This window comes from Monodelphis domestica, chromosome 7 (genome assembly GCF_027887165.1).
Source record: "Monodelphis domestica isolate mMonDom1 chromosome 7, mMonDom1.pri, whole genome shotgun sequence".
NCBI lineage: Eukaryota > Metazoa > Chordata > Mammalia > Didelphimorphia > Didelphidae > Monodelphis > Monodelphis domestica.
In genome coordinates this window covers 147,674,688-147,745,798 of record NC_077233.1, presented here as the reverse complement: position 1 = coordinate 147,745,798, position 71,111 = coordinate 147,674,688, and the positions used below count along the sequence as shown (strand labels likewise).

At 39.6% G+C, this 71,111-nt stretch overlaps 4 protein-coding genes across 23 annotated transcripts in view; 3 read left to right on the top strand and 1 right to left on the bottom strand.

Annotated features, from left to right (window-relative positions):
• Nucleotides 1–4,045, top strand: part of LOC103106619 (zinc finger protein OZF-like) — a 10,365-nt gene extending 6,320 nt beyond the window's left edge. For 7 of the 14 annotated variants that reach the window (XM_056805802.1, XM_056805806.1, XM_007499098.2 and 4 more), the window contains one exon: nt 229–4,045. In XM_056805802.1, the coding sequence (XP_056661780.1) occupies nt 229–1,775 (1,547 nt within the window). In that variant the 3' untranslated portion in view covers nt 1,776–4,045. Of the gene's footprint in view, nt 1–181 lie in introns of all 14 variants that reach the window. The other 7 variants (XM_056805809.1, XM_056805805.1, XM_007499100.3 and 4 more) reach the window with 3 other exon arrangements.
• Nucleotides 4,046–39,110: 35,065 nt separating this feature from the next.
• LOC103094482 (transmembrane protein 202-like) lies at nt 39,111–41,409 on the top strand. 2 transcript variants are annotated; one of them, XM_007499109.3, is made up of 5 exons: nt 39,111–39,269; nt 39,740–39,990; nt 40,295–40,441; nt 40,701–40,835; nt 41,125–41,409. In XM_007499109.3, the coding sequence occupies exons 1-5, from the start codon at nt 39,193–39,195 to the stop codon at nt 41,346–41,348; spliced, it is 834 nt and encodes a 277-aa protein (XP_007499171.1). In that variant the 5' UTR covers nt 39,111–39,192; the 3' UTR covers nt 41,349–41,409. The 2 variants fall into 2 exon arrangements, with proteins under 2 accessions (XP_007499171.1, XP_007499174.1); XM_007499112.3 differs by having other exon boundaries at nt 39,122–39,269; nt 39,890–39,990.
• A 3,172-nt stretch (nt 41,410–44,581) lies between these two features.
• On the top strand, nt 44,582–67,391 carry TIGD7 (tigger transposable element derived 7). Of its 4 annotated transcripts, none has more exons than XM_056805796.1 (2): nt 44,582–44,690; nt 63,983–67,391. In XM_056805796.1, exon 2 carries the CDS (start codon nt 65,560–65,562, stop codon nt 67,219–67,221), a length of 1,662 nt encoding a protein of 553 aa, XP_056661774.1. In that variant the 5' UTR covers nt 44,582–44,690; nt 63,983–65,559; the 3' UTR covers nt 67,222–67,391. The 4 variants fall into 4 exon arrangements, with proteins under 4 accessions (XP_056661774.1, XP_056661775.1, XP_056661773.1 ...); XM_056805797.1 differs by lacking the exon at nt 44,582–44,690 and adding an exon at nt 61,932–62,011; XM_056805795.1 differs by lacking the exon at nt 44,582–44,690 and adding an exon at nt 61,972–62,280.
• ZNF75A (zinc finger protein 75A) lies at nt 48,841–62,014 on the bottom strand. Of its 3 annotated transcripts, XM_007499105.2 has the most exons (7): nt 61,876–62,014; nt 58,404–58,952; nt 56,616–56,823; nt 55,735–55,826; nt 55,232–55,358; nt 50,968–51,078; nt 48,841–50,836 (listed from the first exon to the last, which is right to left on the bottom strand). In XM_007499105.2, the coding sequence occupies exons 2-7, from the start codon at nt 58,854–58,856 to the stop codon at nt 50,076–50,078; spliced, it is 1,752 nt and encodes a 583-aa protein (XP_007499167.1). In that variant the 5' UTR covers nt 58,857–58,952; nt 61,876–62,014; the 3' UTR covers nt 48,841–50,075. The 3 variants fall into 3 exon arrangements, with proteins under 3 accessions (XP_007499167.1, XP_007499170.1, XP_056661772.1); XM_007499108.2 differs by lacking the exons at nt 55,735–55,826; nt 56,616–56,823; XM_056805794.1 differs by lacking the exons at nt 56,616–56,823; nt 61,876–62,014 and having other exon boundaries at nt 58,404–58,430.
• Nucleotides 67,392–71,111: the final 3,720 nt, after the last annotated feature.

The window sequence follows — 71,111 nt, the reverse complement described above, 5'->3', positions numbered from 1 at the left end:
CAAGGGTGAAAAATTTGCCTCTTTCTCTTTCCTTATTTGAGAGTATTGACTCCTAGACATGACTTTGCAGCTGGAAGAACTTAGTCCTTCCATTTAGTCTTTGCCCTCTAACTCTATCCTAATTTGGTTAATATTCAACATAATTAGAATTCACCTGCAGATTTTTTTGTCTTTGCATTAGACATCACATAAGGAGAAGATGATATTTGGATTCTCTCTTTGTATCAGCAGGAGACAACAGTGAAAAGGAAGAGGAAAATTTTCATCAAGAAAATGGTGAACTTGAAGCAGTGTCTTCAGAATGGTACAAAAGAGACATTTCTCTGCTTCCTAAATTGGGGAAGGACTGTGAGAATGAACCAAAATTCCCTGATCAGAAACAAGTAGATATGCCCATTTTTCAAGAAAAGAGATTTATAAGTCTCTTGATTACTATTGAAAATTCCACTCAGTTTGAAGAACTTTCCCAGTGTGTAGAAAGTAGAATCTCTTGTACCCAAGAACAGGCAGCACCAACATCCTTTAAATGTCTCCTCTGTGATAAAGCCTTCAACAAAAGAGCATATCTTATTTCACACCAGAGAAGCCACACAAGAACAAAACTCTATAAGTGCATTGTCTGTGAGAAAAACTTCAATAAAAAGTCAAATCTCAGTGCTCATGAGAGAGTCCATACAGGAGAGAAGCCTTATAAATGTGATACTTGTGGGAAAAACTTTGCTCAGAGATCCAACCTTGTTGCACATGAGAGAATACACAAGAAATCCCAAACATATGAATGTGCTAATTGGGGAAAAAACTTCAGTCAAAGAACTTACCTCATCCACCATGAGATTATCCACCTAGTAGACAATACTAATACATGTCATATGTGTGGGAAAAGCTTCATTTGTAAGTCAAAGTTTATGCAGCATCAAAGAACTCACACAGGGGAAAGACCTTACAAGTGTTCAACATGTAATAAAAGATTTAGTCAGAAATCAGATGTTTTAATTCATCAAATAATTCATACTGGAGAAAAACCTCATAAATGTACTGAGTGTGGTAAAAGCTTCACTCAGAAAACAAATCTCAGCAGGCATATGAAAACACATACAGGACAGAAATCCTATAACTGCATTGACTGTGGGGAAAGTTTTGGTAGCTTTTCACACCTTATTACACATCAGAAAATCCACATGGAAGAGAACCCCCATAATTGTAATCAGTGTGGGAAAACATTTATTTGGAACTCAGATCTAATACACCATCAGAAAATTCATACTGAAGATAAACCTTATAAATGTCCTATATGTAAGAAAAGGTTCACTAAGAACTCAAATCTTGTTGCCCATCAAAAAATTCATACAGGAGAGAGGGCCCATAAATGTAATAATTGTGAAAAGAGTTTCAGTCGGAGTTCACATCTACTTATTCATCAGAGGATCCATACTGGAGAAAAACCCTATAAATGTTTCATATGTGAGAAGAAGTTCAACTGCAGTTCAAACCTTATTACTCATCAGAGAATACATACAGGAGAAAAACCATATAAGTGCACAATGTGTGAGAAAAGTTTTAGTCGCAGCTCAGACCTTGTTAATCATGAGAGAACACACACAGGAATAAAGCCTTTTAAGTGTGTTATATGTAAGAAAAGCTTCAGTCGAAGTTCCCATTTGGTAACTCATCAGAGAATCCATACAGGAGAGAAACCCTTCAAATGTGCCAAGTGTGGGAAATGTTTCAGTGATAAATCCTACTTCAGTTACCACCAAAAAATTCACATTCATTAGGACTGAAGAAATGAAGACTATGTTCTTTTAAGTTGGCCAAAGATGCTAAGATGAATGGAAGTAACTTGAAACCATGTGACCAAAATTAGAATCTGAAGATAATAGTTTGATAAGTGGAAAGATGAAATTTAATGTTCAGTTGTATAAACAGAAATATTTTATATTTGTGTTGGCATTTAAACAATGAATTGTTCAAGGTTATTAACACCAGCCTGAAAAGAAAAGCTGTAATAACTTGTCTTTCATTATTAATTCCCATTGAATTGTTCTAGTCTTCTTTTATTTCTTTCCTGCCATTATGCCACATAGGTTATGTTATGGGAGGCACAGGGAAAGAAGTATTGGGATTAAATAAGTACAGAATGTTTTTAAGTTGTCTGAGAATTCCAAGTTAGTTGGAAATAGCTAGAACCTTGGTGAACAAGATTAGAATACGAAGATTGAGTAGTTTGGACTATGAAAAGATAAAGTTAAGTTCAGATTTATAAACAAATATTTTATATTTGTGTTGAAACATCAGGTGGATTTGTCAAGGTAAATGAAACCAGCTTGATTAGAAAAACCAAAGGGGCTAAGTTTTGTCATTGATTCCCATAATTAAACCTGTTTGACTGTCCTTTTAATTCCATTTTGATTCTTCAGGTTACATTATGGGGTAGATCCCCAGATGAAGAACATATCAGTTTCTAGTCTACCTAACTCCAATTCAGTAAAATCATTTGGTGATATTTCCATTTTTCAGATATTTATAAACTATTATTCTACTGTCCTGGTCAAAAACCAAGATACATGACTATAAAGTAATATATAACTTCCTTGTTTTTTAAACCATCGGGCCACAACTTTGAAGTTCTAAATGAGTGTTGGAACTTTTGAAGTAGTCCCCCACCCCCACCCCCGGAAGCTACAAACATTCCATTGGTGCTGCTTTTCCTCAAAGATGTGGAACTTCTCTTTGGGAACTGTTTTTAGAACCTATCACATACTACTTTGAAAATCCAAATCATCCTTTGAATATGGATTTGCTTTTCAGAATCAGTCAAAAATTATTCTGAGCCAAGAATCAGGTCGTGAACACTCAGAGTTCAAAAAATAAGGTGTAACTACAAAGTAATAAGACCAAATTTCCTTGAATGGAGTTCCCACTAAAGCATTTTGACCAGCATCATTGGACTAAGGATATGGTTTCTCAAAGGATATGACTTCGAAGACAACATTCCTATTAGGGGATCAGGGAAGCAATATGGTATAGGAACAAGCCTTAGAGTCAGAAGACTTGGGGTTCAAATCCTAGTTCAGCCACTTACAGGTTGCCCTTGGCCTAGTAAATTTACCCTCTGAGCTTTGGTTTCCCTAATTGTGAAATGGGGCTAATACCTTACAGGTACTATAATCTTACAGGACTGTGGCAAGAAAGCAGTTTTGTGAACCATAAGTACTCTAAGGTTTTTTTTTATTTTTATAAGAATAAGTTATAGAATCTTTCCTAAATTAATCTTCTTACTTTGTAATTACACTTCTTTTTCAGCTTCTTTGGGTTGGGTTTTTTTTTCCATAAATGAATCCCTTCAATTCTTTATCATTGTTATGACTTCTTTTTTCCCCTTTCCTTGGTTCCATGAGAATGGAACATCTCAGAAGTCTATACTCTGAAATGTCTTGTCTTAAAGAACAGTTGATGGAGAAACAAAGGAATGTAGCTATTTCTGGATTGATCACATGGGAATTAGCTTATTGATCATATGGGTCCTTAGCTCCAAATTATACAGGTATTTTTGTTCAGATGTAATTCAATAGTTCTTCATGTGGTGGTATATGTTCCTCAAAAATTTCATGTAAAGCAGAATTACTTTAACTGTGCTGGCAGAGTTTGTCATTTAAAGGAAGGCTTTGTGGTTTTTTTTTTTCCTTAATGCAGATGAGTCCCCCTCAATCCCTGGCATTTAAGTTTTTAAGAAATCTAAATATCTATACGTTGGAATTTACTTAGAGATACATATAACTGTGTTGTGTATTCATCATCACTACTCTAATGAAATTCTTTTTTTAAATTAACCTTAACAGGTGCTTTAGTCAAACAGTAGTTCTCAGACTTTTCCGTTTTGGACCCCTCTTCCATAGAAAAAGGACTAGCATCTACCAGAATACCTTGTACAAAGAACAGCTCTTTTGTTCTAATTGAATACCAACTCCACCTATTCCTGCTTGCTATGGCAAAAGAAACAAAATTATTTGATAATTTAGTGAATGATAAATCTGTTTTCAAAACATTTATGTGTGTCTCTGGGCTTTAATATCTTCCTCTAAACAACAACAAAAATGAATGATAACATTTGCCTTACATTTCACGTAAGGCAAAATGTGTTATATATTCTAAATGTCTAGTTCTTCCTGAGTTAGTTAGATCCTTATTTAGTTCATATTTTGTGAATTATTAGAACTCAGACACCCATATTCAAATATAAACATAAAAATATTCGACAACCAAATGTGAATAATTTTAAAACTTTTTCAGTCATTCACTAAGTCATGGTTACTCTTTGAGATACTAACAAAGACTTAATAATACAGAATTGTGTAAAATCTAAAATTGTATCTCAAATAATAAAAACATTATAGTTTAGGAGGTTTATTAAATGATCATTAGAAATCAAGGAATAAAGAGGATACAAAATAAAAACCACATGCCCATGGCTGGTTAGCCATTTTCAGCCATCCTCACTCACCATCATCACTGCTGATTGTTGCCCAAAAAGAGGATGTGGGAGGAGTTACCACCAGTTAAAAACCAATAACATGATCCCTCTAATGTGGAGACGCAGGAGAGATTATAGAGAATTTTGGGAAATACTAAGGACTCCTGGGGAATGAAGTCAAAAGTTCAAAAATCTCCATTTATAAATTCCCCCCTGAGAGCCAAGGAAGACTAGTCTCTCTGATGGGTCTTGTAAACATACCAACTTTGAAATTACAATAATTTGAGGATAAAAGGAAAAGAGAACAAAATCAATAATTGCTAGGCACATTGACAAAAAGCCAGTTGGGGGGGCAGTCCCCTTTGGCATAAGAGTATACATACAAAACAAAGGCATTCAACCCCACACAGTTCAAATCACCACATCCCAAAATTCACTCTGGATCTTCTGGTGCAGGGTGTTGTCTATGCAAACATCTTAATGGTTTCTTCTCCAAACAGTTCACTTTCTGGATTTGGAGAGGTAGAATGTTTCTTATCCTAAAATTACTCTCAAAAAGAATTTAAGCTTTGCAAATATTCATACATTCCCTCCTAAAGAGGGTGTTGAAAAACATAGGGATCACTTAGGAACACGTGGCTGAGTTATGAGGTATATGAATCAATTAGCAAGAGAAATCAAAAATATTTTTAAAAATCCAAATAAAAGAGAAAAGATAACTTCTGGATGAAATATAGACTATCAAAGTCTTATGTGTAAAAATTCTAAGTAAAAGAAAAATAAATTTATAACAGGTCCTTGGATCAGGGCCCAACTAAAGTGATTTCTATCTCACAAGTCTGTAGGACAAAATGTAGTAATATTTCACATACTCATTTGCAGCCAAGACTACAAGAAGTTGCCATACTATAAGAGAGAAAAAAGAACTGATAAGGAAGGGCCATTCTCTGGTCTGATTTAACCTTCATTCTCAGGGACAGGGGGAGCCAAACTTTGATACTTGTCTGTGAGTTTTTCACAAAGAGTGTGAATACAAGGAGTCCTGCATTTAACATATGTTAAACAGCCACAACCTCAAGTCTCACACATGATCAAGTCCTTGTGCTCTTTGCACAGAATGTCATCAATCCACATAGGATTGGTTTGGTCTCTTTGACCTTGTGCTCGATTGGCACTATGCAAGTAGCTTTGTGCTTTTTTGGCACTGTTCAATGGCTCTTTTTGTATTCCCTTCTTCTGGTATCAGACAGAATCATTAAGCAAAGTCCCATAACATTTATCAATAAATGGCAGGTTTCCATACTCTAAAGCTTTTGGGTGTGCATTAATATTATAGCAAATATATTTTAAACTTATATTACTGCAAATTCAAAAAAAAGAAAAGAAAATCTCAATACTGGTGACATGTGCTTCAAATACAAAAAGGAGAGAAACAAAATTTAAAAAATGAAATAGTATATCGCACATGCAAGCAAAAACAATAATAAAAGAGTTTTAAAAATAAAGAATATAGCTTATAATCATTGACACACTGTGTCAACTAAGGAAATGTAGAATACAAAGGTTTCTCACCAAAAATGAGATCCATTTCCTCTTCAAACCTGGCCATGAGCCACTGTGAGTACAAAGCAAATGATTTTCACAAAATAACAGTTTTTTATAAAGAACAGTAGTACAGCATGTAATGCACATTCAAAAAGTATCAAAATCCCCAAAGTTATAATAGTCCAATTAATGACAATAGCAAACAAACCCACTATCATATTTTACATGAGTCTGCTGTATGACATTTAAAGAAAATGGATACCTGTCACAAGTTTTTCAGGTGTAGCAATGTTTCAACCTTGGCTAAGATATTTTTTAAAATTCTATTACTGCCATCATTACAAAAATGTGGCAGGAGTCTAGAAAAAACTAAACCTCTGTACTGTTGCTGTTGAGTCTAAAAATGTCACCAAGAATCTCGAGATCATCCTGGTGAAAGGGTAAAGTGAGCTGAGGAGTTACAAATGAGAGATGCTCCTCTTTTGGGAGCCATCCAGGGATACCATGCCCTGGGATCAACTTCCTAGCTCCTTTGGTATGAGACTGTAATGTCCCATCGGGAGGTGGGGATTATAATTGTACTTTACTTCAGCTACTAAAATGGACCTTACTTCTTATTACAAAAAACTAAGAGGCAGGCAAAATGATCACTCAAGAGTTGAGGGGAAAAAAAATCTAAATTTCATGTTTAAAGACCCTTTAAAATCAATTTGAGATATTTAGCTCATTAAATTTTCCAAAGGTCGTTATGCAATTGTAACTAGTTTGATGAAGTCCATCCATCTTCTATATGACAATTTACAAATCCAAAATGGAAAAAAAAAACTGTTTTCATATGGGCTTATCCAATAATATTTGTTCAGTAGTTATAGGGGAAAAGCAACAAAATATAACAGTAGTTAAAACCCAGTACATTAAAATGATTCAGTGTAACAGAATAGTGTTGAATACATTAATATATGAACTTAAAACCACAAAATTAAATCTTAAACAAAACAATCAGCAAAATACAATAAAATACAGAGGCCTTTATAAAACATTGGAGCCTGAAAAGTCTTAAAAATTTCACCTCCAGTTCCTTTTTTCAACCATTGAGATTCCTTTTGTGAGTACTGTGGGATCTCCCATATCAAGGGAGAATATGGGTTTTAGGAATCTCAAACTGGATGAATTGTAGAGACTAGGCAAGCCCAGAAGGCAAAGGATTGCAGGGATTTGAATTTCTCCCCTGAATCTCAGGCAAGAGAAGTAAAAGGATCAGTGCACTCATGAATGGTAGAAACCATTTGAAATAGGTATGGTACTGTATGCATGCTTGTAATCAACTTCCTGTTTGGAAGTGTATCTTCCTTCTCATCCCCCTCTCCCCAGGCCCCCTGCCACGTGGAGGCTAATTGTTGCCTAAGGAAAGAACAACTCAGCTTTTTACCATCTGCCCTGACTCCTAGCTTCTTGGTGGCAGCAATCAGCAACAACAGTAGGTCCGGTCGGAGGCTGATTTTAGGAACAGAGCCAGAGATCAGGAGGAGGATTACTGGGGCTGGGGATGGGGTCAGGGTCTGGAGGAAGTAGTATCAGCAACTCCATATTCAACAGTAAAGAATTGAGGAACTCAAAGAGTCCTCAAACTGAAACAGCCAGGCCCATAGGGAGGGCAAACAACCAGACAAAAAATAGGAAAAGAAAAAAGGTGGAAGTTCCAAAGAGAGTTCAAGTTCTCTAGCAGTTTTCAAGGGTAGGTGGGGTGAGGTAAAAGGCTTGGCAGGAGAAATGTGGCTTAAAAAAATTATCTAGACAATCTTAAAAAAAATGAGAGTTTTTCTCTTGTCCCTTTTGGTCACCAACTGTAAAATCTAAAATATCTCAAATAATAAAAATATTACAGTGTAGGAGGTTTATTAAATGATCATTAGAAATCAAGGAATAAAGAGGATACAAAATAAATCCGGTCCTTTTTTTCTCTCTTATAGTATGGGAACTTCCTGTAGTCTTGGCTGCAGATGGGTAAGTAAGTAAAATATTACTACATTCTGTCCTACAGATTGGTGGGATAGAAATTACTTTAATTGGACTCTAATATAAGGACCTGTTAGAAATTTATTAAACCCTAATACAAGGGCCTATTATGATTTATTCTTGTTTACTCAAAATTTTGTATACATAGATTTTTGATATTTTGATTCTGATTTTGGATTTTTCTTCCTCCAAAAAGTCTAATTTTTCTTCCATTTTTTTCTTTTATTGTTTTTTTTTGTTTGTTTTTCTTTTGATATTTAACTCACATACCTCATAACTCAACCTTGCATCCTGAGCTGAACTGGGTGTTTCTCAACACCTGCTTTCAGGGGGGGGGGGGGTGTTGTATTTTCATAAAATCCAAGATTTAAAATTTTATTCAAGAAAGATCTTCAAGGAAAGAAGCTTGCTAACTCCTAAAATCCAGAGAATGAACTATTTGCAGAGAGATGCCTGAAAAACCTACACTACATCAGGAGGATCCAGAATGAACTTTGGGGTGAGGTTGATTGAACATTTATTTTGAATGTACACTCTTATGCCAAAAGGGGACTTCCCCTTAATTGGTTTTTGTCAATGAGCCCAGCAAAACATTGGTTTTGTTGCCTCTCTCTTCTATTTCCCTCTTATCGCTAACTATTGTAGTTTCCTCTTAGAAGGTGAAATTTTGTATGCACCTGTAGTTAGAAGATTTTAGAGGTACAAGATGATTATGTTAAGTGATCAATTGGGGAGACTAGTCCCCCAATCATCATCAGGGGGATTGTGAATTTTAGTTTTACTCCATCCTGCTTAGTCTTTAGAATTTTAGCAACCAGGAATGTATACACCACCACTTAAGGATTAAGTGTGGAGGAGGAAGGTCCATGACTTGAGTGCGCCAACAAGTGACAAATCAGAAACAACTAACTGACCCCTGGGACGTCCAAAGCCAAGTTTAAGCCACCATTGGTACATGTAAGACACAGGAAGTAAGGTAAAAAACTGCCTTTATATTTCCATCACTTCCTGTGAGAGGGACTTCGCCGCAGAACTCGACCCTGGAGGAACTTGAGCATGAGACCTCAGACTGCTTCCCTTAGATGATCACGTGGTAAGTGATAAGGCTGATTCCCCTTTCCTTGACTTTTCTGGAGAGACTCCTTGGCTGAGGCCTCTGAACTCCTGCCTGGCTCAGACCAGGCCAGAGCAGATCTTCTTCCCTTTTTCCTCTCTCTCATTCTTAATTTCTTCCTTCTATTGTAAATAAACCACCATAAAATTCTATTCTGACTTGAGTATTTCATTAGTGTAACCTCCTGTAGTTACATCTTAAAGTTTTTGTGGGTGGACACCTGAGAAGGAGATTGAAAACTGAGGAAAAATGGATAGAGGTGAGAAAGAGAGAAACAAAGGAATAAAGACTCAGAGACAAGGGGTTAAAAAATATGGACTACATGTTGCCATACTCCCCTGATGGAATTGAGAAAGGGCTCCATACGTGCCCTCAAACTTTTATGGGAGAGTTTAGGAATGTGGAGTGGGAGGTAACTAATGAACATGTGACATGGCATGGGCTTTAACATTGGTTGAATTGACAATCACGTAATCAAAGAGAAGGAGGCTAATCAAACATGTGACTTAGAAAGGAATGTGGTCTAACAAGGTGTGAGCTAGGACCCTGTAGCAAATAATGTCCTGCTCAGGAATTCTTTTGTCCTTTGTACTGAAGATTTAGAAATACAATAATCAATAAGTAACATGACCATGAGTCTGGCATATGAACACATAGGATACAATAGCAATACATCAATAATACTTCCAAGATGCTAATATACCTGGTATGCTACAATTGGGATTTAGAATTTAAAATCCCTGGTGGCCAACTAAATATATATATATATATATATATATATATATATATATATATATATATATATATATATATATATATATATATATATATAATATATATTCAGTCCAACCATAAAATTTACCCCTTACAATTGGAAGCCATGGTGCTAATGTTATTTCTGTAATCTAAGTATAAGGTTATAATACAATCATAATGGCTCATACTTATAGTTTATAGCTTACAAAATACTTTCCTCACAAAAATCTAATAAGGTAGATAGAATAGGGATTATTAGACTAATTTTGCAGATAAGGAAACTTGAAGTTTAGCAAAACAATTTGCCATTTCTCATAGATAGTAGGTGCTGGAGCCATGATTAACTCAGGTTTTCTCATTTCCAAATCTAGTGTTCTTTCTACAATACAGTGCTACCTTTCTTCCACTTCTATGGTGCCCTTTTTGCTGTGCTATATAAGATATGTGATCCTATAACTGACAATGGGGAAATACTAATTATTTGACTTATTTGATTTTTAGGAGCATAGATATAGAAGGAAGGGATCTTAGAAGTCATCTAACCTAATTTGCTCATTTTACAGATGAAGAAATTGGGGCCCAGAGAAATTTCTTTCTCAAGAATAGGAAAGTGATAGGAAGTGACAAATCAAAATTTGAACCCAGGCCTTCTGACTCCATATCTCTTCTCCATATCTCATGCTACCTCTCCAATATCAACAATCCTGAAGACATGAATGATCATGAAAATTTCCCCGATAACTGCCAGTTTGTGGAAGGGAGAAAATTATCATAGGGCTAGATCTGATATGGAATCTTATATAGTCAGCATAGATTAAAGCTGGCATTTTGGAATGGAGAGATTCAGTGAATCAGGATCTCCCCTCCAGAACTTTGTGACCCTAATGTCCATAAAAATATTGGAAAAATAAAATTATAAAAATGTTTAATGCAATTTTTATTGAAAAAAAAAACAGTGGAATGATTAGTACTTGTCTATATTTATATAACTGGATATATTAATTTTTAGGTAATGATATTTGGATTGCATGACTAAGACTACTTTGCAAAAAAGGTCAAAATGTAAGATTAAACACTTTGAATTCAACTCCCCCCATCCCCAAAAGTGCTTTGAACAAGTTTCTCTGCACCTTCCTATTGAGTAACCCTCAACATCACCCGAAGGGAAAACCAGGCCCTGGTTTTGTGATGAGTCCATCTACAGTAAGGACCCTGCAGTCTGTGAATTTGTTAAAAAAAATTATAACACTCAATATGATTAATTTTTTAGAATAGATTTTATTCTATACATTTAAAAGTATTCTGAGAAGGGGTTCATAGGCTTCACCAGATAGCCAAAAAAGTTCAAGAAAAAAAGGGGGGGGAGTTTAGAACCTCCAACAGAGAAAATGGAGAAAAGAATATAAATGGTTACTTGGGATCGAGGATGGTAAAGGAAAGTAGCAGAGTAAAGAAATCAATAATCTAGTTAATACTTACCTACTGCATTAGAAATGCATTAGAAATGGGTGGCTCAGTGGATTGAGAGCCAGACCCAGAGACCAGGAGATCCTGGGTTCAAATCTGGCCTCAGATACTTCCTAATTGTGTGATCCTGGGCAAATCACTTGACCCCCATTTCCTAGCCCTTACCACTCTTCTGCCTTAGAATTGATTCTAAGATGGAAGGTAAGGTATAAAAGAAAGAAATCACTTTCAACATTATCTTGCTGGAGCCTCAATAATCCAGTGAGATAGGGAATACAAATATTATTATCCTTTTATAGATGAGGAAAGTACAGCTTAGAAGGGTCAAGTTTGGATTTGTCAAAGTACACAGTAAACAGGAGACTCATTATTTGAACCTAGGTCTTTTAACTCCAGATTCAGTCCAGGATACCATGCTGTCTTAAATCTACAATTTTAATAAAAACAAAATTTGTTAATTTTTGATGTAGTCTTATCTTTTTTGTGAATATCTTCAAGTTCCAGCAGCCAACCCATTCATCCTTTTTTAAAAATACTTTTTAAAAATACCATTATTATTATTATTATTATTAATTTAAAATATTCTTTAAACCCACCCAAAATATAGGTAAGGTGGTGGTGGTGGTAGTAGTTGTTTTTTTGAGGACTCTAGGCCTTTCCATGTTTGTGGGGTATATATAAAAGAAGGCAGGAATGAGGCAGGGAGGTAGGTTCTGGGGACAAACTTTGCTTATGGGTTCTTCATCCTTACTTTTCCTGCGGAGTGAGAGGGGATGAATAGCAGCAATATCTTTGATCTTTAATCTAGGCTGCTTCATCTTGTGGAAGCATTGAGGTTGAAGAACTAGAATAGCACTGACTCTTATCTTTGGACAGCCCATCCCCTTCCTAAATTGTGTCACAACCTAAGATTTGTGGAATATTGGTCTAACCTTGGTTAACAAGGAAAGCAGTGACCTTTAGGACCTTTGCTGCTAGAAACGTGGCTAAAATGCAGCTTTATCTATAATGGGTAGGGAAAATTAATATAATAGAAACTCAGTAAAGTCTAATAGGATTCTGACTTGATTCACTATTTGTCTTGAGTGCATACAACTGCCTCCTTTTGGCAGGGAGATAACAGTACACGTTCAGAAGCAGTCACACTTTATCTTAGAGGGATATGTGGTTTTCTTTGGATACTTGTTACAAGGAAGGGTACAAGGTTGGGATATCAGTCATTGGGAAATCAGAGTGACTAGTAAAATCACTGTTCAAAAATTTTTAAAAGAGTATCAACTTTAAGAAGAGAGAATGCACAACAATTTCAGTAGATCTGAAAAAATTCCAGTCTGTGGAGAATCATTTCTTTGTTTATTTCTCCAGTGGACAGGATAATCAAAGTATTTCCTCTTTGTCTCCCTCACTACTAGGTTGTACTAGGTTGTAATGCTATGTTCTTTTAACTAATAGTTCACCAAATGGGAAAGAGGGACTCACCAGGAATTGGGATAAAATAGGCTAAAATTTATGTGTGTGAGAGAATCCTGAAAGAGAAGGCCCACAAGGAAAAAAGGCCATTTTCCTCTGTAACTATAAAACTACTGAAACTACTTTTTAAAAAGACATATTTATTTTTATTCTGAACATAAAGACCAAATAAAATCAGTATTTCTATAAACAGAAAACAGAAAAGATATTGGGTATGAAACTGTAGATTACTATTAAGTTCAGTTCATTTTTCTTTTTAAGTATATAATTCAATCTGTAGCTTTCAAAACTATCCTGCTTGTCAGTTTCTTTCTGACTTTGCTGCATTTTCTTATGATTAAAGTTTTATTGTTGCCTTTTTTCTTTATATCAGTCATATTTGGCTTTATTTTTTAAATTTATTTTTTAACAATTACATGTAATAGCAAATTTCCACTCAAGTTTTCCTAAGTTATGTGATTGAATTTGTCTCTCTCCCTTCCCTCCCTTCCCCCTCTAGTGCTGGCAGGCAATTTGATCTGAATTATACATGTATTATAATTCTGCACATTTTTTTAAAAGATGCCATGATGACCCTCTTTTCTTTTTCTGTTCCTGTTTCTTTTGCTACCTTGTCTCTGTTGCCCCTCATCCTTTCCCCCATTAGGAAAAAAAAAAAGAAGAGAACAAAACCCTTTAACAATATGCATGGTTAAGGAGAAAAATTCCATATTGGCTATGTCCAAAAAATATAGGTCTTTTTCATCATCTTGAGAAGCTAAGTGGCACAGTGGATAGAATGCCTGGCCTAGAATCAAGAAGACTGATTTTCCTGAGTTCAAATCTGGCTTCAGACACTTCCTAGCTATGTGTGTCTGTGACATGGGCACTGTACCCCAGAAACCCAGGCAAACTATTATCAGGGAAACTCCCTTACCCTTGCATCCTCCTGACTCTGAACCTAGAAACACCCAATGATCGACACCCCACCCCCCCCCAGGATCCTGAGATGTTTATCCTCTTTGATTGTCCTCTAGATTTAAGATGGACTAAGAGATGAATCTTTATGCCTCCAGGCAGACCCCAGTCAGATGACCACCCCACCCCACCAAATGCCTAAGGGCTTACCACTCTAAGTCAAGTCCACACCATGACATAGCATCTGTTGTAAAGAGTATAAAATCCCCAGAACTGATGTTGTCTGGGGGACAGCTTTTCCATCCATGCTCTCCTCATGGGGAACAGCCTTTCCATTCATGCTGTCCTCCCAGGAACTGCTCCCCATCTTGCTGTTCCACCTTGCTATCCTCCTGGCCATTCTCAACATTACTTTCTAAATTAATAAATTTCTGGTTTTGTTTTTAAGATAAATTTTGGAGTCTTGCATTCTTGCAAAAGGTATCCTTCAGGAACTCCAGGGGTACACATCAGTTAGTGGTAGTCTCTCGGTGACCAAGAATGACAATTGTCTTTATGCATTATACACATCTGAACCCCCATAACATCTGGACAAGTCACGTAACTGTTTGCCTCAGTTTCTTCACCTGTCAAATGAGCTGGAGAAGGAAATGGCAAACCATTCCAATATCTTTGTCAAGAAAACCCAAATGGGGCATGAAGAGTTGGACCTGACTAAACAGCAACATTATACATCTTGGGTCCATTATCTCTGTTATAAGTTAGGTGGAGTGCTTCATTGTCAGTCCTTTGGAATGACAGCTGGTCACTGCATTAATCAATCTTCTCAAGTTTTGAAATATGTTTTTCCTTATAATGTTACTGACATGGGCACTGTACCCCAGAAACCCAGGCCAACTATTATCAGGGAAATTCCCTTGCCCTTGCATCCTTGTGACTCTTAACCTAGAAACACCCAATGACCCCACCTAGGCTCCTAAGATGTTTACCCTCTTTTGACCCCTAGATTTAAGATGGACAAAGAGATGAATCTTTATGCCTCCAGGCAGACCCCAATCAGATGACCACCCCACCAAATGTCTGAGGGACTAACACTCACTCTGGTCACACCCGGACATAGTATCTAAAAAGTATAAATCCCCAGAACTGATGTCGTCTAGGGGACAGCCTCTCCATCCATGCTGTCCCAATGGGGGAACAGCCTTTCCTTTCATGCTGTCCTCCCAAAGATCTGCTCCCCATCTTGCTGTTCTACCTTGCTATACTCCTGGCCACTCTCAACATTACTTTCTAACTAATTTCTTACTATGTAAATGCTTTTGTTGTATAGTAGTTGTTTATATTGTTCTGTATACCTCAGTATTAATTAGTATGTCTTCCTATAGTGCTTTTAATTTCTTATATTGCTGTTTCTTTTTTCTTTTTTTTTCCATTCAGTCCTTCCCTCCCCTTCCCACATGTAAAATGGAGATTTGAACCCTAGACTTCAATCCCCAGAAGTCCTTGGTATTTCCCAGAATTCCCTATAATCTCACCTGAGTCTCCACCTGGACGAGATCACAATGAGCATTTAATTGGGCTCTCTGCCTCACACATGCCTCTATACTCAGCCATTGCAATGGTGTAGTAAGTAAGCTAAGCGCAGGCATTCCGAATTGGCTAATCAGCCAAGGGCACGCAGTGTATTTTCTTTATTCCTTGATTTTCTAATAATCCTTAATAAACCTCAAAATATAATACTTTTATTACTAGAGACTAAAATTAATTTTACACAACGCCATAGAAGGCATCATCTGGCAAAGTATATAGATTATATATTTTGTGTTTCTATTTCTCAGTTTATTCTCTAGAGGTGAACATTCATAGGTTATTCTTCAAATACTAAATCTGGAGCTCTATATAATGTTCTTTTGGTTCTATTCTTTCACTCTTAATGATCTCATATAATTCTTTCCAAGTTTTTAAAAAAATTAATCTGCTCATCATTTCTTACAGTGCAGTAGTAATCCATCACAAACATAAACCACAATTTGTTGGGCCATTCCCTAATCAATGAGCGTCCCTTTGATTTTTAGTTCTTTGCCAGCACAAAGAGAGCTGCTATAAATATTTTGGAATATGTAGGCCCTTTTCTTTTATCCCTGATCTCCTTGGAGATCTCTCTGGGTATAATTCTAAATTTTCTCCAAAATGGTTGAATATTCCAGCAACAATATTTTTGTTTCTACTTTTCCACATCCCCTCCAATTTTTATCATTTTAGTCATTTTGATGAGTGTGAAATGATATCTCAGAATTGTTTTGGTTTGCATTTCCCTAATCAATAGTGATTTCAAGCATTTTTTCATGTACCTATAAAAGGCTTTGATTTCTTCATTGAAAAACTGTTCATATCTTTTGTCCATTTATCAGTGGAGGGATAGGTCTTATTCTCATGAATTTGACAACGTTCTCTATATATTTTAGATATGAAATCTCGGAGAGACTGTATGAAAATTCCACCCTCCCCCAATTTTCTGCTTTTCTCATAATCTTAGCAACATTCATTTCATTTGTACAAAACCTTTTCAGTTTAATTTACTCAAAATTATCTATTTTATATCTCATAATATTCTCTTTCTTATTTAATCATAAATTTCTCTCCTGTTCATAAATCTGACAGGCAATATATTATTTCCCTATTCATCTAATTTGCTTATGGCATCTTATTTTATATCTATATCATGTATCCATTTTGATCTTGTTTTAGTGAATGGTGTAAGATATTGTTCTATACCTAGTTCCTGCCAAACTACTGTCCAGTTGTACCAGCAATTTTTTTTAACCAAATTGTTATGACTTATCCCAATAGCCTGGATCTATATTTTTGTCAAATACAAGGTTACCATAACCTTTTACTTGTGTTTGAGGTATGTCTGTTCTGTTCCACTAATCTACTAATTACTAATTACTGCTTTGTAACATAGTTTAAAATCTGGTAATTTAGATTTCCTTCCTTTACATTTTTTTCATTAATTCTTTTGGTATTTTTTTATCTTTTGTTCTTCCAAATGAATTTTATTATTTTTTCTAGCTCAATAATATTTTTTTGATAATTTGATTGGGAGGGCATTGAATAAGTAGATTTAGTTTAGGTAGAATTGTCATTTTAATTTTATTGACTCCGCCAATCTATGAACAAATGATATTATCCCAATTATTTATATATGACTTTATTTGTGTAAAAAAAGTTTTATAATAATGTTTGTGTAGTTCCTGGATTTGTTTTGTCAGGTATACTTCCAGGTGTTTTATCCTATCTGGAATTATTTTATTTTATTTTTGTTTTTTTCTATGGTTACATGATTCTTGTTGTCTGCCTTCCCCTTCCCTCCCCCCTCCTGGAGTTGACAAGAAATTTCACTTAGTTATACATTTATTATCACTCAAATCCTATTTCCACATTAGAAATTTTATAATAAAGTAATCTTTTAAAACAAAGCCCCAAATAATATATTCATAGAAACAAGTGATAAATCATATGTTTTCTTCTGAATTTCTCCTCCCATAGTTCTTTTTCTAGTGGTAGATAGCATCCTTTCTCATAAGTCCCTCAGAATTGTCCTGGATCATCACATTGCTTTTAGTAGCAAAGTCAATTACATTTATTATCCCACAATGTTTCAGTTACTGTGTATAATGTTCTTATTTCACTTATTTCACTCCATATCAATTCATGAAGGTCTTTCCAGTTCTTTCCAGAAATCAAGCAGTTCCAATCATTCCTTATAGCACAATAGTATTCCATCACCATCACATACCATAATTTGCATTTCCTAATAAAGGGACACCCTTTCATTTTCCTTTTTTTTTTTGCCACCACAAAAAGCACTGCTATAAATATTTTTGTACAAACAGAATCTTTCCCCTTAAAAAAAAAACTCTTTGGGATGCAAATCCAGGAGTGGTATTGCTGAATCCAAAGGACATGCATTCTTTTAAAGCCCTTTGGGCATAATTCCAAATTGCCTTCCAAAATGGTTTTATCAGTTCACAACTTCATCAGTAGTACATTAGTGTCCCAATTTTGCCACATCTCCAACATTTATTATTTTCTTTTATGGTCATATTGGCCACTCTGCTAGGTATAAGGTGGTGGGTCAGAATTGTTTTGATTTGCATTTCTCTAATCAGGAGGGATTTAGAACATTTTTTCATATGATAATGAGAGTTTTGAGTTCTTTATCTGAAGACTTCCTATTCATATCCCTTGACCATTTGTCAGTTGGGGAATGATTTGATTTCTTGTTAGTTCTTTGTATATTTGGGAAATTAAATCACTGTCAGAGAATTTTGTTATAAAATTTTTTCCCTATCTGGGGTTATTTTAAATGGAGTATTTCTTTCTATCTCTTCTTGCTGGACTTTGTTAGTAATATGTGAAAATGCTTATGATTTATGTGGGTTTATTTTATATCCTGATACTTTATTAAAATTATTGATAGTTTTGACTTTTTAGTTGAATCTCTAGGATTTCCACATTTACCATTATATCATCTACAAAAAGAGATAGTTTTATTACCTCTTTGCCCATTCTGATTCCTTCAATTTCTTTTTCTTCTCTTATTACTATTGCTAGCATTTCCAAACTTTTTAGGTAGTGTTGGTGATAATGGGCATTCCTTTTTCACTCCTGAGTTTACTGGGAAGGTTTCTAATTCATCCTCATCATAAATAATAATTGTTGATGGTTTTAGGTAGATGCTTCATATCACTTTAAGAAAAATCCTATTTATTAATATTGTAAAAGAGGAAGTTTCCTTCTTTTTTATAACTGAGAGAGACAGTTGGTTTGTCTCACTGATTAGGATATAATACCAGTGAAAGGGTTGGGAGGACCAAGTGTAACAGGGATGTCAGGGGATTGGTAAACCCTGTTGTTGGAGGGAAATAAGGCAGGATCTTTCCCTTCTTAGGGTGAACAGGAAGAGGAGTTAAGGATTATCTCTAGAGAGAAGAAAGATGTCTCCTCTTTCTCTCTCCTCTCAAGGGATGTCAGACAGACAATAACCCCTGCCTCTGTGGGCATAGCCAATTAGTATCCCTTCCTCAATGGAGAATATGTGGCAATCCAAACTTGGGTTTACCATAGAAAGGGACTGAACTCAAGCTGTGAGCTCTGTCCCCACTTTCCCAACCCTCTTCTTGTATTAGCGATAAGTCAAACCCAAGTCTGACTATAGCTGAAAATGTATTGAAGGAATATGGAAGAAGGATGGTGGGAGAGGATGCCCTGCCAAAACTATTTCTACAGCCATTGGATTTCAAGGGCCTCAGTGCCTCAGCCCTGTTTCTCAACTGACTGCTGAGGGAGGCCTGAGCAGGAAACTGCCCGGCCATGGAAGTTCAGAACATCCATAAGCAGACCCCCAGTAGAAAGTATAAACATGTCAAGGTCCCAACAGCAGTATGTACCAGATACATTAGATACTTAGGGGCCAAGCAGACCCCCGGTAGAAAACATAAACATGTCAAGGTTCCAACAATAGTATGTACCAGATAAGGACTTAGGGGCCATACATGCTGGTGGGTAGTAGGTATATAAATCTCTGCATTCACGGGCTACAGTTGGAACTCTGTACTGAGTCCCCTGGTACATACCAGACTAATAAACGACCCTTTGCCTGATTTCATTGTCTATTGGTCTTCTGTGGTAGTGGGCGACAACCCGGACCCTAACATTTGGGGGCTCATCCTTCTCGTCCCCACCTCGGAACCCCTTGACAGAAGGGCCAAAGGCACTGCCTTGGACCGGACCTTCAGGTGAGCCGAGTGGTGTGTGTGTGTGTGTGTGTGGTGATCGCAAGTGTATGGGGAAGAGGAGGACTCTTGTTGAACATACAGCTTGGTGGATGGTAGATTCCATGCCCTGAGGGAAATACAGGGACATCCTATGCTAAGTTCCAAGGCCCATCCCATTCTGGGGTGAGGGGTTTGCCCCGCGGCATCTGTCCAAATCTCCTACCTGTTTCTGAGAGTGGACCCTACAGCATCGCAGTTCTTATCCACGAGGAAGCCAGTCAGGATCCAGGGAAAGCGCTTGAGATCTGTCTGAGGGGTGGGGAAGGATTACGGTCCTGGGTACATACCGATTATGGAACTTTCAGGAGTTTGAGTCCCCCGAGGCGGAGTTCGAGTCTCCGTCAGGTTTTGGAACTTTCGGGAGTTTGAGTCCCCCGAGGCAGGGTTCAAGTCTCCATCAGGTTGGGAAGGGAGTTTGAGTCCCCCTTGGGAAGATATTGCACCCCTAAGAGGGACCGGGGGACGCCCCGTGATCTCTAGGTGATTTTTATAGCCCTAGGTGGCTCTTATAGCCATAGGTGATTCTTATAGACACACTGGGGTTTTTTGGCCACAAGGGAGGGACGGACAGCCGGCCTCTGACAAGCAGTCACCGGTATCAGGATTCTTTGAACTCTCCGGTATCACCCCCCTCCTCATCTTACTTTCTCTAATTTATCTCCTCATCCTCTCCTTAACCTCTGGACCCAATATGGGTCAAGGCCAGTCCACCCCCCTGGATCTGGTCCTCCAACATTATGCTGACTTTAAATTAAGAGCAGCAAACCTAAACCTGACAGTTCATAAAGGAAAGTTGCAGACTTTCTGTAACGTAGAATGACCCTCTTTTGGGTGCGGGTGGCCCCGAGGAGATACTTGGCAGAATAGTGTCATCTCTGCTGTCCAGGGGCGGGTCCTCCTCCCTGGACCAGAAGGACATCCAGACCAGGTCCCCTACATCCTGACCTGGGAAGACTTAGCTTTAAACCCCCCACCCTGGTTGAAACCTTACACAGGAGCTGTCCACATCCTTGCAGCTTCATTGGACAATAGAACTAAGCCCAGGGATTCCCCTGAGAAGCCTAAACCAGAGTCCCTCCCTCCACCCCTGGTCCTTCCTCTGCCCGAGGAACTGCCCCCTGATCCTCCTCTACTGCCCCCTCCCTATAACCATCAGCTATATCCTCCTCCTCCCCTTGATGGGAATGAGGCAGCAGCAGTAGGTGGAGCTGACTTACCCAGCCCTCCCCCAGCTCACCGCACCAGAAGCCGAGGGCCCTTAATGCAGCCACTGCCCCCTGATTTGGCGGAATCTCCCAACTCTACCATCGTTTTACCGGTCCACACTGTCAGGCCCATGGTGGAAGGGGGTCCCCCTGTATTCTGATACTGGTCTTTCACCTCCTCCGACATCTATAATTGGAAACATCAAAATATGCCTTTCTCTGAGCATCCCCAGAAGCTGATAGACCTGGTCAAGTCCATTTTTCTCACCCATAGTCCTACCTGGGATGATTGTCAACAATTGCTTCACACGCTCTTCACCAGTGAGGAGAGCGATCGGATCATCGCTGAAAGCAAAAAGTTGGTTCTTGGGGATGATGGGAGACCCACCACTGACCCTGCACGCCTTGCCATGGCGTTCCCCACCGAGTGGCCTGATTGAAACTTTGCCACTGATCAAGGTAGGGAGTGTCTTTGGTCCTACCGCCAGACTCTCCTCGCTGGGCTTCGGGTAGTGGCCCATAAGCCCACTAATTTGGCTAAAATTGACTCTGTTAGGCAGGACCCCGAAGAGACCCCTGCCACATTTCTTGAGCCGCTGCAGGAAGCCTTACATATCTATTCCCCAGTGGACACAACAGCACCCAATAACCAGACAGCTGTTCTTCTTGCTTTTGTCAACCAGTCGGCCCCTGATATTCACAGGAATCTCCAGAGGGCTGATGCATTTACAGCCCAATCTCTGACCAAGTTACTTAAAGTGGCGGAGAAAGTTTTTAACTCCTGCGAAACCCCTGAGGAATGGGCTGACCGACTATGGCAGGAGGACATTGCTAGGTAGGAACAGAAACAGAAGGAGGCTGAAGAACGAGAATTCAAATGTCTGCAGGACCTCCAGTCTAGGGAAAAGAAGGCTAGGAAGCAATTGATTTGTACCCAACAATAGGCAATGCGGGTCCTCGTGGCAGCCTTGACCCAGCCCCCTCCCCGTGGTGGGCAGCCATCTGATCAATGCCCACCGGGCCTCTGTTTCCTTTGTGGTAAAATTGGCCTCTGGCAGCGTCACTGCCCCCAGAGAATACAAGGCAGAAAGGCAGAATGAAGCAAGGCCAGCAGGGCCCCCCAAGATGGTGGGATAGCCCCCCCCCAATACTGACTGGCAATGGCCCAACAGGAATATTATCGCCCTTGCTGAGGATTACTGAGGGGGACGGGTCTCAGGCCCCCTCTCTGAGTCCTGGGTAACGGTTTACATTGAGGGGAAACCCCTTCCCATGCTTGTGGACACTGGGGCCGAACACTCAGTCCTCCTGTCACCCTTGGGGAAGACCAGTTCCAAAACCTCCTTGGTCCAAGGGGTGACGGGGTTCAACTGGTACCCCTGGACCACAGCATAGACTGTCAATCTGGAAACCCGCCAAGTTTCCCATTCCTTCCTCATTATCCCTGAGAGCCCTGCTCCCCTTATCGGTCGAGACCTGCTCCACAAGATCGGGGCCCATATTCAATTTTCCCAGGGGACCGTGTCCATTACAGATGGCTCAGGAGCCCCTCTCACGGTCCTTACCCTAGATCTCCAGGATGAATGCCTTCTATATTCTGACCCGGCCCCTCTGGACATTCCCCCCCCCATGTGCGGCCATGGGTGGACTCTATTCCTAAGGTCTGGGCTGAACTTTCTGGAGTCGGGCTGGCCATAAATCAACCACCCATTATTGTACCCCTCAGGAGGGGGGCCACCCTCATATGGGTTAAACAATATCCAATGACAGCTGAGGCCAGACACGGCATTCAACCCCACATTCAGCACCTCCTGGCCTCCGGGATTCTCACGCCTTGCAAATCTCAATGGAACACCTGGCTCCTCCCTGTCCATAAACCAGGAACAAGGGATTATAGGCCCGTTCAGGACTTGTGTGAAGTTAACAAGCGTGTTGAGGATGTCCACCCCACCATCCCAAACCCATATACTCTCCTTAGCAATCTACACCCTTCCTTGACCTGGTACACTACTTTGGACCTAAAAGATGCTTTTTTTTTTTCACCCTTCCACTGGCCACTGTTAGTCAGCCCATCTTTGCTTTTGAGTAGTTCTCCCCTGAAACCCACTCAACCATTCAATTCACATGGACTCGACTGCCCCAGGGATTAAAACTCAGCCCGAGCCTGTTTAGCAACGCATTGGCGGAAGATTTGAAACCTTTTCGCCAACTCCACCCTACCACGACTCTCTTGCAATATGTAGACAACTTGCTGATCGCCTCTCCCACAGAGGAATCCTGCAAGGAGGCTACAAGGGACCTCTTACTCTGCCTCAAGGCCACTGGCTATCGTGTCAGTGCTAAGAAAGCACACATAGCCCACCGAGAGGTCACCTTCCTTGGCTATTGCCTGCATGATAGTCTCCACTGGCTCTCCCCAGCCATTACCCAGGCCATCCTCTCCATCCCCACCCCCTTGTCGTTGCTCCAGCAGGTACGGGAATTCCTGGGATCTGTGGGATACTGTCCTCTTTGGATACCCAACTTTGCAGAGAAGGCAAAGCCCCTCTACGCTGCCACCCAGGAAACCTCAAACTGGGTCTAGACTGAGGATATGGAAATCACCTTCCAGGATCTCCGAAAGACCCTAGCCCTACCTGACCCAGAGAAACCTTACCAGCTGTTCGTTGATGAACATCAGGGGGTGGCAAAAGGGGTCCTCACTCAGAAACTGGGACCCTGGGACCGGCTGGTGGCCTACCTTTCCAAACGGCTCGACCCTGTCTCGGCAGGATGGCCTTCCTGTCTCCGCATCATCGCAGCAGTAGCCCTCTTGGTCAAGGATGCTGGCAAACTTACACATGGCCAGCCACTTCTCATTGCCACTTCACACGCCACTGAGAGCATCCTCTGCCAGCCTTTGGTGCTCTGGCTGTCCCATGCCCGGCTGACCCACTACCAATCGCTCCTCCTGAATGAGGCTCAGCTGTCCTTCCGGGTAGTGTCCACCCTTAACCCTGCCACACTTCTCCCCACCAGGGATGACAACACTGAAACGCGTTCCTGCCAAGAGATCCTTGTGGAATCAATATCTGCATAGCCTGACCTTAAGGACATTCCTCTAGCCAATCCGGACCTCCTCTTCTTCACTGATGGCAGCAGTTTCATATCCCCACAAGGTAGGAGAGCTGGAGCCACAGTAGTAGATCATACTGGCCAGATCATCTGGGACGCCTCCCCAAAGGGACGTCAGGACAGAAAGCTGAACTGATTGCTTTGGCAGCAGCCTTGCGGGCAGCAAAGAACAAATGAGTCACCATACATACAGATAGTCGCTATGCTTTCACAACCCTGCACGTGCATGCACCGATATACCAAGAAAGGGGGTTTGTCACTTCAGCTGGGAAGTCTGTGGCCCACCTCAAGGACATCCAGGATCTCCTCGCAGCAGTATGGGAGCCCCGTACAGTTGCTGTTGTACATACCCCTGGACACCAAAGTGGCTCGTCTCTCTCCGCCATGGGAAACCGCTGGGCAGACAAGGCTTCTAAAGCAGCTGCAATGCGGGGCCGAGCCTGTACTCTAGTGCTGCCCATCCAGACTGACCTAGAGCCACATGGCCCCTCGTCTCCCATCCCAAACCCTCCACCAGACCCTCCACAATATTCGGACAGTGACCACAAATGGATAAAAGGGAAGGAAGGACAGCCTGTTGGATCTTTCTTCCAGGATCCTACTGGTAACTTGCTCTTACCTAGAGTCACTGGCCAACTCTTGACCACCCATCTCCACCATCTCACACACATGAGGGCTAACAAACTTCATGAACTACTCAGGAAGGGACGGATTCGCTTTCAAGGCTCCCGGGCCTTCCTGACAGAGTTGGTTGACAAATGTACTGCCTGCCAGCTGACCCGGCCTGCAAACCCAAACTCACACCCTGGGACCCACCTCCAAGGCACCCGGCCTTGTAAACATTGGGAACTTGATTTCACTGAAGTACAGCCTGGAAAATTTGGATTCTGGTACCTCCTAGTTCTTGTAGACACCTTCACGGGATGGCCCATGGCTTTTGCAACAAAAACAGAAACTGCCCATGCAGTTGCTAAAATCTTGCTGGACAAAATAATTCCCCGGTTCAGAGTGCCCTCCTCCCTAGGCTCAGACAATGGTCTTGAGTTTGTGACCAAGACTCTACAGGCACTGGCAGGAGGTCTCGGGGTCAAATGGAAATTACATTGTATGACCCCCAGAGTTCAGGGCAGGTAGAGAGAATGAATCGGACCCTAAAAGAGATTCACTAAACTCTGTTTGGAGACTGACTGAGACTGGGTGACGCTCCTTCCCTTAGCCCTTTTTAAGGCCCACAATGCTCCTGGTCCTCTCTCCCTTACCCCTTATGAGATACTTTATGATTCAATCCGCCCCCCCACCACCACCATTCTCTCCACTTTCCCAACTGCGACCCTTAGTAGTCCCTCATTGCAGGACTTTGTTCTCTCCCTCTCTTAGATCCCGTCTGACCTCTGGCCAAGGCTCCAGACTCGCTTCCAACCTCCCCCCCACAACCCTCATTCTTTTAAACCTGGGGATTGGGTTTGGGTCAAGTGACACCGCAAGGCAAACCTTCAGCCACGGTGGAAGGGACCCTAGGTGACCCTCTTTGTTACCCCATTCAGCATTTAAGGTCGACGGAATCGGCCCTTGGATCCACCACTCCCATGTGAGAGCAGCAGACCCGCCAAAGGCTACCAAAGTCTGGACAGCTACTTCTCATCCCAACACTCCTCTAAAGCTTAAACTTCATGGAACAGCATGACCCTCCCCTTGCCCTCCTTTTCTCTCACTTGTTTTCTCTCCATTCTACAGGCAGGGTCCTTCCACCAGCCATGGAAATGGTCCCTCATCAGCTTCGAATACTACACAGTGCTTGCTACAGTTGTAACCTCAGGGACTCCTAGTCTTCAAACCGAGACTTGTGACCTTATATGGGGACCTAAGGACATACATGGCCCCCCTGGTAAAACCCCTGAATCCATCTGTAGGAACACAGGAGTATTTTACCTTTGTCCTGCTTCTAACCCTGGGAAACCTTACTGCAACCAGCCAAACCAATACTATTGTGCCAAGTGGGGGTGCGAGACTATAGTCACCGGAGGGAATACTCAGCATGGCTGCAACCCATGGACCCCATCGAACCCTGACTCCTGGTTGACAGTGAAATGGGGTCCCCATGCCTGTGGTCATCACTGCCACCACTGTGACACGTACCCGAAAATCGAGTGCAACCAGCTCGTCCTGGAGCCCCTCCAGGTCACCGATCAATCTTGGATATTGGGAAGGACCTGGGGAATCCGGTGGTACAGATCCCACGGTGATGGACCACAATTGGGAGGCCTGTTCACGCTTCAGAAAGAGCCTACCTTACCCCCGCCCATACCTGTAGGACCCAATCTTGTACTTAACCCCAGTTCAATCAGGCCCCCCAAACCCTCTCCTTTTACAAGTCTTCCCTCCCTGCAGGAGACCACCATTTTTCCCTCCTCACAAGGGACCACCATTTCGCAGCCCCTTTTCTCCACCCCCACCTCCCAAGTTCCCCCTTACCACCATCTCATACATGACAACTTCCTTTTTCCCCTACTATGAGCCTCCTTCTCGGCCCTCAACCATTCCTCCCCCATCCTCACTGAACGATGTTGGCTTTGCCTAGTCGCATCCCCACCCTATTATGAAGCCTTCAGCCTGAATTTTTGCCTCCTATACCACCTCTCAAAAGGTAAGCCCATCCGAGTGCCGATGGGATGACTCGGCCCCTGGACTGACCTTCTCCTCACCTGTGTGGCAGGCAATTCCAGCCACCCAGATCCCCGCCTCTGCTTGGCTACAGTCCACCTCCTGAGAGGGAAATATCTAATCCCCCCTCAAGGGGTGCGATGGTTGTGTTCTCGCTCTGGTCTCCAGCCTTGCGTCTCTACCACCTCCCTCAATGACCACTTCGAATTCTGCATTCTCGTGACAATAGTCCCCTGAGTGACCTATTATGCTGAGAGGACCTCCTTCAAACATGGGACCGCATATCATCTAGGCAATGGAGGCGAGAACCTGTCACTATTGCCATCACCGTAGCCACCCTCTTAGCAGCAACAAGGGCAGGGGTGGGCATCGCTGCCCTCGCCAGGCAGACACAGGGGTACCACCACCTCTGCAAGGCAGTCGATGAGGATATAGCTAGGCTAAAATCCTCTATTAACTTCCTTAAGAAGTCCCATGCCTCCTTAGCGGAGGTTGCCCTTCAAAATCGACGAGGCTTGGATCTCCTCTTCTTTTAAGGAGGGGGGCCTTTGTACAGCCTTGGGCGAAGAATGCTGCTTCTATGTTAACCACTCGGGGATTATCAGGGACTCCCTGAGCAAGCTACGAGAAGGTCTAGAAGTCCAGCAGAAGGAGAGAGAAACTGCTAGCCCCTTGTACGCCCACCTTTTTAACTCTTCTCCCTGGCTCACTGCCTTAGTCACGTCCCTTATAGGGCCCCTTATAATCTTAATCCTACTCTTAACATTTGGCCCCTGCATTTTTAACCGCCTTGTTCGGTTTGTGAAAGACCACCTGGATGCCATCCAGGTGTTGGCCTTCTGACAACAGTATCAACCCCTAGCCACCATCAAGCCCTGGGCCGAGGGCTATGAGCTGTCTCAGCGGTCGGGTCTTCCCTCTGCCCCCTAAGAGAAAAAGAAGTGGGGAATGAGGGAGGCCTGAGCAGGAAACTGCCCGGCCATGGAAGTTCAAAACATCCGTAAGCAGACCTCCGGTAGAAAACATAAACATGTCAAGCTACAGTTGGAACTCTGTACTGAGTCCCCTGGTACATACCAAACTAATGGTCTTCCGTGGTGGTGGTGTGAATTTTAAAAGTCTCCATCTTGGTCTAGCACCCAAAAATTGTGCACACCCACATTACACGGGCATGTGCTAGTCAATGACAAATCAGAAATAACTAACTGCCCACCTGGGCTGTCCTAAGCCAAGCTAGAGCCAACCATTGGCACTTGTGAGACACAGGAAGTGAGGTAGGGAACAGCCTCTGAAATTCACTCACTTCTTGTGGAGAGAGCTAGATGGGAGTTCGTGTTAGAAGCTTGGACAGGGAGGACGCCCGCAGACAGCTTTCCTTCAGATCGGTCACGTGAGTTAAGGACTGATTCTTTCCACCTTGGCCCTTTGGGCCTAAAACTCCCTCTGCCTTGGTCAGAGGTTGAGTAGCCCCTTTCCCTTTTCTCCTCTCTCTCCTTCTCTCCCTCTCCTTTCCCTACTCCCATTGTGATTAAACCTCCATAAACTCCATTCTGACTTGAGTGTTTCATTTTAGGAATTTCATAAGTAAATTCCTTGGCGGCCATTGTTCAATATTAAAACAGTCTTAAAAAGGTGAAATTTTCACCATTACAGTGGGCAACAACCTGGACCCTAACACTGCTTTCTTTTAAATCACTATACTACTGTAACTTAAACTAAATCACTATAATCAGTTCAGGGAAAGCAAGAAGAGACCCAGAAAGAAGTCAGAAAGCTGGCTCAGTTTTGATAGAGTCCAAGCTAAATTTCTTCGGGAGGAAAGTAGTAGAACGCTTTCTTGATGACAACTGCTTCCAAGATAAGCAGGATAGTCTGAGTCTTCTCTCTCTCATTGCTTCAAATGTCCCTCAGCCACATCGGAAAATACCCATTCCCTTCCAGTACAGGGCTGGAAAGACCTGGGGCTGGCCAGAATTGTCCTCAGCTCACAGTTCTCTACCCATAATGCTTTGCTATCTCCAAACTGCCACCTCTGCGCTTGTCCATCAAAACACAGGAGCCTGTCAAGATTCCTTGCCATCCTTACAATATGCTTTTTTAATAGGAATGAGTTTTATACTTTTAATAGGAATTAGAATTATACTTTTATCAAAGGCTTTTTCTGCATATATTGATATAATCACATGATTTTTATTACTTTTGTTATTGATATTATCAATTATGCTGATAATTTTTCTTTATATTAAATTATCCCTGCATTTGTGGTAGATCCTGTTTAGTTACAATGTATAATCTTTGTGAAGTATTGTTGTAGTTTCCTAGCCTGTGTTTTATTTAGGATTTTGCAACCATATTCATTAATAATATTGGTCTATAATTTCCTTTCTCTATTTTTGCTCTTCCTGGTTTAGGTATCAGTACCATATTTATTTCGTAAAAGGAGTTTCATAAAATTCTTTCTATTATTTCAAATAATTTATACAGTATTGGAGTTAGTTTATCTTTAAATGTTTGGTAAAATTCACATGTATTTCCATCTGGTCCTGATGCTTTTTTTTAAAGGAAGTTAATTTGTGGCCTGCTCTATTTATTTTTCTAAAATAGTTTTAATCTAGATATTCTATTTTCTCCTCTAATAGTCTAGGCATTTTATATTTTTGTAAGTATTCTTCCATTTTACTTACATTCTTAAATTTCTTTGCATATAATTGAGTAAAGTAACTCCTAAAAATTGCTTTAATTTCATCCTCATTTGGTGGTATGTTCATTCTTTTCATTTTTTAATACTAGTGATTTTGTCTTCTCTCTTTTTTTAGTTATATTGGCTAACAGCTTATCTATTTTGTTGATTTTTCCATAAAACCAACTCCTCCTTACATTCAGTTTTATTGATCTTGCCTTTAATTTTTAGGATTTCTAGTTTGGTATTGGTTGAGGATTTTTTATTTCTTCTTTTTCTAGTTTTTTAAATTGCATTCCCAATTCATTGATCTATTCTTTCTCTATTTTATTAATATAAACATTTAGAGATAATAAAATTTCCTCTAATTACTACTTTTGCTGTATCATACAGGTTTTGATATATCTCATCACTCTCTTTAAATTATTGATTGTTTCTATGATTTGTGCTTTAACCCATTTAGTCTTTAAAATTATTTAGTCTCCAATTAAGTTTTACTTTGTGTTTATTATGTACAATTTCATTGCATTATCATATGAAAATGATGCATTTAATATTTCTGCTTTTCTGCATTTAACTATAATGTTTAGGTGCCCTAATATATGATAAATGTTTGTAAAAAGGTGTATTTCTTTCTTCTCTTGTTCCAGATATCTATTATTTAATTTATCTAAGATTCTTTTCATCTCCTGACTTCTTTCTTATTTATTTTTTGGTTATATTTATCTAACTCTGAGGCAGGGGAGAGAGGGAAAACTGAGTCCTCCTCTGTTATTGTTTTATTATCTATTTCCATCTGTAATTTTTTTAGCTTTTTCTTTAAAATTTTGGATGCTATAATACTTAGAACATATGGTTTTGATATCAATAATGCTTCATTATCTCTGGTACCTTTTAACATAATATAGTTTCCCTATTTATCTCTTCATTTATATATATTTTAGATTTTAGTTTGTCAGAGATCATGATTGCTACTCCTGCTTTTTTTGTATTAGCTAAGGCATAATATATTCTACTTCAGCCATTTATGTTTACTTGTATGTGACTATCATTTTAAAGTTTCTTATAAACAGTGCGTTGTCAGGTTTTTCTTGATCCATTCTGTTATCCATCTCCATTTTTATGGGTCAATCCATCCTATTCACATTTAAAGTTATAATGTATATTTCTCTCCATTCTATTCTTCCTGTTTGTCTTTCTCTTCCTCTCCTTTTGCTGTGTCCCTCCTCAGATGTCTAATTTCTTCTGTCCACTACCTTTCCAATTCATGTTCCTTCTTAGAACCCCTCCCATATCCTATCCTCTTTCACTCCTAGCTCTAAAACAACCCAATTTCTAAGGTTCCCTCCTTTGTCCTTTCCCCCTGACTTCCTAGTTCTTATTCTATTCACCTTTCCAAAAGTCCTTCCATTATCCCCCAACCCTGCCCTTTTAATTCTTGATATGCACTCTTTTCTAAGAATCCCTCTCTTTTCTTATCCCCTTGCCCCCTTTTCTGTTACTCTACATTCTCTTCTCTTAGTCCTTTAGTCCTTTAAGGGGACTCTTAGTCCCTCCCTTTCCCTTTCCCCTCACCCTCCTGTTTCTCTGCTTATTAAGAAGACTTTTAGTCTTCTAATTACATATGTTATTTCCTCTTTAACGCAGATCTAATAAGGATAGGGTTCTCATACTACCAGCCTTCTACCCCATCCTCCCCTTCTTTGTGACAGTTCTTCCACACATGCCTCTTTTATGAGATCATTGCTCCATTTTATCCCTTCCTACCCTATTTTATTGTTATTTTTAGCTTATTCCATTATATTTAATTTTACCTCAAATCTTCTATCAATATATGTTCTTTCAAACTACCCAAGTAATGATGCCATTCTTTAGTTATAGATAACATTTTCCATACACACAGTAAACAATTTGACTATGTTGAGTTCCTTATAATTGGTCCTCCACAATACACCATTACCTTTGTCTGAAATACATTTCATATTTATCTTCTTATGATTCATGTAGATTGAATTTTCTACTGAGTTCTGTTTTTCTCCCAAGAATTGTTGAGACTCCTTCAACTCATTAAATATCTACTTTTCAGACTGGAACAACCTCCAGGAAGTGATGCAGAGTGAAAGGAGCAGAACCAGGAAAACATTGTATACAGAGACTGATACACTATGGTACAATCGAATGTAATGGACTTCTCCATTAGTCTCTGAACAGTCTGCAGGGATCGAGGGGAAAAAAAAACACTATCCACAAGCAGAGGCCAAACTGTGGGAGTAACAACACCAAGGAAAAGCAACTGTTTGACTACAGGAGTTGAGAGGATATGATTGAGGAGAGACTCTAAATGAACACCCTAATGCAAATACCAACAATATGGAAATGGGTTTGAATCAAGGACACATGTTTGTGTGGGGTCTTTTCCCAGGGTGCCTAAAAACTCAGGATTTTTTGTATTTGTTATTTCCTAGGCCCTACTTACTCATTCCAATTTCTATGGCCACATGTAGTTCCTGCCACTTCCTCAAAACTGTCTGTGGTTGACTTTGCTCCAACCTGATCCACCCCTTTGTAGTTCTGCCTCTGCAAGCAGACAGCTCATCTCACCTCTGGAACAGCAAACAGAACTCCACTGTCCTGTGCAGCCAGCAGGTTCTCAGCCTTTCAACTTGCTTATTCATATCCTTTTATCATCTGGGGAAGAGCTTGTATATTATAAATTTGACTCGGTTCTCTATATATTTGGGAAATAAGATCTTAGTCAGAGAAACTCACTGTAAAAATTTTCCCCCATTTATGATTACTGTGTATTTCCCTCCATCCTATTTCTCCCATTTATTTTACTTTCTCTCTCACCTTTAAATTTGTCCATCCTCAAAAGTGTTTTGCTTCCAAGTATTGCTTTGCCCAATGTACCCTCTCTTCTATCAGTCCCCCTCCTCCTACTGTTATTCCTTTCCTTTCCTACTTTCTTGTAAGGTAAGATAAATTTCTATATTCACCTAGGTGTGTATCTTATTTTTTCTAAGTATCTCTGGTTTTTTTCATCAGGAATATTTGAAAGTCTTCAATGTCATTAAATATCCATTCCCCCTCCCCTGAAAGATTATACTATTTCAATAAGTAGTGAGAATCTTAAAATTTCTCAGACTTTTGAATTTTAAAATTTCTCAGACTCTACCTTAGAACATTTGGTTAAGGCTATTCCCCATTTTAAACAATGAAGGTACTTGATCAGGTATGTGAGAACTCTAACATTACTCCACCCATACTTAAGCATACTTTAGGGGAAGATAAAAGTTGTAAACTCCTTACTGAACAATGAAAAGTACTTAACCCATATTTAAAGTAAAGCTAAAACCCTTAAGCTGGGTCTACTTTTAGATCTACTACAAAAAGGTGCTAAGTACCTAAGAAGGTCAAATTAATCACTAAAAGTTCAAGCAAGCTTAGCAAGAGGTGTGAGGTTTTAGTCTACCCAGAGAAGGTGATAACAAGGTGTGAATTAAGAATGGTCAGTCCTGTGAAAACACCTACTGTGATTGGTAGATGTGAAAACTTAGGGGTGGTGATATATGAGAAAATTCTCTTTAAAAGGAGATCAGATGGCCTCTGAACTTTATTCAGCCTTGGAAACTTAAGTTCAGCTTTCTGAGCAAAACTGGAGGCTGTCTCTGAACACTAGAATTTTGCTGGGAAGGATCTTGTGGTGAGTTGATAAAAGACTGACTAGTCTCTCTCTTAAAGCTCAGGCCTAGGCCCTTCATACTATACTTCTCTTATTCTCTCTCCTTTTTCTTAATTCCTTCATTTGTATTAATGAAAATCTCCATAAACACAGCTGACTTGAGTATTTTATATTTCGGGAATTTTCCCATGGCGACCAATTTATTTTTTAATATAAAATCAAGACACTAAAAATTATCTTTATAGTTTTGGCAATTCAAAGTCTTGAAACCATATTTTTGCAGTCACAGTTTAAAGCAACCACTCTTTTAACTATAACAGTAGGTAATTCTTGGTTGTAATCCTAGCTCCTCTGCCCTCTGGAATATCATATTCCAAGCCCTCTGATCCTTTAATGCTAAATCTTGTGATTTTTTTTTAACTGTGACTCCATGATGTTTCCGTTGTTTCTTTCTGGCTGCTTGAAATATATTTTCCTTGACTAGGAGCCCTGCAATTTGACAACAATATTCATGGAAGTTTCATTTTTGCGTCTTTTAAGAAGTGATTGGTGAATTCTTTCAATTTAAATTTTGCCCTTCAGTTCTAAAATATTGATGCAGTTTTCCTTGATAATTTTTTGAAATATGATATTGAGGCTCTTTTTTTTAAGAATGGCTTTTAGCTTGTCCAATAATTCTTTTTTTTAATTTATTTTTTAACATTACTTTATTTGGCCATTTTCAAACATTATTCATTAGAAACAAAGATCATTTTCTTTTCCTCCCTCCCCCACCCCCACTCCTCCAAATGGCGATGCGTGATTCCTCTGGGAATCATATGTGTCCTTGATCCAAACTCTTTTTCATGTTGTTGGTATTTACATAAGGTGTTCATTTAGAGTCTCTCCTCAATCATATCCCCTCCACCTGTGTAGTCAAGCTGTTGTCTTTCCTCAGTGTTTTTACTCCCACCATTTGTCCTCTGCTTGAAGGTAGTGTTGTTTTTCTCCTTGATTCCTGCAGATTGTTTAGGGACATTGCATTGACACTAATGGAGAAGTCCATTACATTTGATTGTATCACAGTGTATCAGTCTCTGTGTACAATGTTCTCCTGGTTCTGTTCCTTTTACTCTACATCACTTCCTGGAGGTTGTTCCAGTCTCCATGCAATTCCTCCACTTTATTATTCCTTTTAGCACAATAGTATTCCATCACCAACATATACCATCATTTGTTCATCTATTCCCCAATTGAAGGGCATCCCCTCATTTTCCAAATTTTTTGCCACCACAAAGAGTGCAGCTATGAATATTCTTGTACATGTCTTTTTCCTTATTATCTCTTTGGGGTACAAACCCAGCAGTGCTATGGCTGGATCAAAGGGCAGACAGTCTTTTATCGCCCTTTGGGCATAGTTCGAAATTGCCCTCCAGAATGATTGGATCAATTCACAACCCCACCAGCAAAGAATTAATGTCCCGACTTTGCCACATCCCCTCCAACATTCATTACTTTCCTTTGCTGTCATGTTAGCCAATCTGCTAGGTGTGAGGTGATACTTCAAAGTTGTTTTGATTTGCATCTCTCTGATTATCAGAGATTTAGAACACTTTTTCATGTACTTATTAACAGTTTTTATTTATTTGGCTGAAAACTGCCTATTCATGTCCCTTGCCCATTTTTAAATTGGAGAATAGCTTGATTTTTTGTATAATTTATTTAGTTCTTTATAAATTTGAGTAATTAGACCTTTGTCAGAGGTTTTTGTTATGAAGATTGTTTCCCAATTTGTTGCTTCCCTTCTAATTTTGGTTACATTAGTTATGTTTGTACAAAACCTTTTTAATTTGATGTAATCAAAATTGTTTACTTTACATTTTGTGACTCTTTCTGTGTCTTGCTTGGTTTTAAAGTCATTCCCTTCCCAAAGATCTGACATGTATACTATTCTATGTTCACCTAATTTACTTATAGTTTCCTTCTTTATGTTCAAGTCATTGACCCATTCTGAGTTTATCTTGGTGTAGGGTGTGAGGTGTTGATCCAAACCTAATCTCTCCCACACTGTCTTCCAATTTTCCCAGCAGTGTTTATCAAATAGTGGATTTTTGTCCCAGAAGCTGGGCTCTTTGGGTTTGTCATATACTGTCTTACTGGGGTCACTTACCCCAAGTCTATTCCACTGATCCTCCTTTCTGTCTCTTAGCAAGTACCAAATTGTTTTGATGACCACTGCTTTATACTATAGTTTGAGATCTGGGACTGCAAGGCCACCTTCCTTTGTATTTTTTTTTCCATTATTTCCCTGAATATCCTTGACTCTTTGTTCTTTCAAATGAACTTTGTTATGGTTTTTTCTAAGTCAGTAAAAAATTTTTTTGGAAGTTCAATGGGTATAGCACTAAATAGATAAATAAGCTTGGGTAGGATGGTCATTTTTATTATATTGGCTCGTCCTACCCATGAACAGTTAATATTTTTCCAATTGCTCAAGTCTAATTTTAGTTGCATGGAGAGTATTTTGTAGTTGTGTTCATATAGTTCCTATGTTTGTCTCGGCAGATAGATTCCTAAGTATTTTATTTTGTCTAAGGTGATTTTGAATGGGATTTCTCTTTCTAATTCTTGCCATTGAGCTGTGTTGGAAATATATAGAAAAGCTGATGATTTATTCGGGTTTATTTTGTAACCTGCCACTTTGCTAAAGTTGTTGATTATTTCAACTAGTTTTTGGTTGATTCTCTAGGATTCTTTAAGTAGATCATCATATCATCCACAAAGAGCAATAGCTTGGTCTCCTCCTTGCCTATTTTGATGCCTTCAATTTCTTTTTCTTCTCTAATTGCTACTGCTAGTGTTTCTAGTACAATTTTAAATAATAGAGGTGATAATGGGCATCCTTGTTTCACTCCTGATCTTATTGGGAATGCATCTAGTTTATCCCCATTGCAGATGATATTAGTTGATGGTTTTAGATATATACTGTTTATTATTTTTAGGAATGACCCTTCTATTCCTATGCTTTCTAGTATTTTTAATAGGAATGGGTATAATATTTTATCAAAGGCTTTTTCTGCATCTATTGAGATAACCATGTGATTTTTGTCTGTTTGTTTGTTGATATGGTCAATTATGTGGATGGTGTTCCTAACATTGAACCAGCCCTGCATTCCTGGTATAAATCCTACTTGATCATAGTGAATGATCCTCCTGATCACTTGCTGGAGTCTTTTTGCTAGTATCCTATTTAAGATTTTTGCATCTATATTCATTAGGGAGATTGGTCTATATTTTCTTTCTCCATTTTTGACCTGCCTGACTTTGGAATCAGTACCATGTTTGTGTCATAAAAGAAATTTGGTAGAACTCCGTCTTTGCTTATTATGTCAAATAGTTTGTATAATATTGGGATTAGCTGTTCTATGAATGTTTGATAGAATTCACGTGTGAATCCATCAGGCCCTGGGGATTTTTTTCTTAGGAAGTTCTTTGATGGCCTGTTGGATTTCTTTTTCTGATATGGGATTATTTAAGAATTCTATTTCTTCTTCTGTCTAGTCAATTTCTATTTTTGTAAATATTCATCCATATCACCTAGGTTGGTATATTTATTGCCATATAGTTGGGCAAAGTAGTTTTTAATGATTGCCTTAATTTCCTCTTCATTGGAGGTGAGGTCCCTCTTTTCATCTTTGATGCTGTTAATTTGCCTTTCTTCTTTGCTTTTTTTAATTAGATTGACCAGTACTTTGTCTATTTTGTCTGTTTTTTCAAAGTACTAGCTTCTAGTTTTGTTTATTAGTTTAATAGTTCTATCACTTTCAATTTTATTAATTTCTCCCTTAATTTTTAGGATCTCTAGTTTGGCTTTCTTCTGGGGGGTTTTAATTTGTTTGCTTTCAAGTTTTTTGATTTGCATTTCCAATTCATTGATCTCTGCCCTCCCTAATTTGTTAATATATGCACTCAAGGATATGAATTTTCCTCTGAGTACTGCTTTGGCTGCATCCCATAAGGTTTGAAAGGATGTCTCACCATTGTCATTTTCCTCGATGAAATTATTGTTTCTATGATTTCTTCTTTAACTAACCAATTTTGGAGTATCATATTATTTAATTTCCAATTTATTTTTTATTTGGTTCTCCATGTACCCTTACTGATCATTATTTTTATTGCCTTATGATCTGAAAAGGTTGCATTTATTATTTCTGCTTTTCTGCATTTGTATGCCATGTTTCTGTGACCTAGTGTATGATCTATCTTTGTGAATGTGCCATGTGGTGCTGAGAAGGTGTATTCCTTTTTGTTCCTATTTATTTTTCTCCATATGTCTATTAATTCTAATTTTTCTAAGATTTCATTCACTTCTTTTACCTCTTTCTTATTTAGTGTGCTAGTGCTCCTCCTCAACCTGGAGTGCAATACATAATTGGGAAATGGATCCACATATGGGCAACACAACAGAGTTCTGCACCCAGAGCAAACAAATGTACCTCTGTAATCTCCTTCTAACTAGATGTCCTATACTTTTAGCAGCTATGGACCAAGAGCTCTGAAGCCAGTTCTGCCAACTCAGATGTCCCCCCCACCTCCACACCACCCTCCTCAGGTCTGCTGCTGGCTTGCCAAGGCATTGCCTGAACTTTAGTATTCACCACAATGTGACAGACACTTTTTCTGCTGTCTAAGTTTTCTTGGCAGGAAATTTATTTCACTTTGTCTTTTTTTTTAGGGTCTTCTGCTCTAGAATTTGTTTTGAGGCATCATTTTTAAATTGTTTAGAGCAGAATTTGGAGAATTCATGCAGGTCCCTGCCTTTTTTCCACCATCTTTGTTTGGCTTCCTATATTATTATTTCTTATGGTATAATAATATTCTATAACACCAGAATATTGTAGTTTCTTAATCTGTTTTCCAACCAATCTATTTTCCATACTCATTGTATGTGTTTTTTCTAGTATTCTACCACAAAAGGAATTTATAGGAATATTTTGTATATGTGGACCTTATTTTAGTCTTTGACACCTCTGTGTATTATATAACCAGCAATTGGATCTCTCACTCAAATGGTTTGAACTGGGTAGTGACTTTTGCACAATCCCACAATTCCTAATTATTTTCCAGAATAGTTATGCCAATTCACAGCTCCATCAACAGTATATTAATACAACTTGTCTTTCTATAGACTTTACAACATTGACTTTTGCCATGTTTTGTCATTTTCAATTTGCTGGGTATATGGTAAAACTGCAATTATTTTATTTTCCATTTATATTATTATTTAAAGCAGTCTTTCATATTGTTATTGATTGTAATTCCTTTTAAAATTATTTATGCATTCCTTAAACCACTTATCTGGTTGAAAATTTGAAATTCATTAACTTAAAAAACTAAGAAAATTAGAGCATGACATAGAAGACATTAAGCACAGAATTTAAGAACTAGAAAGAACATCAGAAACCGATAATTCTTCTCATATCCTTAAATTCTCAACAGGCAGTCATTTACTCAAAGACTTCCATAGAAATAGTCTTTCTCATATAAACTATGCTAGGATCATGTTGGGTTAGAGCTATGCTTAATTTAACTATCCCATCAGTTTTAACATAACTCAAGGTTATTAGGTTTGAAACAGCTAGACCAGAAGTCCAAATTATCAGAGATGAGGACATCTGATTTTGAACCTTCAATGTTCCAGAGAAGGTAGACAGTTCACAGAAACTATGTAGAGAAAAGGAAAAAGCAGTGGCTTGTGAATCAATGGATCTCTGTTTTGGTCACAGGTAGGTCTCTAACTCTCAATATTGGCCATAATAGATCTCTAGAGAGTGCTGTCATTAGCCACCTTGCATGAGCAACAAAGACAGTTTCTGGGCTGGATCACAATAGAGAGAATTCATTACAGGTAGCTGGTACAGCCCTGCTAACCTCCCTCCCTTGCCTACATGTCCCCAACACTAATCTTTTTTTTTTTTTGATCAGTGCAGTCCCATAGTCTCTCGGACATTAGTTGCCTCAAGAAGGAAAATTATTTCTCTGAACTGTCCTCCCTCTCCTACTGAGGCTTTTGTCTGGTCCCCTCTCTGCCAATTTTTTGTCTGTCCTTGACTCTGCCATTTCCCTTCCATGAACTACTCTCTCTTTTCCAGAAGGCACAACTTGATTCTGGTTGGAAGTGTCTAGCTACAAGATTATGAGGTCAGAAGTTCTGAGGTAGGAGTGTGTATGTGGGTGGGGGAGGAAATAGCAAAGAAGGTTCCATAGCAGTTAGAAAGTTTCCCAGGCATCTGAGATGACGAATGAAACTTCAGAGCTCAAAAAGCCCATGAACCTTATGATAGAAAGACCAGTGATGAAACAGTACCACCGGTAAAGGAATAAAGGATGAGGGCCAGGGCAACTAACAAAGGGGCATCCAGAAACTTGAGGGGATTATGGAACTGGTATTTCTAAGATAAAAGAGTTAAGAGCTGGGTGATTGTTCATCTGAATTCAGGGGACATGTTCTGTATTTCACTCAGTGTTCCTGAGGGGAACATTCTAATAGGGGCTCAGTGACAAAATAGGGGTATGTCCTAGGAGTCTGTCATTTCGGGGAATGATCAAACTTATATATATAGTTCTAGAACAGGTAATTCAGGGGATTTTAGACAGAGGGAAGTATTCTAGATATTCTGGGTTAAGGCTGACAGGATGACCTAGATTAGTCAATTCTTGGTTTTTGGATTATGAATAAATGGTTGGAAAGGAATGGGAAATACTTTGAGCTGAGTTTGGGGCCATCAGTGGGATCTGAGCTGGATTGTGAAAGTTCCTTTACAATACCTTATCTCCCCAAGGGTTCGGCCTGTAATGATGATGAAAAATTGGTCTGTATACTCCGGTCGGACCTTCTTTTCTGCCCCTCAGTGGTTAATCATACCCATCTGCACTACATTCAGTACTTTTGGCTTCCTGGCATTGCTTGTATGTTGTTCTGCTGCTAACAGATGGGCACTGTTGATATCGATCGACCATACATGGGAGCAATATATCGGCATTTGGCAAGACTGCTTAACTGAAAACTGCTGGACAGATATTTTTATTTGGCGTGAGGATCCCCCACTTATTTTGGATCAACAACTGCTAACCTGGCTTGTAATAGTTCTGTCCCCTATTTCCCCAAGACCTTTCTCAGATATATGTAACCTCTTCCCAACCCCCATGGCTTCTGGCCCGTTCTGCCCACTGCTCCTCCAGCCATAGCCCATTTTGTAGCTTTGTTAATGACATATCTTCTTCCTCAACCATACTGTAGCTCTCATAGAAATGAAATCTCCCCTTGTTCCCATTGTAGAGCTTGATACAGATGTTGGACTTGTACTTCTCTTAGCTAGCCTCTCTTTTCTCTACAGCTGCCCTCCAGACTGCTCAAGGTTTCATGATCACAGCTGTCCTTTGTAGTTTCCTGCTCACCGCATGGTTGTATGGTTTTTTCTGTACTTCTCCTTCACTGAAGATACACTGCCATCTTGTTTTCATTGTCCTTTCGTTCTTGGCAGGTTAGAAACCCCTGCCATGCAGCTAACACATACACATGATCTGGGGAGCTAAATCTGTAGAATGGGACCAACCTAGCCCTGGGGGGGGGGGAGACAACAATTACCAATTTTGATTTCTTCACCCATAAAATGAGGCTTAGATGACCTTTAAAATCTCTTAGTGTCCTAATATATAATCATATGATCTCCTGGCAACTTTTTCCCATTCCCAGTACTGAGCTGTTTTCCTTAAGGATACTATCTCTATTTCTGGCCACAGGCTCTTGTCTCTTCATTGCCATACTACTGATTATGTTCGTTTTGGAAAAAGTAAATGCATCGTATAACACTTACTACATATTCCTGTGGCCTTTTTACATGCTGTGGATAGCTTTTGTTCTGTTCCTGATTTCCTGTGAGTAAGCCCTGGGCTGACCACCTGAGAAAGACCACTTCCCTCAACTGCCTGAACTTTAACTAAATTAAAACTAAAGTGCTCCATCTCTCCCATTCCTTGATCCTTCTGGGCCAAAATAAATATATACTGGAGCTTTATAAGAGAATTTAAGTGGTGGTAGTGGTGGTGGCGGTGATGGTGGTGGTGAAAACATAAGAAAATGAGACACTAAGAAGTAGTAATTGGGAGGGAAAGAAATATTTCCTCAACCTAAGGAATATTTCCAGATTTTCTTCTTGTCTTTTAGGTGTCTTGGGATCCTTTTCTTATAAGGAGTCAGGCCAGAGAAAAAGGAGAATAACAAATTTAATAAGGTCAGAATTATCAGTGGGAAATGAGTGCTTAAAAACATTTCCTCTCCCCAAAACTCAAGATGAAATCTTATACCCTCCTACGTTGCAAGAGAAGAGGTCTTCCTTGGTGAACTGGACAACAGATAGTGACATTTATGGTGCATTTGGGGATCTGTAAATATGTGAAGAAGCCCAGTGGTGAACATTCTATACTATTTATAAAAATGTACGCAACCATGTCTCGGTGTAATTCTATCATGTGTGAACAGACCTATCAATTAACAAACAGTCTTGTGCAGGTAAGGGTTCAGGACTAAGTTGTATGGGGCCCAGTCGTTCTGTGGGACAAATAAGCCTCTTCCCCAATATATTTTGAAATAAATTAATTTAACCACTCTATCCTGGCAACTATTTTCAAATAGTCACTGATTCAGAGAGTTTTATAACAGGATAACAATGTGAATGCTAATTCGACCAAATCAAAATTCTACCTTTAAGTGACACTTAAGTGACCAAAGCTAAGTTCTTCTAGCTTGTTCCTTAAAACATTTTTTAAAAGTTACCTTCTATCATAGAATAAATACTAAGTATTGATTCCAGAGTGGTAAGGGAAACAGAGGTTAAGTGACTTTCCCAGGATCACACACTTAGTAAGTATCTGAGGCCAAATCTGAACCCAGGACCTCCTATCTCTAGTCCTGGCTCTCTCCTCTAAGTCACAACTGCCCAGTCTATAATACTTTTAAGTTTTGTTTAGAATCTTACATTTACATGCCTTCTTTAACCCTCACAAGTTAACAAGATAAATAATTTGATATCATCATCTCCATTTTGCAAATAAGAAAAGTATGAGTTGGGAACCAATCCATATCTTGAAATCTCTTGATTCCAAGTATAGCTTGGTACCCAATACTCTATGCGACTTAATACTGTCCTCCTCGTTGGGTTGTTGTGAAGTCTAAATGAGATGGGTAAGTCTGGCAGAGTAACTAGGTACTACTTGGGGAGGTTACAGTGATTAGCACCAATCCTTGTCCATTATATGCATATGCATTAAAAGCATAGAGTATACACGCCTGAGTCACCATGACACATAGGAAGCAGTCTAAAAATATTTGTCTATTCTGCCTTGGAACTGATACCTACTACTGATCTAAGACAGAAGGTAAGTTGTTTTTTATAGAAAAAAAATATAAATTTTTCTCCATGCTATTGAGAAGAGGTCCATAAGCTTGGCTGAGCATGCCCTAAAGGAAGGGGTGCCTGTAGGTGGCAATAATCTGTAGGTAAAATGCACTGCAAACCTTAAAGGGCTGGTTAAATGTGAGTTGTTGAAGGTCTAGGCTAGGTACTCTTGGAAACAGAGATACAAAGAATACTAATCTTATATCCTTAGACTTGTAAAAAACTGCACAACATTAATAGAATCAAATACAAAAATATGTAGAAAAACAAAAACTAGGGAGGATCTTGTCAGAAACCATCTCTAATCAGGATGATGGCCTCCAAGGAGGCTGTTCCAATGCTTTTGTCTTGTCTGACCTTGAATGGTGTCTCTGTATGAGCTCTCTGAGGCAGCTAGGTGAAAATGGACTTGGGAGTCTGGAAGACCTGCATTCCAATTCTGCCTCAGACCCTCTTTGTGTGATCTTAGGGTAAATAACTTAATCCCTCTCATCTTCATTTTCTTCACCTATTAAATGGGATAGGCTAGAACCCCTAAGGTCCCAGCTTTAAATCTATGATCCTATGACATTTGTCTACCTATGCCCCCAAAGAGGGCTATGGGGTCGGAAAACTCACCTAGCAGACCTTTCACCAAGATATCATGAGTGCTGTAATTAGAGGAGGTCACAGCTCTGGAGACTTCATGGAGAAGGAGAGCCTTGAGTGGAACACAAGGAAGTCAAGATTTGAAGTTCATTGCAGGGTAATGGAGAAGTGTTTTTGCATTTCAAGGATTCTGTATAAAGATGGGGGGAGGGGGGGTCAGCTAAGCCAGCCAGAATGAGGAAGGTGGGAGGCTTGGGGTGGGGGTAGGGGTGAGCAGAAGAGAAAGGGAACTGATCCCAGAAAATAAAGGGATAAATTTTCTGTATTTACATAAGTTCTCTGGAAGTAAGGAGTGTAAAATCTAGAGCAGTGATGGCAAACCTATGGCATGTGTGCCAAAGATGGCACACAGAGCACTCTCTGTGGGCACATGGCTGCCCTGCCCACCCACCCCCAGTTGGTTACTAGAATCACAAAGGGACTGGGGGAACCGCTCCCTTCTCCCTCTCCACCCACCTGACTACATTCTTTCACATCCCTCACCCTTCTGCCCAGCAGCCCAATGGGCGCTCACAGGAGGAAAGGTGGGCAGCTCACAGACAGCAGGGCTGGAGGACATTCTTCACCGGCGCTGAGGGCATTCCTCACTTCCCCTCCCCTCTGCCCAGCAGCCCAGTGGGAAGGGGGTGGGGCACAGCACATGATCTCTACAAGGTTCACAATCACTGTTCTAGGCATAAGGGAGCTAGTAGAAAACAGAAAAGCAAGACCACAACTAATAATAACTAACTACTGAAAAAGGTCAAAGGGTAGGCAATTCAGAAACTAGAAAGAGGGGGAGACTCAAAGTGCAGCCTGAACAACCTAGCCCCAGGTATCCCTGGGGTCAGCCAAGACCTAGCCACACCCACTAGCCCCAGCAAGCCCCCAGCCCACTTAGGCTTCAATTGAGAAGAGAAAAGGTCAGGGCTGGCTCCCCTAAGAGCCGGCTATCCCTGCAGACGATTCAGACGACAAGACGTCTGAACGCCTTAGCAGCACAGTGGGGGAAACCCCTGGTGTTCTGATGTCCCCCAACGGCTTTGGGAACTGTTCCATTAGGTCCCGGGCTCTACTCCAGTGCACGTAGGGCCTGGTCGCTGGAGGGCGCCAAGGCCTAGGGGTCCTCCTGTCAGATCAGGGAGGGTCTACTCCCACCGGAGGCCCGCGACGGAGTCGTCTGCATAGTGTTGTCATCACTTCCTCCTCCCAGCAATCCGCCCATTTTCCCGCCCCTGGACTTGAGTCGGACTCCTTAGCGCCCCTCCCGCCAAGCCCCACCCACCAGCTCCTTTAAACGCCGAGCGAAACGGCGTCTTCCTTCCGAGTGGGTGGGGAGGGGGGGAGGAAGTCCCGCCGGTCCACCTGTCTCGGGGTCCGCCACCGCTTAGGGCCCTTCCCTGGGCCACTGGCCAGAGCTCCCTCTCACGGCGGAGACCGGTGAGGAGCCTAGATTGGCATCTTCCCCAGGAAGGATGGTCGGGCTGCCCAGACCCCCTGAGGCGTGAGTGCCACGCGAGAAGGGGGCGGGAGGCGGCGGGCCTGGGAGGGCTCCGCCGATCCCCGGAGCTTTGTTCTAAGCGGTCGAAGCTGGAGACCCGAACGAAGGCGCTGGTGCTGGAACCAAAGCGGCTTCTGATTGCTCTCCCCAGGGACAGATATCCAGACAGTGCAGGAGCAGTGGAAGCCCTGGAGACTGAGGCCGTGGGTGAGAAAGGGACGGACCCTGGGCTCGGTAGGGAGGCCTTACAGGATCCACTGATAACTATACACTTTGCAGATGCAAGCAAAGGATAATTGAAAGTGATTTGTGAGCCATTCGTGGATCAGATACTCGTCTGATTCACACTTGCATCTCAGCCAATGAAGTTTGTGTCTATTTAATCGCGGCGCACTAGGGGACGGCAAAGTCTAGTGCGCGAGTTTGCAGGCAGAAGGCCAGGGTTCCCTCTGCGCCTCTGAATGGCCCTGGGGCTCTGGGGAAGCCAAACTTGACCATCATGTGCCAAAAGCTACATTTTAGGATTTACCTCTTAAGTCAGATGGATGGAAGGTGTCCCTGCACCCTTAAGACCGCCTACATCCTGGGAGGGAGAATTGAACATGCTTTAGGTTTTGTAGAGATCACAGGAGGGGATTAAAAGATAGTCCTTAACTTCAAAGCAGCGACAATGTTGGCCAGGTATGAAGTGAGATAACATTTGAAAGATCACTGGCTTGAGGCAAGGAGATGAGTTCCAAGACTGGCAATGCAGTTCTCTAGCTGTGCAGCCTTGGGCAGGCCACTCAGTGGATCTGTTTCCTAATCTAAAATGGGGTGAATTGGGCTAGATAATCACTTAAGAGCCTTTCTTCCCTTCCACCCCCTCCTATGGAATCTGAAAGAGTAAAGAAAATGGCTCTAAAAATTCAGAGAAAAATTGTTGGGCCTAAATGGAGGAAGTGGGACTTGAGCTGGGCTTGGAAGAATGGATACAGATAACAGAATAGAGTGAGAAGAGCATTCCCAGGTAATGGGAACATGAGGAAAAGGTCCTATTCAGCTAGGGACCTAAGTTGCACAAAAGATAGGGTTTGTATATACCACTTATCTTTTTCAAGGACTTAGTGGCCTTTTCTAGGTGAAATTTTTTCTGCTTTCACAATTAAGGAAGTTATCAAATTCTAAATCAGATGCATGTATGTAGTGATTTAAAATTAGCAAGATACTTAACATATTTCAGTTTAGCCTCACAATATCCGGGTGAGGTTTTGTCATCATTTTCATAGATTAAAAAACTGAGCCTACAGGAGATTAAATGACCTGCCCTGGAGCTGTGATTCTGTAGTTCTTTTTCCACCAGCAAATTCCTAGAAAGAAAAAAAAAAACCTCATCTAAATGTTTTGTCTCTACTTCCTCATTTCTTAAACTCTGGTGATGACTTTCTTTACCAGTACTATACTGTCCAAAATTACCAGTAATCTAATTGCTAGATTTGATAATTTTTCCTCATACTTCTCCTTTGTGACCACTTTATACTCTTGGATACTATTGGCAATCCCTTTCTCTGGGGTATGCTTCCCTTAGTTACCATGACATTAATTTTCCCTGGTTTTCCTCCTACCTTTGTATCCTACTCCTAGTATCCTTGCTGGATCAGCTTATATGTCCTGCCCAAAACTGTCCTGGACCTTCTTGACCCTTTTATCATTTTACCTTAATGATCTCCAGTAAGTTCAAATGTCATTTCTATGTAGATGACTTTCAACTCTAGTATATATCCACACCTAAGCTCCTTCTTGAATTCCAAACTAACTTTCTGGCTGGGTATATCAGTCTTAAGTCCTATTCTTTCAAATTAATTATGTTCAAAATGTAATTGATTGTCTCCTACTTCTACTCAAACCTTGCCTTGCTCCAAACTTCCCTATTTCTATAGAATATGCTACCACCCTTCTGGTCCCCCAGATACACAATTTAAGAATCTTTTCTTCCTCTATATCCAGTCAGTTGCCAACTATCCTAGTTTAGTTCATCATCACTTGCTTGGACCACTAATATTAGCTTTCCGATTGGCCTTTCTGCTTCAGTTCATCTCCTCTCCAGGCATTAATCCATACAGTTTCCAAAATAATCTTCCTAAAATAGTTAAGATAATACCATTCCATGAGGAATATAAAAATATGTATTGCGTGATAGCACTGGCATAATCTACATCAGACTATTTACTGTCTCAGAGAGCAGGGAGGGGTGGGAAAGAATCTGAATCACAAAAAGTCAGATAACAATTGTTAAAAATTTTTTCAACATGTAATTGAAAAAAAACAAAAGATTAGAGGGAAAAAGATAACACCATTCTCCCTGTTCAAAAAAAATTAATTAACTTCCTAAAGCCTTTCACAGATTGATTTAAGCCTATCTTTCCAGACTTACAATGTTTTGCTCCCATCTGGCATGCTATGTATGTCCTAATCAAGCTGACCTTCAAGCTGTTTTCCAAACTTGTTATTCTTTCTCCACCTAGTGTCTTTGCCTGGGCTTCCCCTTCTTCCTGGAAGGTGTTCCTTCCAGGTTTGGTTCATGACATGAACTTTCTGGGGTCCTCTTTTCCTTCTTAATCTTAATTTACAATTTACTCATGTCTTCATCCTATGCCTGTTTAATAAAGCATAAGTCTTTGAAGGTGCTTGCAAGTAGTTGGCATTTAATATTTATCAAAATGGCAAATGTGTTATACTCTCTGGCCCCAAAGAGAATATAAATAAATTCCACAGTGACAGCAACTAGTGTTTGTCCAAGGCAGGTGCTTAATGTGTATTGAATCGAATTGGAACTGCCTCCCAGGCACTAACAAAATTCCCCACCTTTTTAGGGCCTCATCATTTGCTTTTTATTTGGAGACCCCTGAAGCTCTAGTCCAATACTTAAAAATCAATCTTTCCTGGGCCAGAATTCTTTTTCCTAGCAGATTTTTCCTTTATAGAATGCCAAATCCACCTTGCTGCCTAAAGCATGACAGAGTAGTATCACAATCACTGAGAATGCTGAAGGTAACAGTAGGGGGAAAAAAAAGTTGCATTGCAACTAGAGCAACTGCTTTAATATTGGTGAGTGCTTGATAATAACTACCAAATGGGTGAGAGCACTAACTCACAAAGAATAAGTGGGCTTCATTTGAAGTGCCTGGCCTAGACCTTTGTCATTATCCTCTAGTTTGTTTCAGAGGGACCCAAAAATGCTTTAAAAAAAAAAAAAACATTTTCACCTTCATGCCTAATTGTTCATACATATGGAGGCTGAGACTAGAGAAGTGCAAAGCTCCAAAAAAAGGAAGTATTGGGGGCAGCTGGGTAGCTCAGTGGATTAAGCATCAGACCTAGAGATGGGAGGTCCTAGGTTCAAATCTGACCTTCCCAGATTTGGCACTGACACTTTCCAGCTGTGTGACCCTGGGCAAGTCACTTGACCCCCACTGCCTAGCCCTTACCACTACACCACTACAAAGTATTGACTCCAAGATGGAAGGTAAGGGTTTTAAAAAAAAGAAAAAGGAAGTATTCTGATTGACCTGGGGAGATGTGGGTGGGGTGGGGTGGGGGTAGTAATATGGTAATGAGGAGAAGTGACCCTTAAAATGGTTTTAAGGAGATTCTGTAGGACAGAAAACTTCTAGGTCATAGCATCACTTGACAGGTTATCTATCTCACATTTCTGCCACTTACTTGCTTGGCCCTTTCTGATCTTGAAATGAGATTAATGTTGGAGAGACAAGGAGAGGAAGGAACATGAACCTGGGAATGCAGGCAAGGCTAAAACTGCTGTGGAGAAACCAGGCTTCAGAAGAGACTATTTTATACAGCCCTGGATAGCCTGCTTTAAAATGGATTTGCTTCCTTCTCTAGCTGTGTGACCATAAACATGTTACAACCTCTGGATTTTCTCATTGAAAATTAAAAGACTGAGCTAGATAATTTTAAAGGTCCTTTCCAGTTCTTCAATTCTGATTATGTGATTTCCATGCAAGGCTATGCCCTAATCAGGGCTAATCAGGAATGAACTCAATTGTTTTATCAGAGATGGAGAATAGCTTGCTGTCTCATCTTCCATAAAATAACTGTCAAGAGATTTGAGAGCTGACTTTTTCTTTTCTCTACAGCTTTTTCTGCAGTCTAATAAGCATGGGATTAGCACAGAAAAAATGAATGGAACAAGAGGATTTGACCATAAAAGGTTCAAAATTCAGCTTCCTGCGAATAGGGATTATCTCATTATTTGTATCCCTAGCAACCAGCGCAGTACCTAGCACAAAACAGGCACTTTAAAAATGCTTGTTAATTGACAGATTGATAAATTTGCAAAACCATAAAAACCGACCCATTGAAGTTATCAGCTTTTATTATGTGTACATTTGTGTGTCATGTACCAAAAAATACAGTTCCTATGTATTAAAAGTTTATAAATGGAAGACAGAGAACATGTTGTTTTCCCAATATTACCAACATTTAACAATACCAGTTGACAAACTATCCCCTTCATACCCAAATCTTTTAAGTGCTTTCCACATCACGAAGCTAAGAGAAGACAAGGTCTTGCATGTAATAAATAAGTTTCCAGTTTTCCATGGAATCTTAACTAAAAGGTGACAAATATGGAGCCGATCCCTTTTCTTTTGGCCCTTAGGCAGATGCTCTATTGCAAGGCTGCTCTATACTCTTTTTCATTTTTCCAGGTAAGGAAATTCTATAATATAACTTTCCTAGTTAACTCCCTCCAAAACCTGGTGATATATATGTACTGGAAAATGACTCCTTACATCTAATCCCAAATCTCCTTCCTGATGTAAATTCTAACCCAATTTTGTTTTATAAAAGATGGAGAATAGCTTGCTGTCCATCGTCTTCCATAAAACATCTGTCAAGAGATTTGAGAGCTGACGTTCTTTTTACTCCATAGCTTTTTCTGCAGACTAAATAAGCATGGGGTTAGCACAGCAAAAAAATGAATTGAGCAACAGGGTTTGACCATAAAAGGTATGAAATTTAAGGCAAGAAGTTAGGAGTAGTCAATCTTGTGGTTTATAAGCAAGAGACGCCCCCCCCCCAAAAAAAAAACAACAAACTAGCTGAAATGCTTGGAAACATCATAATTTAGGATATCTCTGCAGCACAGAATTTGGAATAGGAATATTGAAACTGGTATACTTGCAACAGCGAAGCTAACGATTCTCATTTTCTGTGTGTGCCCTTTGTTTTAGGAAATATCATTTCTGATAGTAATTTTAATTTGTGTTCTTGAGAGGGTCAGAAAAGTTTGATTCATGATGAATATTCCTTTCCATATTTCATGTACATGAAGAGTATTCTTTGGCTTTATACAGCATCTACTCTTTGAAGAGTAGGTTTTTGGTAAGATATACTTTTTTTTTTTGTCAAGATAAAATCTAAGTATAGCTGTGCTAAAAAGAAATTTTTTGTTAAGCAACAAATCATTAAATACTAGAAATATTGCCACTCCCTCCTGCATAGTCTATTTAAATTCTCTTTAAAGAAGAGTGGGGTTTTTAACATTTTTCAAATATTGAAAAATTCATATAAATTTTATCTTTTAAGATTTCAGCTCCACTTTGAGCTTTCCTTCAGAATGAGGACACTCACTGTTTCCTTTTCTCTGTGGAGTTTCTGATGTCTTAAAAGGCTTGAGCGCCTACTGAAGTTTCTCCCACACATGCTACATGTATAAGGTTGTTCACCTGTGTGGGTTCTTTGGTGCTTAATGAGATGAGAGTTCTGACTGAATCTTTTTCCACATTCATGACACTTAAAGGGTTTCTCTCCTGTGTGTGTTCTTTGGTGTGTAAGAAGGTTTGTATTTTGACTGAAGCTTTTCCCACACCAGGAGCATCTATGTGGCTTAATTCCTCGATGTGTCATCAAGTGTTTATTAAGATCTGAACTCCATCGGAACCTTTTATCACATTCTTGACATCTATAGGGTCGTTCTTCAGTGTGGACTCTCTGGTGCTTGATAAGGTCAGAACTAACTTTGAAGCTTTTCCCACATATATGACATTTAAAAGGTTTTTCTCCTGTATAGGCTTTCTTGTGGGTCTCCATTAGTTTCCGTAGACTTTTTTTCCAGGGAGAGTATTTCTTCCATTTTCCTACAGGGAAATTGTGCTGTGGCTTTTCTTCCCTACACTTGTTCTCATGAACTTCTTTCAATTCTGTTCTCTTGAAAACTTCCCCATCAGTCTTTTCAGATAAAGTATCATCTGATGCTTGTATTTCTAAGGGAATATGATATACTTCCTCAGGCTTTTCATTCTCAATTGTGGCATTAATCCCATTAGGACAAATAGAAGAATCAGTCATTTCTATTTTGGGGAGAAAAGAAAAAAATCAATGATAGTTTATAAAAGTAAATAACAGAATTTCTAAAAATGCTAAGATCCTGAAAGCACTGAATATAAGAGTGTTAATCTGATCATTCTCATTCATTGCTCACCTGTATTAGAATCTTTGGGGATCTCTTTGGATTCCTTAGAATTTGTGACACATGGCTCTTTCTCTTGCTCCAAACAGGATATCAGTTCAGGTTTGGGAATCATAAACAATGCTGAGGAAAAGAAATAAGTATTTGTCACCTTAACAATGATTTTTGTTACTAACTTAGGAGCATATTTCAAATGTGACCAAATGACTTCTTAGAAGTTGTCAGTTAGGATTTGAACACAGATCTTCTGACTGCTCTTTTTCCTGCACCACACTACCTCTGAAGGATGAACATAAGTCAATTTTTTTCTCCCTGAATATTTTCTTACTCTGTGTTGAGGAGGAAGAAGAGCGGGAACATTTTAAATCCTGGGCATATTTATCACTCAATTAATCAACTGGTTTTTAATAATATGTGACAGTCTCTTAACCCTGAAAGGTAGATTTGAAGCTGTTCTGTATTAAAACTGACTTAAGTAGAAGTATAGAAAATTCCAGAGACAGCAACATGGAAATAAAGTAAATGCAAGCATGATTATTGTTTAATTTGTTAGATTCTCAAAACTGGTTCCATGAATTGGTGATCTGAAACTCCAGGATTTGGGGGACCAAAAACTGTTCAGGACTGGTCCCCAACCCTTGGGCTACTGATAACAGGAAAAGGCTTGGAGAGAAATTCACCAGCCTTGGGAATTCAATAAGCCAGACATCTATCAGCTTTTTGTATTTTTCTTTTTGTCATAAAGATCACTAGCATAAGGAAATTATTTAAAAAGAGGTAAAGAATTTTATTTTTTGAAGATTTATTCCTTTAGAAAATATGTGATCCATAAGAGACAACACAAACTTCTACATGGATGAGAGATTAAATACTTTGAACCCTCTATTTCAAGTTTGAAAAAGGAAAGTTATTTGAATTTGATAGAAGAGCTCTGTGGTAGTGAGTATTTGGACATTTTAAAAAATGTATTTTGTTTTCAATTAACAAAAATTTCTTTTCCTCTTACCCACCTCCCTCCATTAAAATAAACAAAAAACCTCTTGTAACAAATATGCATAATCAAGCAAAACATTATTGTACTGGCCATGTTCAAAAGATATGTTTCAATCCTCTAGGTGCATTCTAAGAACAGCCAAGAAGGTGAAGTGATAGGTAGCAGTCAGTGAGCTCTGTTCCACAAACTCCAATATACAGATATAGAAGAATCACAAAATCAACAGGGAAATCCAGAAAATGGCACAGTGAGTTCTTTGGTCCAGGACAACATAAGGAAGCAGACTGGGAGATCTGTAGACACTGGAGAGAGGGTCAGATCAGGAGTGTGTTGGTAGAGAGCACCCAGAGTAGCTGTGTAATAGGGCAAGAGGAAATCTCAGGCTCAGACCCATACCAGGATATTGTGACAGGGACAAGTACATACTGGCAACTTTGTTGCCTACTATCCAATTCCAGGTCACTAAGAAAGGGACTTGACCAGGGGAGTGGTGTTCTCAGGTAGAAAGGCCCTAGACTATGTACAGAGAAAGTTCAGAAGCCCATCACAGCAGTGGTATGGCTCAGAGTAAGGTCTCACTTTTAACACTTAGCTCAGACTTGAGAAGAATGAGCCTAGACAGAAATCCTAGTAGACCAAAGGAGAGCTATAGTTCTACTTACTTGAACCAACAGAGCTTTCCAGCTGGCTAATAGGAGCTGAGTGCAGCAGTAGTCTACTTTACCTTGGTCTACAGATCACACTTGAGTTGGCAAACTGCAGAGCTCAGACCAGGAGGGGCAGCAACCAGACTTTGCCCTGGATCAGACCAGCCTGGGAATAATAAAGCTTGAAAGTCCCCAGCCTGTTCTTGAAATTCTAGAATAACATATTACTAAATACCCAAAGAAAGAATCAATAGCACCAGCCTAGCTTTTCCCTCCAAAACTGTGGCATAGCCCAGACCAAAACATCAAGTTTGAAAGTAAGCTAGAAGAATATGGGGGAAGGAAGAAGAAAAAAGCCACATCATAATAAGCTATTATGGTGGCAAGGACTCTCAACACTCAAACACGAAAAAAAGAATTACTCTAAAATAGCTATAAACTATGCCTCAGAGACAAACTCAGCTTCGGCATAAACTCAACTAAAATTCCTAGAATGCATGAAATTTAAAGAAAATGTTTATATTAATGAAATGAAAGCACTTGAAGAAAAAATTGAAAACAAGAGGTACACACTTTAGCATAAGAGGCACAAATCCTTGCCCATGCAAAAATCTTCCAGAAAATTACAAGTGGACCAAATGGAAACTAGTGCCTTTGTGAACAAGAAATATTCAAACAAAATCAAAGTATGGAAAAGTTTAAGACGTGTAAAGTATCTCAGAGCAAAACAACTGACCTGAAGACAAATCAAGGAAAAAGAGTTGAAGAATCATTGGACAATGTAACCACCACAAAAAAAAAAGCCTAACTTCAAGATCCTATTTCAAGAAACCTTATAAAAAACAAAACTGTGTAAATGTCACCAGTTACATCCTGAGAGAAATCTCAAAATGAAAACTCCCAGGGCCATTTCAGGCAAAAAATCTAAAACTGTCAGGCCAAAGGAAAAATGCTGTTAGCAACCAGGAAGAAAGAGTCCAAGTATCAAGAAACCACAATCAGATTCACACATGATTTAGAAGCCAACACTGTCAAGGAATTTGGAATATGATCTACCCATAGCAAAGGATCTAGACTTACTACCGAGAATAACTTGCAAACAACAGCAAAAATAAGTATGGCGGGGGAGGGGGGCACACAGCTGAGTAGCTCAGTGGATTGAAAGCCAGGCCTAGAGACAGGGAAGTCCTAGGTTCAAATCTGGCTTCAGACACTTCCCAGCTGTGTGACCCTGGGCAAGTCACTTGATCCCCATTGCCTAGCCCTTACCACTCTTCTGCCTTGGAACCAATACACAGTATTGACTCCAAGACAGAAGGAGGGCTTAAAAATAAATAAATAAATATAAAAGAAAGGGGGGGGGGGGGGAGTAGCTTTTTAATGAAACAAAAGATTTACAAGCATTCCTATTAAAAAGTACCCCCACTGATCCCTATCATAAGGATTTATAGAAGGTTTATTTAAGCCTGGAAGTGGTTCTGATATGTCTTGATAACCTTTAGAGAAGAATGTAGAGAGAGGGAAAGCCAAGTTACTGGAAATTATCTGATTATAATTAGGGTACACAAGTAGACATCTATGCAAACAAGAAATAAGGGGATGAGGTCAGCAGATGAAACCTGAACCTTACTTTCATCTGAACTGGTCAAAAGATAGACTTTACATACAGAGTTGAGCACAAAAATTTATTTCACTCAGAGAAACTGAAGAGATAAGGACAAATTAGAGGAAAGATTAAGGGAGGTACTAATTCTTTTTTTTTCTTTAATTTTAAAAACCCTTACCTTCCATCTTGGAATCTATATTGGTTCCAAGGCAGAAAAGTGTGTAAGGGCTAGGCAATGGGGGTCAAGTGACTTACCCAGGGTCACATAGCTGGGAAGTGTCTGAGTTCAAATTTGAACCCAGACCTCCCGTCTCTAAGCCTGGCTCTCAATCCACTGAGCTACCCAGCTGCCCCCGGAGGAATTAATTGTAAACAAAATAAATTCTAAGTATGTACAAAAATGTTTACAGCTCTCTAAGGCAGCAAAGAATGGGAATCTGAGAAGATACACATAAGCTACGGAATGAATGAATGAATAAGTTATGATATATAAATGTGATTGACTACTCTTGTGCCAAACTCTTATCAGCATAATAACCAACTCAAAATCTGGAGGACTAATAATGAAACGTTGCCCAACTCCTCATAAAGAAGTAAAGGATTCAGGAGGCTGGGTAGCTTGGTAGATTGGGAACAAGGCCTAAAGACAGGAGGTCCTAGGCTCAAATCTAGCCTCAGACCTTTCCTAGCTATGTGACCATGGGCAAGTCATTTAACCCCCATTGCCTAGCCCTTATCACTCTTCTGCCTTGGAACCAATACCCAAGACAGAAGGTAAGGATTAAAAAAAAAAAAGCAAAGAATTCAAAAGGAAGAATGGGACAAAATATTTTAAGGGCATGGCCAATGTGGAAATTTTATTTGATTGACTATCCATGCTTGCAATGGGTTTTGTTTTTCTTGAATTCTTAATGTAGGTTGGGAAGGAGAAAAGGTAGATCTTTGTTGATTAAGCAAAGTGTTTGTTTTTTTAAATGAGCATATTAGAGAACCTCCCCTACATTGGTTTTAAGATAATGGAGTTCTTACCTACTGAAATCATGTTCCCATAAGTTTCTTGCATGACATCCTTGTAGAGGTCCTTCTGAATGGGGCCCAATATCTCCCATTCTTCCTGAGAGAAATACATGGCCACATCCTCAAATGTCACAGGACTCTGAAATGAGAACAGGCCTCTGCTCACTACCTGCCATCAACCTGACCTTTTAATCCCTGGATAACAAATAGGACCCAAGGAAATTAACTGTGTAAAAGGAATTCAGGATGATGATATTGGCACCTCATATGTAACCCCTGGATAAATGGCAAGGAGAGGAAAGGAAGAGTTAAGGAGAAGGCAGCCAAAGGAATAAATAAGCAAACTATAAGTTCCCCAGCTCCCTTGCATGACAAGCCTAGGTGCCCAGGAGATAGCAGATGAAATTTCTCAGAGGAACTATTAGGTTTATGGGAAGCAAGGAAAGATGTCTACAAGGTCATATTTAGCTAGAAATATTGTGATTTTAAGTGGGACTTTGGGAACCACAGCTCACCTGGGACTCAGGTGTGAAAAGTACAGATGTCACCTCCCACTCTCTGATAGCTCTCTCCTCAGGAAGGACAAGAACCTGGTGAGCAGGTAGAGCTGAGGGGGGGAGAAAAAAGGCAGAGAACAATATGTTTCTATCTTTTGTGTAAAGAGACACCTTAGGTTTATTTCTGAAATATAAGAGATCCCTTGATTACTTCAGTAGGGCTTTGGGAGAAGTGAACTTCGCACTGCAATTGAAAATAAAAATTCCATCAGTTCAAAAGGAAAATGAATAGTAAAGTGGAAATGGAGGCATTACTCTTTATTCCTCTTTTGGCTGACACTGTCATTTTTGCTCAATAAGTGGCAGTTTTCAAGACTACAGTTAAAAGGGTTTTGAAAAGGGTTATTATGGATTGATAAATCATTCCAGTTAGCTACATTCTCCAGTATTTAATATGAAATTTAGGCATTTTGCTTTTACATTTCTCAGCCAATCCTAATATACACTGCCTTTTGACTAAGAACTCTGGAGAACTAACACCATGCAGTATCCTTCCCTGCCCAAGTTCCTCCCTTTTTTATCTTTTCTGAAAGCAGAATCTAAAACATCATTCATTTCTGTGTGTTCCCTGACCTGAAGCACTTTGCTTCTACACTCTTGCCCAAAAAAAACAACTTTCCAATCTGTGGCTATGTGGGAGACCTGCACATCCTTCACTGAAGAGTCCCTCTTTCCTGATGATGAACTGTAGTGTCCTCAAGGGTAAGGTTGTGTTTTCTGCTTTTGTGTCCACTCCAGGGTCCAGTACAGCTCTGGGCACCAAGGAAGTGTTCAGAAAATGCTTGTTGACTGAATATCACCACCCCTAAGAGGAGGAAATTATTGATGAAGCTCCTCACCCCTCTTCTGCACAGGCTGGAGCTCATTTTCAGGGTCACAGCTCAGTGGTTCCTGTAGTCTTGAGTGGGTACTCCATAATTCCTCTTCTTGGAACACCCCCATAGGCTGGGGCTCTGCTGGCTCCAGATGGAAGCTTAGTGCTTCCGATGATCCTTCCAAGGGTGCTGCCTTCGAAAGTACTTGTTGTCCCTGCTCATGGACTGTAACCTGGAAATTAATCCCCATCCTCTGTTACCACAAGGCTTAGACTAGAGAGGAAGCCTTATTTTGGGGAGAGAGGAGTACTTAAGAGTTCAGTCCTTTAAAAAGAGATTCTGGAAGAAGTTAGGAGGTACACTACCTCATCATGATGTAGCAGCAATGCTGAGCTCTCAAAAAAATTTAACAGTAGAGTACAACATCTGGCAGATCCCACCAAGCTAAAAAAGCTTTGGATATTGGCCTGGTGACAGGCATAATCCATTGTCTGAAGACTAGTCTGGCTAAGTTTGTCACCAGAATAGTAATGTTTGTTACTAGTTAATAAACAGATCTTTTGAAGTGCTAAAGTCAGTTTTCCTTATTTTTTCTCCTCTTGGTTTCTCCATCAAGCCAAATCCTTCATTTTGGTTCCTGCTCCCTACAACACTTAAGTTTTGGGTTTTTTTGGGGGGGAGGGGCAGCAGAGTTGGAAGGCCTTGTTGAACTATTCGTAGTGCAAAGCATGGACTAGCCCTGGGTACACAAGAACCAAAGACTGTGCCTGATGCTTTCCAGAATGGAGCCCAGAGGTTAATGGGGGTTCAGCTGTTTGTCATTATGGCTTATTTTTCTATGCAAACTTACAAACTTAGAAGAGGAAGACAGAAGCTTTTTCTTTGCCAGAAAATGAGTTGCCTGGTGTAGCGTAGAGATGAACTTAGTATATATATTTATTTTCTCTTTGAGATTTTTCCTGGTTTCTTATCTATCCATTTCCCTTTTTTTTCCTTTCTCCTCTTTGCTTTCTCCTTTCTTTTCTTTTACATTGTTTTTTCCTCCCCTCCCCTTGTTATTTTCTTTCCTTTCTTGATTATTTGTATTGAACCTGAAGGAATTCAAGTTTTACCTTCTTGATTCATCTAGATTGTCTTATTAGCCTATCTTTAATCTACTCAGGCCCACCAACCAACTTCCATATCCCATCAGCATTCCCTCAATGTCCCAATTACCCATATTAACAGTTCACACAGCCACTTTTAAAAACTGTATTCCATCCAGTCATATAAACTCCTCTATCAGCAATCTCAGACTCTTATCATGTATATTATACTACAAAAAATGAATAAAATGAAATATTACTTTTTAAAACAAAATCACTAAACTTAAAACATCAGACAGCCCAACTTGGGAGCTGGAATGTTACAGGCAAGTCATTATCCAAGAACCCTTACAAAACTCAGTAACCTTACTGATTCTATATTGGGCTGATTTTAGTTAAAGACTCTAATGATCCAAAATTCAGAATTTGTGATGGGGAAATAAAAACATTGCAAAAAATAAAACACCTGAGATTAGAAACAAAGTTAAAGCCATAATTTTGGCCCTAAAAGATGTAAGAAGGCATTCTCTTTTCTCAGGTAAGGGAGGAAGAAACTTCTGAGATTTCAGTAGTGTGGACAAATGTACTGAGCACTAACTTTAGCTCATGAGAAAGCCTCTTACTATAAAATCATGAGTTTAAGTCATTTAGAAAGGGTTAAAAAGTTCTGGGAGAACAAGAAAAATATTTTCTATCTCATCCCTCCATTTCTCCACTTTCCTCATACCTTGTTATCCAAGTCAGGAATCTTCTTTCTGTCTTTTTTTCTCTGTCTTATTAGTGTGCATGGCAAATCTACCAATGTCATTGCCTCCCTGATGCTCCTTGGGGAATGCTCTTGAACCCTGGTCTTTGTCTCCTCAGGCAAAATATTCATGAACTGCTCCAGAAGCAATAGTTCTAAGATTTGTTCCTTTGTGTGAATCTCTGGCTGCAACCATTGATGGCAAAGTTCCCTAAGCTGATTAAGGGTCTCCTGGGGACCAGCTGATATCTGGTACTGGAAACTCCTAAAACGCTTTCGCCAGGTCTCAGGAGCAAGTTCATCACTCTGTAGGACAAATTCCTGATTCTGGATTGAATTCTCTCTTGAGTTTTCTTCTAGAGGCCCTTCTTTTTCCCATAAAGCCTGGATCTGGGGATTCAGATCTGCAGCCACCATTAGCTCTACAGCCATCATCCTATTCAAAAACTCTTGCTTTCAGTGGATTTGCTGGGGCTCACACTTCTGGTGTTGGATGTCTTCTCTTTTCTGTAGAAAGCTAGGTTAATCTTCCTGAGGGCAGATAGAAAAATATTAATATCAGCAAAAACAACTTATTATCATTATTCATTTGGTGTTACCTGGGAGCCCTGAGCAGTTTCTATTCTGGTACTCTATAAAACTGGTTATAGTTTGTGGGTTGCTGGTACCTTGCTTTTTTACCCCCTGGTCTGACATTCCCTTCCTGACATCCCCTTCATAGCCACATTTCTATTCACTAACATTTCTTCTAACATCCAGAAAAGCAGAGAAAATCACTTAACTCACCTTTTTAAAAATATTTGGCAAGCTTTGTGTGGTGGCAGTATTGTAGCCAATGAGTGCGATTATTGCTAATTGAAAACTAAAAAAGATTTAGAAGGTGTCTCAGTGGAGAGTGCCAGGCCTGGAGTTAGGAAGATCTGGGTTCAGATGTGACCTCCTTCCTTGCTGTGTGAACCTGGGAAAATAACTTACTCTGAATTGCCTAAATCATACTGCTCTTCTGTCTTGGAACAAATACTTAGTATCTATTCTAAGACAAGTTAAGGTTTGGGGGGGGAAAAAAAGATTTGGGAAAGGCTAGTATATAGCATATTTCGTTAAGAAGGGCTTTGAGATTAGCCAAAAATTTAATTTATGTTAGTTTACTAATAATGATCTCACAAAGAGGGTAGAAAAATCAAACATAGTTGCCTATAAATCTTTTTTTTTAAACTCTTACCTTCCATCTTGGAATCAATATTGTGTATTGGTTCCAAAGCAGAAGAGTGGTAAGGGCTAGGCAATGGGGGTTAAGTGACTTGCCCAGGGTCACACAGCTGGGAAGTGTCTGAGGTCATATTTGAACATAGGACCTCCTATCTCTAGGCCTGGCTCTCAATCCACTGAGATACCCAGCTGCCCCCTGCCTATAAATCTTTATTAAGTTTTCACAAATAATTATCTGTCTTCAGAAGAGAAGTTTGATCTTTTCTCTGTTGTAAAGGGAAGGTTCAATGTATGAAATGGCTTATTTGTTGGTAGCTGTAGAAGCCATCAGCTAAAGCAATGATCGTTGAATCTAAAATCAGAAAACCTGGTTTTAAGTCCTAGATTCAAGACTTCATACCTGTAGGACTATAATAAAAGGAAGTCACCTGATCTTTCTGGGCCTTTCCTCCTTTGTCTATAAAATGGGAAGTGATAATTTACACTTCCTATTTCATAGACTTGTGAAGAAAATTTTGTTAACCTAAAAGTATTATTTTACTTAATTAATATTTTCTCTATATTAAGGACATCTCATGTTAAAAAATAAAGCCAAGAATAGATGTGAAAAACTGGGAAGAAAAGAGAGGTCTCTGAAACTGACCTCTAGTCCTCTGTAGTCCTACCCCTTCCTCTTCCTAGAGTCATTCTGACTTGGCCTACCCTTTGGAAAGAATCCCACAGCCTGTATTGGATATAGCCCAACTTTGAGCTCCTGGAGAGCTGATAGCTATGACAAAACTTGTCAAATTGGCTATATGTATATACTTTCAGTCACAGCTCAGCCTGCATACAAACAACAGCATTCAAGGAGATACCACCTTCCAGGACCTATAGTGCTGCTATGTGCCAATAAAAGTTTTTCTAACTATTCACTAGGTCACACTACCTGTCCCCAGTTCCATGATGACTGTGGCTTAGAATAATTTGCTGCTAAAGACATTACTTTAGTGACTATGTTTGCTATAGCCACCTCTAAACTCTGCTGGTTACTGGGTCAGGGATGTGAATGAGAATGTGTGATGGGGCCTCTCTCTCACCAGGATCCTAATCCAATGTTCAGGCACTTGAATCATCCAGTGCAGCACAGGAATGACTTTTGACACATTGCAGAAAACTTTACTTCCCTGACTTTTAGTTTCTTCATATGTAAAATGTGGGTAATGGTATCTAGTCTTGTGTACATCAAAGGTATATTCCATTCAACATTTATTAAAGATCAATTACATACTTGGTAGGTGCTGTGCTAGAGGGATATAAGGCATAATAAAGTTTATATATATGTAAGGATATGTCCCTTGGCCTGTTTTCTCATCTGTAAAATGGAAAGCCTTTGCAAAAGTTGCCATTATTCCGGATGAGCTCCTCTATGGGGAGCCAGGCAAATAGATCCTTTCTCTAAGCAGCCTGGATCTAGTGAATTTCTTTTTTTTTTTAAACCCTTACCTTCCGTCTTGGAGTCAATACTATGTATTGGCTCCAAGGCAGAAGAGTGGTAAGGGCTAGGCAATGGGGGTCAAGTGACTTGCCCAGGGTCACACAGCTAGGAAGTGGCTGAGGCCAAATTTGAACCTAGGACCTCCTGTCTCTAGGGCTGACTCTTAATCCACTTAACTACCCAGCTGCCCCCTGGTGAATTTCTTAGGTCCCTTCCAGCTATTGGCTCTAAAGGTGGGGGAGAAGGGCTAGGTGGTTCAATTGATAGAGTCAGGCCTGGTGACAGGAAGTCCTGGATTCAAATTTGAACTCAGACACTTCCTAGGTGTGTGACCCTGGGAAAGACATAACCTCGATTGTCCAGCTATTACCATTCTTCTGCCTTGGAATTTATACTTATCGATTCTAAGACAAAAGGTAAGGGTTTTTAAAAAAAAAGGATGGCGTGGAAACTCTTCACGCGGGCCCAAGAAGAATTCACTAACAAGAGCACAGCAGTTATCCCCCTTTATTCTCGGTCCGCAGGGACCCCACGTGCCACGTCATCCTAAGACGATGTCACGTTAAGCTGCGTCACGTCCCTTCAGGGGAGGGTCGTATGAAACCCGGGTCGAAAGCAATCTGAGGCGAAATAAACTCGGTGTCAGCCTCGGTTCTACCCTGCCACCCCAAGCCCGCGGGAAGGAACAGCGGCAGCTCCCCATATTCGTTACTCCCGCCCACCCGGTCCGGCGCTGCTCCCGCGGGTCTCCCAGTCACGGGATCTTACCCCTTCCTAGAGCAGCGTTCTGTGTTGACTAGGCCCTGACCGGACCCGGAAGTGACGTTCTTTTGACGCCTGCCCGCTTGACCCTGCCTGCTTGCTAATATCCTTCTATACCGGAGTGGGGCCTCTCCTGTGTTAGGTAGGGTTCAGAGGCTGGAGGATGAGGGGATGGTGTAAATGCCACTGATTACCGGGTTCTGCTCCGATCCTGGAGGGTACCGGAAGTAGCTTGTCATGTGGTGCTGGGTATAGAGGACTGCTTCCGGGTTCTGCGGCTGTCTGCGTCCTATTTTTACGGTGCTCAGCATTTGGCTTTTTCGGTTCCTTTCCTATGGGAGGGAGGGTGAGGGTGACTTCCAGTCGACCAGAAGGATTTCTGCGAACCTTTCAGGCGCGGAGCCTCTCCTGGTAAGGGCCCGTGTGTCGTCTTCAAGGTTCACCACCATAATCCTCTGGTCCCCTGCCCCGGCCTTGTCCTTGGGTCTTCAGGGGCATCCCTGGGGCTCAGGCTTGTTGGCGTTTCGTGAGGTTCCGTCGCCTCAGGTTCAGCCCTCGGTTTAATCACTGAAATCTTGTTTTTATATTGCTGAACGGCGAAAAGCTGCTGCTTTTCACGTTCCCTCGACTTCCACATAAAATTCCTGACGTAGGTGTTGCAAAGTGTTTCTTTTAGGGATGAAAACGCGGGTGCAGGGAGATTAAGGAAAATGTCTGAATCCACAAAATGAGTGAAGAGGATTGCTTCTTCTGCCCCACTTCCCTTCCTCTCGGTAGGCTCTTGCTTGGGAAACGGAATGTACATTATAGAAGGGGAGTTACTCTCTGGGCATTTGCTTCCGAGCTTGAGAACACATTCTATGCCCCACAGTTCCAGCCTTCCTTTGGAAGACTCGGGGTGGGGGGGATGGCGGGGTTGGGGAGCCCTATCTGTACTCCTCCAAGTTAATTCAACAACCTGCAAAGATCTTGACTTCCTTAGCACCAAGAAGATAAAACAATTTGTCGTGGTTGTAATATTTGATGAATTTTGACGTTAGGTGAGGACATTTAAGTACTGATTGAGGGCGTCTCTTGGCAAACAAGGTTTATATAGAGGAGGTAGAGAGAAGAGTGGAAGAAGAAAATGTGGAAGAAAAATAAATATAACATCACTTTCTTTTAGTTCATTGTTTATAGTCAACTTATGCTCACACTTCCCAAGTTTCTCTATGAAATGAGAGGTTTGGCTTGTGTCATGGATCCGTTTGACAATCTATTAAAGCCTGTGACCTCCTCAAAATAATGCTTTTATACACCTAAAACAAAATGCATAGGATTACAGGGGAAAACAATTATGTTGAAATAGTTGTCAAGATATTAAAGAAGTTCACAGACCTCAGGTTAAGAAGTGTAGGAGAATGTCTATTTAAGTTCCCTTCCAGCCCTAACATCCTGTGAATTTTTGAATTGCTGTGATGGGATCAAAACGTGTTCATTCAGTACGTATTTACACTTGATTGACCACAATTTTACCTTTCTCTCTTATGACTTGTTAATGTGCATGTAATGGTTTGCTAACCAAAGTGAATGATTCAGTCCTTGACTGAGGCACAGACTTTATTTTTTTAACTCTTTTCAAGCTAAATTTGACCCATGTTCTTGGCTTTTTTTTTAACCCTTACCTTCCATCTTGGAGTCAGAAGAGTGGTAAAGGCTAGGCAATGGGGGTTAAGTGACTTGCCCAGGGTCACATAGCTGGGAAGTGTCTGAGGTCAGATTTGAACCTAGGACCTAGGCCTGGTTCTCAATCCACTGAGCTACCCAGCTGTCCCCTTCTTGGCTTTTCTAAAACTACATTATCAGCATAGACTGCCATGTCCAATGGGATCTTCACCATTAATCAGAATTTAAGAATTAAGCTAGTCAGAATTTAAGCAGAATTTCACTTGCAGTGAAAGGGAAGGTTAAACCCTACATCCTTAGTATAGAGAATTCTCACATGAGAGAGAGGCTTACAAGAAATCCACACAGCAGGAAATGAACTCAAATTAGTTACTATCCTTGAGGGAAATAAAACAACTGAAATGTCAATTTTTCAGGCATTCCCTGACATACTTTTCTTTCTTCCCAGTACATGGAATGGAAGACAACTAAAATTTCCATACCGTCAAGAGAACTAACAGAAGATTTCTGAGAAACTGAAATCACAGAGAGTGTTACCAGAAAGGCCACAAGAGATTGTGCTAAAATGAAGGAAAGACAGAATGAAACCGTTGTGGAAAAATCCCCTAGTTAAGAGACGACGTGAACTCACTCCCTCACAGGAGGATTTTTAGAATAGATCAAAAATTTCTGAGTTAAACCTTTAAGAGTGCCTTCAGTCCGCTAAAAATTATTATCATAACTAACTCACCAGAAGCTACACTGAAGAAAAATTATAAGTACCCCAATTATGAGAAGAATTTTTCTTAAATCAAGTCAGAGAAGAAATCTTATAAATGTTCTGAGTTTGGGAAAATTTTTTAAGCTTTCAGATTTGGACACCTGAATATTACCATAGTTCTGCAGTATTATAAGCATCCAAAGTATGGGGAAGATCCTCATTGAAAGCTATACTTAAAAGTAATTCATTAGAGACCTCACATCAGGAATAAGAAAAAAGAACCAAAAACCATGGTATGATGGAAAGAGTACTATACTTGGAGACAGGTGATTCTGATGATTACTAGTTATGTGACACTAAGCAACCCAGTATCTCTAAGACTCAGTTTCCTCATCTGTAAAATGGGAGATTAGCTTAGCATAGGTAATAGAAAATCCAATCTCTAAAACCTATGACCTGAATGTAAGAAAAGTTGCACTCAGAGTAGAAATGTCATTATCAACCACATAATTCATAATCTGTTATTTTGATAAATGTAAAAGATATTTATCAAGATGTATTGAATGTGGCAAGATTTTATTTATTTTGATACTACAGGCTGCTTTATTGACTTCACTATTCAGTAAAATGTGTCCTGTCTCAAGTTCCCAGAACATCAAAATGGCACAGATGGCAGGTCCTGGAAGACTAAAGACCTACCCCAGGTTCCTAGCCTATAGGCTCATTAGCTACTAAATTGTACTCTTTTTCTCAGCAGTGAGATGAAGCCATAGCATTGAGAAAGAAAAAGATTTGATCTCAGCCTACTAACTGGTTCCTTCTCTTATTCTTTCAACTTCCTTTTTAGAGAGTCTAGATATCCTTTGATTTTCCTTTGCTGTACCTCCCTTCCCCTGCCTATGCTCAGTCTTCCATGCTTTCTGTTCTACTGTACAACTTCTTTCATATGGTTATAAGGGGGGTTTCCAGGTGAATATATGGGCTTCTGTCCTTCCTGACTGTCCATATTTGAAGAGAAATGAGGTACTGAAATCTTTCTTGAAGTGTTCACTATAGTGCTAGAATTGTAGTAGAGAGGAAGATCCCCAGTAGTGGTGGTCTTTAAAGGTCATGACAGAGGGATGTTCATTGTTCTGATGTTCTGATATTCATTGTTAGGTCATTACCTTCCCATCAATCTATATCACTTGTAGCTTCCATTGTCTCAATATTTTTCTACCAATATTGGTGCTCTCTGAGTTTTTCAATTTTTACTTATTGTCATCCAATATTGCTATTTTTTCTCCCAATTTTCCTTGTTTCTGTATATTGAAAAAAAAATCAGTATGAATAAGAGGGGAAAATATACAACATTGAATTTAGAGGAAAAAATGAAGGTCTTGAGTAGAATTGAATCTGGACACTCTCTTAAAAGTGTAATGGATGAATTTGGAATAAGTAAATCAACATTTTATGACATTAAAAAAAATAAGAAATTGATTTTGGACTTTGTGTTAAAACAAGATATGCCATTAATAGGAGCAGAGAAAAGAAAAAGAACAACAGGTGCCAAATATGGTGATGTTGATGATGCAGTATACATGTGGTACCAACAAAAGCGTTCAGCTGGTGTTCCGGTTAGAGGTGTGGAACTTCAGGCTGCTGCTGAGAGATTTGCACAGTGTTTTGGTCGAACGGACTTTAAAGCTAGCACTGGTTGGCTTTTCAGATTTCGAAACAGGCATGCAATTGGGAATCGAAAAGTATGTGGGGAACAAATTCTGAATTCAGTTTCAGAAAATGTTGAACCTTTTAGACAAAAGCTATCCATGATTATAAAAGAAGAGAAATTATGTCTGGCTCAGGTATACAATGAAGATGAGACAGATCTCTTTTGGAAGTCAATGCCAGAAAATATTCAGGCAAACAAAAAAGATATATGTATGCCAGGGCGGAAAATAAACAAAGAAAGGCTATCGGCTCTTTTATGTACAAATGCAGATGGGACCCACAAATTGAAGTCAGTTATTATTGGAAAATCAAAGCAGCCTAAGTCTATTAAGGATAATATAAATGCTTTACCAGTAATATATAAATCCAGTAAAGATGCATGGTTCACCAGAGAATCGTTTTCGGAATGGTTCTTTCAAAACTTCATTCCTGAAGTTAGAGATTTTCAGCTTAATGTCCTAAGATTGGATGAAAATGATGTAAAAGCAGTGTTACTCCTAGACAATTCTCCAGCCCATCCTTCAGCTGAGTCTCTAATGAGCAGTGATGGGAGAATCAAATGTATCTTCTTTCCCCCAAACACTACATCATTTATTCAGCCAATGAATCAGGGTGTGATCTTGAGCTGCAAGCGACTTTATAGATGGAAACAGCTTGAAGAAAGCCTAGTAATTTTTGATGAGAGTGATGAAGAACAAGAAACAAGAGGAGAAAAAACAGTTGGAAAAATCAAAGCCTATGACATAAAAAATGCAGTTTTTAACTGGGCAAAGAGTTGGGAAGAAGTAGAGCAAATAACAATAGCAAATGCATGGGAAAATCTACTTTACAAAAAAGAACCAGAATATAATATTCAAGGCTTAGAAAATGGTGATTACAGAGAAATTCTTAAGCGATGTGGTGACCTGGAGACAAATTTAGATGATGTCAGGATGTGGTTAACTGAAGATAATGAAGCACATCACCCCACCAAAATAGAAGATGTTACTAGAGAAGTTACCCAGGAAGGAGGAGTTGTTGAAGAGGAGGCAGAACAACATTCAGCAAAGTTTAAATTATCCAGTGTTCAAGAGAATTTGGACTGTCTTCTTGACTTTGTTGATGCCACTCCTGAGTTTCAAAGATTCTATTTCACCCTCAAAGAGATGCAACAAGAACTAATCAAAAAACAATCCCAGAGAAAAGCCCATTCTAAAGTTGGTAACTTTTTAAAACCAAGGGTTCATAATATTAAAGATTCTTTTAACTTGCCTTCAACCTCTGGGTCTAATAATTAAGTCTTCAATGTCAAAAGAATTGTGTTTGCTATCTGTTTGATATAGCAGGCTTGTTGTGAATTTTTAAAAATATTTAACTTGTCTCATTACGTAGGAGTGCCCATTTATATCTTTAGTTTATAATGTGCATAGTACTCGAAAGTAATAAAAATTTGCATTTCTTTACAACATTCTCTGCTTTGGATGTTTACTGCTTCAGACAATATGAAGATTTTACAATGCTAAAAAAAATTTCATTGAGCATAATGTGGAAAAATCTATAATCCAAATCCCAACATCATTTCCTATCAGGATAATGCACAAAGCCCAGGAGATAGAATTGTTAGCAAGTAAATGTGATATAATATGCTCCTAAACATTTTTTTCATTTTAGCCTTTTTTTTTTAAGTACATATATTACTATGCAGGGAACCAAGAAAAATACAAAGTATAAGACAACATTCCTACTCTCATGGAACAGTCCAGAAAGGGAATAAGATGTGCAAATAACTAATATAAAGTGATAAATGTAGAAGAGACATGCAAATGGCATTCAAAAGGAAAAATGTCATTAAGCCCAAAGGCTTCATGGAAGAGATACCATAATTAAATGAGTAGAAGGAACAGATGACAGAGGCAGTTGCTCTCAGGCTTTGGAAGTAGTGGCAGAAAATAAAGGCACAGAATTGAGAAAACATAGGCTTTGTATGGAAATGGCAAGTAGCCCTATTTGACTATAATATAGCTTCTAGAAGGGAAAATGAACTGAAGATAGTAGTGGCCTTTTTTGGTCTTCTCTGTAGACAGTAGAGTAATAGTGAAGATTTTTCAACAGAGGACTAATATGACTAGATCTATGTATAATGAAGATAAGTTTAGCATCAGTGTCAAATCAACAGACTTGTTAAGCATTTAACTGTTTGCCAGACACTATGTTAAATGCTGGAGAAGTTCCTCCTGCCTTATGGGAGAGACAACAGGCAAACAACTATGTAGAAATAAGACCTATAAAAGATAGAGATAATGGAGGGAAGATTTCAGCATCGAGGGAAACGGAGAGACAGGTTTAATTGAGCTGAGCTGCACATACCACATACCATGTGTAACTTGCCATTGCTCTTACTGATTGAGGAGTAAGGAAGAAATACCCATTATTTACTTAAGGGTACAAGGGAAATAATCAAAAAGCAAGTCCTCAAGAGCTGACAATTCCAGAGTATATCCAACTTGCTCTTTTATGGGAAACAGCTACTCCTTAACCAAATTCCTCCTAACTCATACCTTCCTATTCTCTGTAAGGCTTATTTGTATATATTTGCATATTGTCTCCCCATTAGATTGTAAACTTGATAGGGACTTTTTTGTATCCCGGGTATTTAGCATAGTACATGACACACAGGCACTTAATAAATAAATAATGATTGATTAAAATTCCCTATGTATAGCTGCTTTGACTCTCCATCTACCACTCTAATATTCTTCCTGCCATTAAGTACTTGCTTCATTTATAAGTCAAACAGGTGCTTGGGGATGAATTAGTCTGAATTCCCAATTCTGAATGACTGATAATTTGGAGAAGATCCAGCAGTCTATCTGTTAATAGGTTTTAATTGCCTCTCCCGTCGCCATGCAGTCTCAACAATGCATTTGATGCACAGTTCTTATACACTTCTAAATTTAATGTGTACCCAGACTTCTGATTATCTGGCTGTACGTGGAACTTTAATCACTTCCAAACAAAGTCATAATATTAAAGTTGTATAAAATTTCTATGACTCACTTTGGCATAGAAAGCATGCTCCAAGTTTGAGGCACTTAGAAAAGAAAACAACTTTTTAAAAATTTTGAAAATTAGAATGGGAAACTTGGAGACAGAAAGACTAATAGTTCAAGTAGATCTTGTTGAAGGTCTATACTAGGATGATAGCCATAAGATTAGATACTGATGGGATAAGTATTGAGGTTCAAACAGCAGGACATGGTAACTGATTGAAAGTGTAAGGAGAGAGAAGTCAAAAGTAACATTCACAATTTAAACACAAAAGATTGCCCTTGGTAGTAATAGTGAGGTGTAAAGAAGAAGCTAGGCTTTTGATGACATAGTTGTTCTTTTAGACCTTTGGTCAAAGTCTTAAAGAAAGTAGTGGTCCTAGGGAAAAAGAGACAGAAAGAAAGGGAGTTGGGAATACAGGTATAAGTTAAACTCCATATTTAAAGCTTATATTCTAATGAGGGAAGGACATAAAAGGGTAGTTTCAAAGTAGTTGGAGGAGAGCAGCTAGGTGGTTCATTGGGTTGAAAGCCAGGCCTGGAGATGGGAAATCCCAGGTTCATACACTCAAGACACTTCTTAGCTCTGTGATTGTGGGCAAGTCACTTAACCCCCAAAGCCTAGCCCTTACTGCTCTTCTGCCCTAGAACTAATACATTGTATTAATTTTAAGATGGAAGATAAGAGTTTTAAAAGAAAAGAAAGTAGTGGAAGATACCTGATACTTGCATGGAGCCATGGCAAGGTGACATGATGAAAATGTAAAGAAGTTTTGGGTGGTAAAAGCAATTAAGAGATATTGGGAAGGTGATACTAAACAATAAATGGAGGAGAAAGGAAGATCAGGACCAGGGGTAAAGTGATATTGCTTAAATTTAAAGCATTAAGAGAAATAAACCTATCATGTTCATTAACTTAAGAAAAATGTACACACTCATTCCTTGATGGCCAAAGTATATAAATGGAAAATTTATAAAAGAGAATTTACACATTATAAATAATTGTTTGAAACATTAAATCTTTTAAAATTTTTTTCATTATTTTTTATTTGACAAACACCAGTAAATATGATTTCAAGAAAAAGGAAAAAAAGGACTACAATAAAGCCACAAACCTCTATTATGTACAAGCACAGCTTTTAAAAATTATATGTAGAAAGTTTTTTTTATTCAAAGATATTTCCCCAATTATATGGAATAATAATTTTTCAACATATTTTTTTCCAAAATTATAAAATCTTCCTTTCTCCCTTACCTCCCCCCCCCCAACTTCTGTATTGGTCATTGTTGTAAGACCACACTCAATTCAAAATCAAAACCCCAAAATACAATCTTAAATAAACTGACGTGAAAGATAGTATGTTTTGATCTCCATCTATCCGACACCAACAGTTATTTCTCTTGAAGTAGATAGCTTTCATTGTCCTAAGTCCTTCAGAATTATCCCAGATGATTACATTACTGAGAATAGCTAAGTCTTTCATAGTTGATCATCAGGCAATATTGCTATTACTGTGTAGAAGGTTCTCCCAGTTCTGCTTATTTCTCTCTACATCAGTTCATATAGGTTTTTCTAGCTTTTTCCAAAATCATCCTGCTTATCATTTCTTAGAGCACAATAGTATTCTATCACCATCATATACCACAATTTGTTCAGCTATTCTCCAACTGATGGATATCCCCTGTTTTCAATTCTTTGCCACCACAAAAAGAACAGCTATAAATAGTTTTGTACGAGTAGGTCCTTTTCCCTTTTTAAGATCTTTTGGGTATACTGACCAAAAGTAGTGTTTTGTTTTATTTGTTTTAAAACCCTTGCCTTCCACCTTAGAATTAATACTATGTATTGGTTCCAAGGGAGAAGAGTGATAAGGGGGTTAAGTGACTTGCCCAGGATCACACAGCTAGGAAGGTTCTGAGTTCATTTTTGAACCTAGGACCTCCCCTATCTAGGCCTGGCTCTCAATCCACTGAGCCATCCAGCTGCCCCCTCTTAGTTATTTTAAATGAAATTTTTTCTTTCTATCTCTACTGAACTTTGTTAGTGATACATAGAAATGTAAATGATTCATGTTGGTTTTATTTTGTATCCTGCAACTTTGCTAAAGTTATTAATTATTTCAACTAGTTTTTTAGTTTAT

What these genes read in the sequence shown, in the direction of transcription:
- TIGD7 (XM_056805796.1), top strand. Translation starts at nt 65,560, where the DNA reads ATGAATAAGAGGGGAAAATATACAACATTGAATTTAGAGGAAAAAATG.
- LOC103094482 (XM_007499109.3), top strand. Translation starts at nt 39,193, where the DNA reads ATGACGAATGAAACTTCAGAGCTCAAAAAGCCCATGAACCTTATGATA. An exon ending in GACAGATATTTTTATTTGGC is followed by an intron (nt 39,991 to 40,294) that starts GTGAGGATCCCC and finishes TTTTCTCTACAG; the next exon opens with CTGCCCTCCAGACTGCTCAA. An exon ending in TGTCCTTTCGTTCTTGGCAG is followed by an intron (nt 40,442 to 40,700) that starts GTTAGAAACCCC and finishes TTCTGGCCACAG; the next exon opens with GCTCTTGTCTCTTCATTGCC.
- ZNF75A (XM_007499105.2), bottom strand. Translation starts at nt 58,856, where the DNA reads ATGATGGCTGTAGAGCTAATGGTGGCTGCAGATCTGAATCCCCAGATC. An exon ending in TTCCTGACTTGGATAACAAG is followed by an intron (nt 56,824 to 58,403) that starts GTATGAGGAAAG and finishes ATTAATTTCCAG; the next exon opens with GTTACAGTCCATGAGCAGGG. An exon ending in CCAGCCTGTGCAGAAGAGGG is followed by an intron (nt 55,827 to 56,615) that starts GTGAGGAGCTTC and finishes TCCCCCCCTCAG; the next exon opens with CTCTACCTGCTCACCAGGTT.